General features: G+C 28.1%; 1 protein-coding gene across 2 annotated transcripts; it reads right to left on the reverse strand.

Moving 5' to 3' along the window:
• Nucleotides 1–20,039: 20,039 nt before the first annotated feature.
• On the reverse strand, nucleotides 20,040–60,328 carry LOC100213262 (uroporphyrinogen decarboxylase). Of its 2 annotated transcripts, XM_065818467.1 has the most exons (11): nucleotides 60,183–60,328; nucleotides 57,452–57,531; nucleotides 57,012–57,074; nucleotides 56,715–56,750; nucleotides 56,396–56,440; nucleotides 47,966–48,082; nucleotides 23,756–23,917; nucleotides 23,552–23,683; nucleotides 21,122–21,222; nucleotides 20,932–20,995; nucleotides 20,040–20,603 (listed from the first exon to the last, which is right to left on the reverse strand). In XM_065818467.1, the coding sequence occupies exons 1-11, from the start codon at nucleotides 60,304–60,306 to the stop codon at nucleotides 20,451–20,453; spliced, it is 1,077 nt and encodes a 358-aa protein (XP_065674539.1). In that variant the 5' UTR covers nucleotides 60,307–60,328; the 3' UTR covers nucleotides 20,040–20,450. The 2 variants fall into 2 exon arrangements, with proteins under 2 accessions (XP_065674539.1, XP_065674540.1); XM_065818468.1 differs by lacking the exons at nucleotides 23,552–23,683; nucleotides 23,756–23,917.
• Between the last annotated feature and the right edge of the window lie 10,031 nt (nucleotides 60,329–70,359).

Here is a 70,359-nt window from a genome sequence, read left to right on the forward strand (position 1 = left end):
CTCTTAACAGCTAACTAAAGCAGAGCAGCTAAAACTAATCTTGTAAACATTAAATTAGATTTTTTGAATTCACCAGAGCCTTGTGGTAATAATTATATGGATATACAGCAAGGTACTGATAAATGGCATGACTGTTGAAAATTTGTAATAACTTCAAGTCAACTACCTGCATTTCTAGGGCTGCATGGTAATTTAAAATATTCATTAAATTGGGATATTGCCGAAAATGGTACTAGCTCTCCAGATATGAGTCATACAAAAAATAATAAGCGTAGTATATGAAGAAATAGCAATAAAACACTTTGAAAAATTAGTAAATGTAAGATTGAGAAATGTGTATTCTTTAATCACCCTTTTGATAATAAATATGGATGCACCCCAGATGGTTTAGGTCCATGTGGGATTTTATTTGAAGTAAGAATTCGTGCACAATTTACAGATGGGCCTTTAACATCTATTAGTAATTATTCACATTACTATGTTCAATGCAAACTTCAAATGCTTAGCATAGCTGCAGAATATTGTGTATTATAGTCATATTGCCATAAATCCTAAATTTTTTTCTAATTAGTTGTAATCACACTTTAATGCAAGTTATCAAAGAGGTAATAGATTCTATCATAATGATAAGATACTTAAATGGGAACATGCAAAAAACAGAGTTGCAAAATTTCTCAAAAGCTATGATTGGCCAAATACCAGATTTTCTTACCTTAAAGCCATTACGGGCAATCAATAAAGCGTTCGCGAAGAAATCATCTGGAATTTGTTTTATTGATGAATTTGATTTTTGCATCTTATAATAAATATTTTAAGTCTTAATGACTCTTGTTATCTTATTATCCTAGTTAGGGAATTATATTTTGTTGGACATTTTTTTTATTTTAACTGCTTAAATTTTTAAAATTTAAGTGGATGTATATGATCCCAAAGTTTTTCAAATGATTTATGTTCCTTCCTCTCTTTCCAAATAAATTAATTATTAAAAAAATGCCTGTTTTAAATTGCATTGTCAACATTTTTTAAACAAATATAATACAAGTTATTTTAAACAAAAATTGTAATATCTTTTAAAATATTCAACAATAGGTTTTAAAATAAGAAGCTAAAAACTAAGCAATATTTTGAAAACTAAAAAAAACAAATTTTTAAACTTAGCTATTGGTCCAATAGAATAGTTTTTTAAACTTAGCTATTGGTCCTATGGCAGGCATTGTTAAGTTTACAATGTGTGCTATTATTAGCTATGAATATGATAACAAATCCATTCTATCTATCGGCCACAGAATGTTCATTATTTCCCAATCACGTATTCTTCCAATATACATTTCTAGGTGAATACTAGTGGAAGCTATGTCTAAGTAAAAAGCCACATCAGCTTGAGAAAATTGTTCAGAATCTTTTTGTTTAGGACGATTCAATTTTATCCCCTTTTGCTGCGCAAAACTCTTGTATAAAAAAACCTCAATCGCTCATAATCTCGTGATCTTTTTCTACAAACAAAATTTTTTTTTTTTTTACTCGAATCCGAGAGCCTGAATATATATCACTAAATAATATACCACAATAGTGAGACCATGTCCAGTTTTAATAAATCATTTGGCATCTTTTTTACTAAAAAACCAGATTCTGGCTTTAAATCAATTTCATTAATCATGGCTGACAAAAAAATAACCCACCCTATAAATATTTTTTGAGTAGTTTACTTGGATTTATTCAAAATATATGCCATAACTCCTTGATTGAGTCCATGTCGACATGTTGTAAGAATAGATAAGAGTTCGGTTGGTAAATCGATCAATCTTTTCGATTGGAGTTATTTTTGCAGTCAGGATATGGAATTAAGTGTATATGGTATAACAGAATTTAAAATTAAACTGAATTGTTCTACTAAAAGTCCACATAAGTATTTGAAAACAATTGGCTGGTTAACTAATTCAGAATATTTAAGGTTTTTTTTATTTGTTTTGTTGATTTCGTTATTGGTTGCATAATTTTGTGCTTGAAGCTGCTCAATTTTTTTTTTTTTTGCTTTTTTTAATTTTTGTTTAAGACTTGAAATCTCGTGCTGAGCTTAACTGTTTTTTATACTTACTTTTTGAAGGTTTTTTTTTGCTTTGATGAGCATGGCAGTATCAGTTAGTATCAGTTTTAACAGAATTAAATTCTTTGAAAGGAGATTCCTTTAAAATTTGATTTTCCATATCAAATTTTTGTTTAGCTACTTTTAAACAATTTTTTTAAAATGTCACTTAGATTTTTATACTTTTTAAATTTTTGCTTGGCTATGCTATATTTTTCTCTAGAAAAGTATAGCATAGCCTATGTAATATAATATGCTATATTTTTCTCTAGAAAAGTATAGCATAGCCAAGCAAACATTTAAAAAGTATAAAAATGGTTGCATCTCTAGAACTTATTGAAACAAAAAGTAAAAGCACACGTCCATTTCACTGTTTTAAAGCATTGACTTTAGTTAAAGCTATTAATTCAAACTTATTTAGGATGAACATTTGTAGACAAAGCTAACATTTTTTATTTATTTCCCAACAAACCGACCCAAACCTCTTGACGTGAATTTGGCTAATTGGAATTCCATAAACGTACCATTTTATACTCGCATGAATGGGCCTAAATGGTAAGTCCTATGGACGTCCAAGGACGTCCTATGCCCAATGGGTATTGAGAGAGTGGAAAGTTTTTGGTTTCGAACAAAAATTCTGATCAAACTTCGTTAGGATTCCATAAAAAACATGAGCAATTATTCTATGAGTTGAATAGCCTTAGATATAATCAGCCAGACCACAACACAGCAAGCAAACGAAACTGCGTTTTCAGCCGCAGTTGAGGAATTATTTGATATCACACATTTTGAAGCCATAAAGATTATTGAATAAATGAAGAAAACTAGTTTTCCTAGAATATCAGCAAAAGAAAAGACAACCTGGCTGCACGTTAGAAGTAGACACAAGGTATTTTTGCAGCAACAACAGATGAAGATGAAGAAAAATGAGAAAGTTAAATGAATGTATCAATCTAAACTTAAGAAAAATTCTTTGGTAGAAAAGGCTTTGTTGGACAGCAGCAGTGCTGAGTGAGGAGAAAACTGAAGATCATGATCTATTTCCAGCTACAAGTTGTACAGTTACTCCATTACCAAAGAAACGATGACGCCAAATTGTACTATCACGACAACTGGCAGTAATGCTCAATCAAAATAGACTGAGCAACCAGGCTGCCATGGAGGTTGTATTCAAGACTTTAAGAGTTCTAGGACATGACGTTAAATCACTTGCTCTGAATAGATTAACCATCCGTCGCTATTTTTTGTATTTGTCAAAAACACAGCTCTTACAGTGCACTGGGATGGCAAACAGATAATTGATCTGACTGGAACGAAGAAGGTCGGCAAGTTGCCAAATCTTGTCACAATAATGGGTTGTACGAAGCATTTTGATATTTTAAAAATTCCTGCAGGTACTAAAAAGTAAACAGGCTTTTAAATGTTATATAATATATAATTTACTGGGGTTCTTTACTTTGTAGGTACTGTTCAATCAGAGGAACAAGCGGTACGTAATGCCTTACGAAAATGGGAGCCGGAAGAATTAGTTGCTGGTATGTTTTTCAATACAACCAACTTTTGATGGTTCCCAATATTTTCATTCTTGTTTTTTTGTTAATTAATTTTATTCTAGTGTTCCTTTTAACTGAGTATTTTAATGTGACAGGGAATACAAACAGTCTACATAAAAAGTTTAAAAAATTACTTCATATTTATATAAAAAAAAACTTCAATCAAAATAAAAGTTTTACAAACTTTTTTTCATAAAATATTTCACTTGTTTTATTTACTGAAAAAAATATTTATTTCTAAACTTTTATATATATATGTTATTTTCTAAACTCAAGTAGAGTTAAAGTAGTTGAGTTAGTTTGATAGTCTCAACAACAAACCAGAAAGGTGGATTACAGTAACATAAAGCAGATTTTTTAAAACACCCATGTTATTTACTGAATACATTCTTCCAAATAATAACCACTCTAATAGAGTTGTAACAATCTTTAACAACACAAGTGTATACCATGATTAAAAAGAAATGCTTGAGTTTGGTTAAAACACAACTGCATCCGTACTATACACTACCGAAGTCTATTTTGATTTTAATCAAAAAAAGTGTACAATATAAAGACCGAAACTGACATAAAGAAAAGATGTATTGTAAAACGATGTTATAAATAGTATATATCTCTCTGAAATAATGTCACTAAAATTGCATATATTTATTGATTTATTATGGTAAAAAAAAAAGAACTTGACTGATAGAAAAGTATTTTGATCAAAAATTTAATAGTACTGGAAAAAATTGCAAGATTTCTTTCAAATGCAACCTGAAAAAGACTGCAAGACTTATTTCAACTTTGCAATTAAAAAAGAAAAAGCAAAAGACAAAAACAATTAAATTATTCCCTGCAGAACATCGGAGGACTTAACTAGCATGTGCTTCAAGCATTTTGCTGAACTCATAATTGATTGCTGGAGATCATTTTTTGAAAATGAGCGTGGCAGTTAGGTACCTGATTAGAGTGATAAAACAAGTAGGTTTCAACAACAACAACAATAAAAAAGTCACATGCTGACAGATTTTGCAGCTGGTTGATGCTATTGTTGAAAATCTAAAGCATACAAGAATGATGGAGCGTTGTTGTATATTATTCAAGTAAATGATGTGGTATTTGAAATTTTATGTGATCTAAAAATGACTAATAACATTTTCGGAATTTATTCTCATTTAAGCAATTATCATAGCTGCTTGCGCGATGTTGATTCCCACAATCTTTCTGAATGCAGAAACCTAAGAACTTTTGATATATTGATTTGGGCATGACAAATAATTTTGTAAATGTATTTCATTCACTGTTGGTTAAATCCACACAGTGCTCATATTGTATGTTTTTCCACCAGTCGAACTCCATCTTCTTCTTGGAATTTTTAACCATATTTCAAAGAAACTCATTAAAAAAGTTTATGCCTAATCATCAAATTTTTATGTCTTTAAGCGTAATGACCATGTGATAAATATTACTCCATCTATTTGAGGGATTTGTAAATTTTACATAGTCACCAAACTTTTATAAAGAGTTTTAGGTCTAACTTAAGGGCTGATTATATGAGGATTTTTGTCCCGCTTTAATGGGACAAATTTCCTCATATAATCAGCCCCTCGGTGTAATGGTTTAAGCACAGAACCACTTAGCAATTACATGCATTATTTATCCCGTCCCGCTTTACCGAGATAAATAAAAGAAATGGCTGTTAAATATGAAAATAAGTTTGTTAACTATTCCGGATCTTTATCTGTTCTAAGTCTTCTGTGCACAAATGAAACGTTAGAAAACGAAGTTAACGAAAAAAAAAAAGATATTAAAAAAAAAAGACAGTTTAGTAAAAATTAATTACCATCGTGTACTTGAAAAGGCAGAAAAAATAAGAAAAACGTATACCACTGCAGTATTAAAAGGTAGTCAAAGTGGCAGTGGCAGAATTGTTTTAGAGCACCTTAATTTGTAACACGAAGTTCGCAGTGGTTAAGCATTTATCGAAGCTTTAAGTTAAATAATAATTTGATTTTACCAAATGAAAGTTTGATTAATAACACTGAATAAAAAGAAATAGGTTGCGATAAAGAAAAGAACACTTTTGGTTTTACCATTTCTTCATTATCTTGTAAAAAAAAAAAATAGTGAAACTGATTTACCTAAAGTTAATGATGAAAAAAGAAAACATATTATGAAAAAGTTAAGCTCTAATCAACGTGATGTCTTGCTTTTGAAAGAAGCTAGGAAAGATATAGCACTACGTAAAGAAATTGTTAATGCCATAGAGGAATCTAATCAAACATTTTTTGATGCAATGAAAAGTATAGGTGAATCATTTAACTGAAAGCATGAAAACTTCAGTTCAATTTTTAAGACAAGGAGTAGTAGCTTGCCAGCTTACTTTCACTCACAGCGAGTTTAAAATGCTAGCATGCAATGGAATTGGTTGAATGATTCAAACTTTATTGAAAACAATCAGGAGATATAACAATCTAAAAGTTTTGACAGACAATAATAAATTTGTTTATGAAGGAAATTTTATATCAAAACGACTATATTAAACAATGGATTAACTAGAAAAAAGAAAATATTTTAATAAGAAAAGGTTATTTTTTTTTTGTAGTTACTTATGTATTTTATTTATATTTATTTATTGGATCTAGCGATATATTGTGTTATTATTTCCCTTATTTAAGCAATATATTGTGTTATTATCTCCCTTATTTATGAACCTTCGTCTGTGTTACAATAATAAACATAATAAACTTTGTCAGACTTAAGATTTTCTTTAAAGTTTGTTGTGACAAGTTCTTCATCTACTGTTATACCTTTTATCTCACAAAAGTTGTGCAGATCAAAACAAGCATATATGACTGTTAGTATATTTTCTAGTTTGAGGCCTATTTTATTTTTAGTGCTGTCCATCGGGCTTTAAGGCGACCAAAAGCACATTCTATTTGATTTCTTGCAGTTTTAATCACATCATTAAAAACTACTTGACTATTGTTTTGGCAGTGAAGAAATTCTTTAAACAGAAAGAGGATATGCTGGATTGCCTATTACACAACGTGAAACTTGGCAAAAACCTGGTAGCAGTTGTCTGTAAGTTATAGGTATATTGAAATCATTCTTAAGTTAAACATTCAATTTGAAAACATTTTTGCGTTGTGAAGAGACCCAGGCCATTTGCAATCTACATCCATAAAAATGCCTTTTGGCATCACACATTGCTTGAACAGATATAGAATAAAATCCTTTGAAATTAAAGTAGTCTTGTAATTCTAAAGGTCTTTGTATTTTGCGGAACCAAAAGCTTGAGGCATGGTAAATTTAGTTTTAATTTTAGAATTTTTTTTTTTATTTCGTTTTGATCTTTAAGAATATTAAGTATTGTTGGTCCAAGCTGATATGCAATGGCTTCACAAACTTCTAATACTACTTTAGATTCTGTGCACTGATGTGTATACCAAACAAGTTAGCAGTCATCCATAAAGACCCTATATTTTTTAAGTAATATAAACCGCATGGTAGTTTTTTTTCAACATGTTTTTTTTGGTAGTTCTTTTGGTTTGATTTTTTACAATAACATTCATAAGAGCATATTTAGTAAATACAAAATGCGTTTAACATCTAAAATCGTTTCAAGACATTTTAATACATTATTAACACATGTTCCGTAAAATTTGAGACGGGCTTTAAACATGAAGAAAAACTTAAATAAATACGATAAAAAATTTTTTTTGGTATGTTCTTAGTATTAAATATGCAGAATAGGAAAATAAAAACAAATTTATCACAATCCATATCTTCGAATTTGATCAAGTCTGGTATTGGTACCTTGTACCATCTTTTGTACAGCATTTAGGTCAAGTCTACTGGCACAATAACGAATCCGACGCTCAAGGTTTAATATATTATTTGTAGACCATCCATTCTTGTACACATCCCGCTTAAGCATTGCCCAAAAATCCTCTATAGTACGAGCTTCACGTAAGTTTGCTGGATTGTCTTTTTTTTTAAGAAATGGTATGTTTGGGTTTTTAACCATTTTGCTACCGGAATAGCATGGTGAGATGTTGCTAAATTGGGCAATTTTCTTTTATAACAAAGAATAGGCTTTTTAAAGCATTTTAAGATTCGTCTGATGGTGCTTTTGCTACAACCAAGTCTTCTAGAAGCCTTTGAAAGTGACACACCTCTTCGATTGTTAAGCATTTTCCTTAATTTGATGCGGTTGTTTTGTGTATTAAGAGTAGGTCTTCCACCACTTCCAGCTTTGCGACCCAATGATTTATTTTAATCGTAACTGTTCATATATCTATAAATTGTAGCTTTTGAGTAGCCCTCCATCTTGAAATGGTTCCAAACATTGTGTTTTCCATCTTCATGTTGTTTTTTTTTATAAATATTATACACACGACTTTTAGGGCTTGTTGATTTGGCATTTTAAATTGTTATCTGAACAAAAAATAATCAGAGAATTTATATGCTAATTGAAAGAGGAAAGATAGAGCTTTCATTTGATACTAAATACTAATTATTTTATCAAGCTTACTAATTAAATATCGCTAATTCAAGTTAGTCTCAAATTTCATGGAACAAGTGTTATATATGCGTATATATAATTGTTTGTTATTTTAAGTTAGGTTAATAGTGAACTTTACAAGGTAAATTAAATAATATACTAAGTAATTAAATAATTTATGGAAAGATTTAATTAACTTTCTTTTTTTTAATGTAACTCTAGCTTGACTTCAAAGTTATAAAATAGCCTTTCAATACTTTAAAGTTATGAAATTAAATCAACATTTGTTTTTAATAAAAGTTTTCTGAAAATTCAAAAATAACAAACAAATATTAAGAATAATATATAATAAGCTTCAAATATGGGTTGACAAAAACAACATTAACATAACATAAAAATAACTAGTGTATAATAACTAGTGTATAAAAAAGCCATTACGTCTAAACAAAGTGTTCCGGAGTTATCTACATCACCAATGTTAGTAAGATCCTCTCCAAACCAAATTGTAATATTTTTTCCTTCTTTAATATAAACGGGAAAGCTATAATCGGTAAAAATAACTTTGTCCTCGCTAGCTTTAAAGCCGCGGTATTTATAATGTTTACCTTGGTACTCGTAAGTAAGTGGTTCTATTGGAGACAGAAAAATTATTTCTTTTTTGTCATCGCAAACCCATACATTAAAAAGGACGTCATCAGTGAGTCGAAAGTGACTTCCTTGAAATGATGGATTACTTATTGCGTTTCCACTTGCATAAACAAAATTAATTGCCACAAACAAACCTTGTTTATTTATTGTAAATAATCCAGGTTTATCATCTTTCGGTTCTAAACAAACATTTTTTCCCAATAACGTCCATTCTATACCTAAAATACAAATTACACAGTTACTATACTTAACATTATTTAATAGACATTTCAAAAAAAGTTCAATATTTTACCTTTTTCGTTGTTTTTGTATTCAAAACGATAATTAATGACGTCTCCAAACGAAAATTGAAATGCTATTGAAGCCAGGATACAAACAACCAAGTACATTTTTTAGTTTTGCTTAAATAAATCAACATATTAAAATTAATTTTTTTCTCTAAAATTTATTTTTTTATACTTAAGCAACTGTAACGCTTAGACACGGTCGTGTCTTGTAGCTGAGCGGAACGGAACACTTTTTTTTATGTGTGTCACAACAACTATGAACCTTTATGCGTCTGATAATATGTTTTAGCATTGGTTTTATAAGATTTTATATTACGTTTGATCTGATCTCTAATTCTTCTAATAAAAATATCAAAAATTTGTTTTGACTTGCGAACTATTCCCTATTATATAGAAAATTAATATACGTGAGGCTGGTTATAAAATAGATGTCGATATATGGTTGTGTGATTCTTCACAACTTTTTTCTGCAAAATTGATTTTATCCGAATAATTTTGTAAAATTAGAATTCATTTACCAAAAGGTTTTAAGCTATAGATTTAGGGTCTTCTTTAAGTAGGGAAGACCGGGGCTAGGTGGCAACAGGGGTAAGTTGACGAACTGCATTTATCTTCTGAGCCTTTATTCAGAAAGTGAAAAAAATTACACAGAACGTTCCTAATTGACCATTTCATCATTCACTATAGTATTGTCAGGATTCGCGCATGCACGTGGGAGATATGAAGATTTATGCGCTTTTTGGACAAAAACGTAACTTTCGGAACATCGCTTCCTTTTTACTTTAAAAAGAAAATAGTAAGTCGTATGAAAAAAAAATTATTGTAAAAGTTCCAATTACAATTGGTTTACTATATCCAGTCAGACTTTTTTTCAAAGTTGCCGTTTTTTAGGATCTATAGTCTGTTTAATCAAAAAAAGGCTTTCGGGGTAAGTTGACAAAATTTTCACGGGGTAAGTTGGCTCGTAGCATTTACTATGGAAAAAAAAAATATTTTTATAAAATTAATTTTTTTTTTTTAATTTTTAACAATATTGAAAAAATTTATTCTTACAAAAAAATAAAAAAAATAAAATTTTTAGGTTTTGTTTTTCACAGATGAAAACCGGGCTACTGTTTTGGCTGTTATACGGACTAATATTCGGTATCATCTAAAAGTAATATTAAATTTTGCGATAAAATTGTTGCCAAAATTAATAGTAAAAAAATTTCTATTAATTTTGCACTTAATAGTACATTCATAATCATTTTTAAAGTTTGCACCAACTTACCCTGTGGTAAGGTAAGTTAGCGAAATTTTTTTTTTTAAATGAATGCAAATTTCATAAGTTACCCAAATTCATACTCTTTAAGACTACACTTTATTATTTTCTAAAAAATGTACAATTAGGGCTACAGAGCTCATAGAGTAAAAACCGAGCCAACTAGCCCCAGTGTCCCCTATTAGATTTATCTTATAACGTATGTAATGCGGTGTGGAAATTTGTTCAGGGATTGCGGCCCTGGTTTTTATTTTGAAGGGGTGTTCGGCAAACAAACTATTAATATTTTTATATTTTATATTATATTTCAAAGTTTGTTTTAACAATTTGGAAAAAGAGTGGGAAGGCTCGTTGCCCCGATCTATGTTGTTAAAATGTTATGATAGAGAGATTTATGTTATTATGGTCTTTATGAAATCAGTTTATTAAAAACGACCACTTTGAAAGGAAAAAGACATTTTTTTTCTTAAAAATAATATATTTTACAACTATTTTACATTCCTTGAAAACTAATAAGCGGTGAGAAGGGAATTATGAAAAAAGTTAAGAATTACAATTAGAAACTTAAAAATAGAAATTTTATAATTAGAAACTTATAATTAGAAGTTATAAAGAATTAAATTTGAATAAAATCTAAATTAAACTTGTTAACTCAAAGCCGAGATAAAAATTTCTTCCACTTACTTAGAACTATTGGAATATATAAATAATAAATATTTAAATTGATGATAATAAACCTACTAACTGTTATTGCTAGTGAATCAGGGACATAAATTGACTTTCAGGTTTTTTCAAAAATATGCAATGCGTGTGCATCATGGGAATCAGGAAAAGATAGCGATCCAGATCTAATGCATAATGTTTGAAGAAGAAGACTACGAAATATTGATTTAAAAGGTTATACAAGTAGTTACAAATATTTTATTACAAATCATTTTAAAAGTAAAAGTTCATTTGTTCATATTTGCTTTTCTGCGTTTATTTCAATCTTTGGCATAAAGAAGGAAAGGTTTAGGTGGACGTGTATTTCAGGCACCCCCTTTAGTAAGTGCGTAAAAAACGAGTCACGTTTTACGAATAACATTGATTTAAAACTACACTCTCACCCTGAATCCAAAACTTAAGTTTATTTTATTGAAAGCCATACCCTAACCAAACCCTAAGCCAAACCCTGAGCTTAACCCTAATACCAAGTTCACATAAGCGACGTTTGACGGAGCATTATTCCAGAGCAAATGTTCCACATAATGTTTCTTGTAGCGTTAACACGTTAAATCAGATTGACGGAACAAAAAATTAAAATCGTTAAGATGTAGCAATAGTCTATAAAACATAATAACGTTTTACTTAAATAAAAATTATTCAGTTTTGCATATAACTTTTTTTTTTTTTTAATAGTTCTATTCGAGAGGTAAAATTAAATGCCCGTAATGCTTAGAAAAAAGAGAGAGTTTTTTGGAGTTTTATTATCCCTTTCGTTATAGATCTTGGCTTTTATGAATAGGCCTATGTACCCCCAAAATCTACTGCATAATGTTGGCCATTAATTTTTTGTTAAAGTCAAATCAGTTAAAAAAAGAACTTTTGTGATTAGGTAAAAATATTTTATGGTTAATACTGTGGTTAGAAATATAATAATCCAAAAGTCCAAAATATGCAAACATTAAACTGATTACAAAAATTAAATTAAAAAAAAAACAGACAAAAAAAAAACCAGTTGAGTCGGGCTTTTTTTTAAACAACAGGACAACTTTTTTTCAACTCTGCACAGACTAGATATTGCACCTGAAGAAAATTGTATAAGTATTATTTACATTTGGTAAAAAAAAAACTGCATATTTAATTTATAAACAACTTTTATAACAAATAACTCTAAATATAAATTAATCAAACAAGACAAAAGTACACTATGCACATTAGGGGAATGACTTTTTTTCAACCCTATGCTCCTGTACTGTAGTTTGATGAACTTTTACCTAAAAAGCACGAAATGAACTATTATTTGCATTTCTTTTGAAAAACGTTCATCCCGCCATTGAAAAATCCAATTTGAGATAAGTACTACTGTAACCCAGTGGGAAAAAGACGTATTTTAAACGTATAAAATATGTATTAAAGCGTTTTAATACGTGTTTTAGTCGTTATAAACACGTCTTGTGTTACCAGGAATATATAATAGTACTTTTGTAAAATCGATTTTTCAATGGCGAGGTGAACTTTTTCAAAAGATATGCAAATAGTTAATTTTGTGCTTTTTAGGTAAAAGTTCATCAAACAACAGTACAGGAGCACTGGGTTGAAAAAAGTCATAACCCTAATGCACACTCTTTTAACATTTTTTATAGTTTAAATCTATTTAGCTTTCAACGCAATTTTAATATTATTTTGATTGCTGTTTGTACATCTTTTGACTACACTTCAAGTATCCGATAAGGACAAGCTAAAAAGGCAAAGTTAAATAAAGAAGTTTAAATGGCATAATTAGTTACCAACAACACCATCAACGATGTCTTTACAAACTTTGGGTTAACTAGTTTGAGTGAACATCATTTTTCTTGCCAGATAAACTGAGGGTGATAAGATAACTTTGTGTCCCACTAATGTTTCCCTCTCACTGAGTCCTCTTCTTTACTCTTCTTGGATTATCGTTTACTACTGACCTTTCATGGAAACCATATATACAATCGATTACTAAAATAGCATCTGTTAAAGTTGCTTCTCTTTATTGTGCTTGCCATTCTCTTTCTCCTGATTCCATTCTCTACTTTAAAAAGTCTCTTACTCGTCCCTGTATGGAACACTGTTGTCATATTTGGGCTGGTTCTTCTTATGATGCTCTTTTTCTTCTTGACAAGTTCCAAAAACACATTGTAAACGTAGGTGGACTCGCTCTATCTGCTAAGCTTGAGCCTCTTAACCATCGTCTTAAAGTTGCATCTCTTTTTATTTTCTATAAATACTATCATGGTGCCTGCTCAAAGGAGCTACCATCTCTAGTTTCATCAACTAAACTCATTCTCGCTTGACTCGTCATTCAGCAAAGTCTCATTCTTTTACTATATCTGTTCCTGCATGCTCTAAAAAAATTTTATTCGTCTAGTTTTTTTCCCTGCACTTCAAACCTTTGAAACTCTCTCCCATCTTTATGCTTTCCTGACTCATACAACCTTCAATTTTGTAAGTCTTCTGTCAACCGTTTCCTTGCTCTATAAGTCTAACCTTTTTTCTAGCAACTCCTATCTTGATAATGGTTCCTTACAGCCTTGATTGGAGTAAGTCAGTATAAAAGAAAAAAAATGTTAACAAAAGATTATTTAAAAATCTATTTGTACAGAGCGATTTGCTACATTTGCAATTGGATATTTGTATACATGGATATTTTTTGACCAGGAACTAGTTGTTTCTAAATTACTTTCTAAAGTGAATGACAGTATACTTAAACATTTTTTGTGTGTTTATTTTTATTTATATTAAACATATAAGTAAAAAAAGACAAAATTTTACAACATGAAAATATTTTTCTCTACTAGATCAGTCTGGGTAGTTGGTTCCAAATCGGAATGATTAAATTAGTAGGCAATTCAGTATGACTTGATTTGGAAACATGATCATCATTAAAGGAGTTGTTACTAATTACGTTTTAAGTTGATCAAAAGAACTGATATTGTGAGAAGTTACTAAATTAGACCTATCTGAATTAGTGGATGCGTTTCTACTTATACTTTTATACTTAAGGTAAAATTTACCCCAGTTTTAGTATATTTACGTTGCGATGTTTTTTTATAAAAATCCACAATATAAAACAATCTTGATATAGACACCGTATATAATTTAATCTTTTTTCAGCAAAAGTTCAATAGACTTTAATTTTTGTTGTTCATATTCATAATATATGTGCTTTTATAATTTTAAAATAAGCATATATATTTTTATTTGAGTATAAGAACAAATTTTATCAATAAAAATTGAACAGAATTTGATAAATTCTATACAACTTTTATACGAATAATATAATTTTATAGAAATTCTAAAAATCGTTTTATTCTGTGTGATAATAATTAAGTTATTATGTAAAATGCTTCATAAAAAGTTGCAATTTAGTAGGAATATTAAATCTTTTTAAAAACCTTTATAATTTAGGTATGTGCGTATGTGTGTTTTACTGTAGCGATTTCTTCAATTGGATTCCGCGCCACGTTTTTCAAACATTTTTTGGTGTTCGTCTAGTAAGGACTTGTTGTAATCTTATTTTAAAGAATTTGTTATCAGTACAGATGTTTTTTAAATAATCGAATGGTTAAATATTATTGCAGTTTGTTTTTTTTAATTTAATTTTCTGAGTTTTCTTTGAAGTTTCTTCTTTTAAAAGCTTTGTTAGTTTCTGACATCGCATTTTATCAAAGTTATGGCAATTTTTTTTTAACTTATTTTTCTCAATTTTTATTTGTTTTTTTTAAATACCTAATAAATTTTATTTCAAGAAATTGGTATTGTAGACACCCCATTTTTACTCACAAAGTAGGTATGTAATCATCGGCTTTTTTTTTGTTATCATTTAAAATGTTACGTCAATTCACGTGCCCCTAACTTTTAAACGCAATTAGTATTATTTAAAACTATTACTACTAAAATGTGGTTGACCAAACAAAATATTCATAATATATGTGCTTTTATAATTTTAAAATAAGCATATATATTTTTATTTGAGTATAAGAACAAATTTTATCAATAAAAATTGAACAGAATTTGATAAATTCTGTACAACTTTTATACGAATAATATAATTTTATAGAAATTCTAAAAAACGTTTTATTCTGTGTGATAATAATTAAAATAACAATAATAATAGTTTAGTGGCAAATCCTATTTGAGTTTGATGTTTTATAAATGATAGGCGGGTGCAACTTAAACTATGTTGTTAGCAACAGCCTAGTTTAAGTTGCATCCACATTTCATTTATAATAAATCAAACGCAAAATTAAGCTCTTAAATTTCAGATGCTAGGTCTACATATTTAGTTAACAAGCTTTTTTGGAAACATAAGTCAATATAAGTTAAAAGAAAAAAAAAACATAGTACTGTATTAAATATAAGCTTTTCTTATCATAATAATATATATAAAAACCATAAAAATATATAATGATGAATATCATTTACTTGTAATAATAAGAATAATAATAATAACAATATTAATAGCAGTTAGAGTAAAAATAATATTAAACTAAAACAATACTAACATTGTTATTAGAATGTTTTTTTTTTTTGTCCAATATATAACATCCATTAGTACTTTTATGATATATAAATTTGAGAGAATAATAGGTAAGCTCTAATTTTATAGATTTAAATAAAACTTGAAAGTCATTTTTCTCAAATATTTGTTTTTGTAGCTTGTCATTGTTTCACAATAAGCCCTTCAAATGTATTTTAAATTTCTATTACCTCATAACTTATTGAAAAGTTATTATGTAAAATGCTTCATAAAAAGTTGCAATTTAGTAGGAATATTAAATCTTTTTAAAAACCTTTATAATTTAGGTATGTGCGTATGTGTGTTTTACTGTAGCGATTTCTTCAATTGGATTCCGCGCCACGTTTTTCAAACATTTTTTGGTGTTCGTCTAGTAAGGACTTGTTGTAATCTTATTTTAAAGAATTTGTTATCAGTACAGATGTTTTTTAAATAATCGAATGGTTAAATATTATTGCAGTTTGTTTTTTTTAATTTAATTTTCTGAGTTTTCTTTGAAGTTTCTTCTTTTAAAAGCTTTGTTAGTTTCTGACATCGCATTTTATCAAAGTTATGGCAATTTTTTTTTAACTTATTTTTCTCAATTTTTATTTGTTTTTTTTAAATACCTAATAAATTTTATTTCAAGAAATTGGTATTGTAGACACCCCATTTTTACTCACAAAGTAGGTATGTAATCATCGGCTTTTTTTTTGTTATCATTTAAAATGTTACGTCAATTCACGTGCCCCTAACTTTTAAACGCAATTAGTATTATTTAAAACTATTACTACTAAAATGTGGTTGACCAAACAAAATATTTTGAAATTAGTCAAACTATCCTTAAGGACTCTTTGTTGTCAACTTTTGTTATTACCCAATGCTCCCCTACCTAAATGCACATAACATTTTGTAGCATGATCCAATATCTATGAAGTTTTTACTTTTGTAATATTAAGTTTATGCACTCTTTAATCATATATAATAATGTAATGTTAAAATAATTGAAAATTTTTAAACACATACCTACATAATTTCAAATAGATCATAGAAGATGTTTGAATCAATATTTAGATAAAAAGGCTCGTTTGAGTTACTTTTATAATAAACACGCATTTTGCAGTAAACCATTTTATAAAAAATCAAGCAAAATTAAAAAAACACATTTTATTATATAGTAGCATATATGTACACACTTTTTCAGGATATACAATAAAATTAGTAAAAAATAGGCGTTTTGTTTTTTATACAAAAACAAATAAATGTTCCGGAGCATTTGTTTGCTCCGGATTGGCAGGACGGTACAAAAGTTCCTTAAATGTTCCGTGAATTTTGTTCATTTTGCGTTCACACGAGAATATTTGCTCATGTTCCATGTTCCACGAAATGTTCCGACAAATCGACTCTCGTGTGAATAGCCTATACACGTCCGCCAAAATTTGAGACAATAAAATGGTGTCTTTTAACCACAGGCTATATTTAATTAATGAATACATTGATCAATAAAATCGATACTTCAAATGCAAGTTTTCAATAAAATTAATCATATAGTCTTTAACCACAATATATAATATATAGTCTTTTAACCACAGGCTATATTTAATTATTAAATACATTAATTAAACCTATATTTCAAATGCAAGTTTTTAATAAAATTAATCATATAAAAATAACAGTTTTTTTTCATTATATAGATCACTCACCTCACGATCAATGAGGTAAACATTATTATAATAACTTTATTCCTGAACTAAAAAATAAAGTATGTGATCACATTTCTTCATTTTCAAGTTGAGAGCCCACCTTTTCTTATAAAAAAAACTAGGCCACTCTGTCTACATGAAGAGTTAAATATTACTTAGATATTTAGTTGAACCTGTTTAAAACCAAGTATGGAAATGATAAATTGAAGTAAGAATCTTATTGAAACATATTTAGCATTTATTTTAACATATCTTTTGGATACCCAAGGACTGATACTTGTTCTAAATGTGATGAGTTTAAAATTAAGTTCGAAACTATAAAAATTGAACTATCATTTACTTCAGAATGAAAAAACTTAAAGAATAAATAAATGATATAGAATTACAAAAAGTACAACACCACAAAGATGTAGAAACATTTTATGCTAGAAAATGAAATGCATGGCTTAGAGCGCAAAGGGAGCAAAAACTTCAGTCAATTGTTTTTGATTTCTAAATAAACCTTAATCTACCAAATCAATCCACCAATGACTTTTACTACAAAAGAAAACTAACATTTTTTTTATTTAATGTTCATGAGCTTTCAAGTGATGAAGATTTTTTGTATTGTTATGATAAAACTATTGATAGAAAAAGAGCTGATAAGGTAACTTCAATGTTGTATTATTTTTTTAATGAAACATTAGACAAAGATACTTGATCTGTAGAGTTATTTTATGATTCATGTGGTGGCCAAAAAAAAAATTTGCATTAATTCGTTTTATGGATTTTCTTAATCATGAAAAAAAAGTTTTGACTTCAATAAAATCACATTTTCAGAACGTGGACATTCTTAAATGAAATATGATGAAGATATAGGGTTAATTAATTACAAAACACTTGCATGTTCCATCATATTAGATTAAAACATTCAAAAATGCTCCTAAGATACCATTTCTATTTCATGTTGAAGAATTAATGCAAAATATGATAAAAAGTATAGTTGGTTTTATAATACCATTTTATTAGAACAAATGTCCGATTTTGACTCGTCTACTTCATGAAATTTGTTTTAGAAGAGACTCGAGTGGGATTATATTTCATCGTGGTTCATGGAATGGAATAATGTTAAAAACAACTTTAAAAAATAACAGAAAGATTGTTATAAAAAGTGACATCCTGACTCTATACAATTCAAAACTTTGCATCTCTATGGTGAAGTACAAAGCCTACAAGTATTAGAATTTTTTACATCCAATACTCAGTTTTACGATTCTTTACCTAACAATCAAGAGCCTGCTGACACATTTTATAAAAGTATTGATTCTGAAGATGAAGAATAAATATCCTTTCTTGTTTTTCAAGTCTTAGTGTTTCTTAAAAAAATTTTAAAATTTAATACTTAACTCTCTATATTTTACGTAAAAAACTTTATATAATTAATATTCTAAGCATTAAACATATTAAAAAAATCCTCTATTTTTCCTCAAAATATTGAATTTTTGCGAATAAACTTCTCTAAATTTGATGCAGAATCTTCTTTAAAATCCTAAAATATCCTCTTTTTTTATGAAAATAAAATGTGGTCACCATGTATCAGAGAAGACTCTTTGCCATGGCCGCTCCGTGAAAGGAGAGAAACAGAATGGTTTCCTCCCAGGCTCCAAATATGTTAGGAGCTCCACATAAGATTGAAGTATCATTTTTTTTTAGCAAAGTTGATGTTCCGGGAAAGTTTTTTAAAGAAATGATATTTTCCTAAGAAAAGACCTCAATAATTAAATTTAGCCCCAAGACCCAGCCAGCCTCGGAACAGCCCGGCCACTTGCAATAAATATCTGTTTATGAATACAGTTTTGTAACATCTGCATAGACAAAGTTTGCAAAAGTTGCGCCCTTGTCATTAACAACTAAAAAGCTTTTTTAATTTGTACTAGCCCCAAAACTCTTATAAAGTTGATATTATATAATAAGGGCAAAATTGTTTGATAAGATAAGCTTCTGTCCAATTTTATTTATAAGCTAAAAAAAAAATTCATAATTTAGTTTTTGAATTAATATTAAAACGAAAACAGTCGTTATACCAGGGAAAAACGGCAATTTACATTGAATCAACGTTTATTTACATTGGATCAACGTTGGGTTTAGATTGTAAAAAAAAAATCAAGTTTTGCGATGGTTTTACCTACGTTGGCCTAATGTATCTGTGCAAGTTGTTTTTAGTTATGTCGGTGTTAAACCTTTTAACTATAATATTGTTAAAAACATGACAATAGATCGATGTTGGATATGCATTGGAAAAAAAGAGCCGAAGTTTGCGATGGTTTTACATACGTTGGCCAAATTTGTTTGTGCCAGCTTCTAACTAATAACAAAAAAAAAAAATTTCTATTTCAAAGAAAAAATGTTATTACTATTTGTTAAACAAATAATAATTTGATAAACATATAGTGCTATTCGTTAAACTTGTATATAATCATAAAACGAATAGTACTATTCTTGATAAGTACTAATCGTTAAACAATTAAACAAATAGCGCTATTCGTTAAACTATTTGTTTAACGAATAGTAATATTCGTTAAGCGAATAGTACTATTCATTATACGAATAGAACTACCCGTTAACGTTTGTTATTTGATAAATATTTGTTAAACTTCGGCATCAAAATTAAACGAATAACTATTCGATATTCGTTTAATGAAAATATTATTCGTCGGTGCCTATTTGTAAACTGAAGATTTAAAAAGGGCTTATTAAAAACATGAAGGGCATAAAACTTTTTTTGGTCATGAAAAAAGTATAAATCTTTCAATACAAAAAATATATTCTGAAAAAAGTTCTAAAAAATAAAGAAAAAAGAAAAGCGAGACTATGAAAATGTAAAGACCTGTTTAAAAGTTTGAAACGTTGTGATGGAATCGAATGATTAAGGAACTTAATACTAGCAACAAAAAAAATTAGTTCATTACTTACGTTTTTATAAATTGAAGAAATTTCTTTTTAAAGTAAGAAACTGTTTAAGATAAAATTTTGATTTTCGATTTTTGAATTTCAAATATATATAGCTAATTTTACGAATTTTTGCAGAAAATACATAACTTATAAATATTTTTATAATATAAATATTTCCAACAAAAATTAAATAATAAAAAAGCTCTAGCATTTAATTTAACAAAATAAAAAGAATAGAAACATGTTCTTTTCATAAATAACAAATTTATAAACTTTGTGAATGACGATGAACGGCATTAACAAATGCTTCCATATGATCTGGATCAACATCAGGATAAATTCCGTGACCCAAATTAGCGATGTACTTTGATGTTCCGAACATTTGAATCATCTTTTTAACACGGGTGTCAATATCTTCCTACATAATTTAAAAGATGACTGTTATTTATAGAAAAGCGAAAAATAATAATTTAAAAACATAACGAAGTGTTACCAATGTAAGAGGAATAGAAATGAATTTTATATAAAATTCATTTCTATTCCTTTAATTTATGTAAACTTCAAATGAACTTTTTATTTTAAATTTAAAATTAAACTTTATATAAATAAAAGTCAAGAAAGAGTTGTATGAAGATTTATTAACATATCATGTTATTGACAGAACATGTCGTTTTGTCAACAACATATGTTGTTGACAACACAATGCAATATTTATAAAATAAATCAATAAAATAGCAAAAACATACTTTAGAAGAATATAATGCACAAGGATCAAGATTTCCCATTAAAGTTTTATGAGGACATAACCGCCTAAACAAACAAAAATCACATTAAAAATATCAGGGTTTTAAAGTAAACTTAAATATAAAAGAACTATTTATTCCTAAAAAGAACAAATGCTTAAAATGAAAGTATTAGAATAAAATAAAAAAATACCGCGCATCCTCAATATTCATAGTCCAGTCCAGAGCAATGACATCATAATCTGATTCACCCAAATCTTTTAATGCATAATGTGATCCCTTGGCAAATACTATCTGAAAAAAAAAATCATTTTCCGAGTTGAATGTCATAAGAAAAACTGAAAAAATAAAAAAAATGAAAAAACAAACTAAATTAAGTATAAAACACATTTGATTCAACTGACCAAATTTTATAAAAATAGAGCTGTGCATTATGAGTGCAAGATGTGTAATCTTAAACTTTTAAATACCAAATTTTTGATATAAAATTTTAAACCTAGATTTTTTTTTTGTTGCACTTTTTAAATGTCTTTGAAATTGTCAAAACAATCTTTGAACTTGTTTTTTTTAAACTTGAATATTTCGTTAAACTTGAATATTGATAAAATACATATAGTAGTATACACAATGTGTATAATTGGTCAGGAATTTAATTGCATTGTATTTAAGTTCGATTTTTAAAATAAGGAAGCCCATCTTTATTTTTGTTGTGATGACTTCACAACAAAAACAGAATGAAAGAAATTACTTAAAACACTGCAAATTAATTCGCCTTCAGTATTGATTAAATTGATTATGAATAATTTTATTAAAACTAGAGTGTTTTCTTTTAGTCTAACAATTTTTTATTAGTTTTTTATATAAGTGTATACTATTATATGTATTTTATCTATATTTAAGTTTAATGAATGTTATATATGTTATATATGTGTACTACACATAATCATAATCAATTTAATTAATACTGAAGGCGAATTAATCTGGAGTGCTATAAGTAATTTCTTTTATACTTTGTTGTGGAACCTTCAAATGGGCTTCCTTATTTTAAAAATTGAACTTAAATACAATGCAATGAAATTCCTGATCACTTTTTCAATCATGAACATATCAAAAACTAAAAGACTATAAATAATTGATCCAAATAAGTCCACTTGATTCGACTGCCCCCACCCAGGAGTCCTCTCAAAAAGTTCTTCAAGTATGGCTTTATCTTTGAGTATAATCTATAATCGTTCATCAATTCTTAAAAAATAATCTAAACTTTTGGCTTTAATCTACAGAGCAGTCTCCTTAACATAAATTCCTGGAAAAGTAATGTAAGCAATTATCCGGAAGGTTGCATCATGCATCACTGTGAAGCTAGTCACCAAAATTTCATCTTGAATACACATCATGGATTTGTGTTTAAAAAATCATGCATGACTAACTAGTTAGAAACTATTGATATCGTCACAGAGACTTTACACCAAGGATATCCTATTGACATCATTTTTGCAGACTTTTTAAAAGCCTTTGATACAGTGCCTCACAGAAGACTACTACACAAACTTTATGCATATGATGTTTGTGGTCAGATTCTTGCATGGATTAAAGCATGGCTAAATAAAATGCAACAATAGGTCAAATTAGGACCAAACACATCAGATTGGAAAGATGCAGTTAGTAGTGTCCCACAGGGATCAGTCCTTCTTTTTGTGTTGTATATTAATGACTTACCAGATTATTTGACACATAATATAAAATTATATGCTAATGATAGTAAAATCATTGAGGTAATCAGCAAAACCAATGGGGTAATCAGATGTGAATTTTTAACAAGCTGATATCAATAATGTCTGATGTTTTAATGTCAAATGGTCTAATAGTCAAGCTGTGTAAATGGTAATGCTATCTAATGGTCAAGAAATGGTAATGCTGTCTAATGGTCAAGAAATTGGCGGATGAAATTATACAACATATATCGGACCACATTTAGAATTTGCAATTCAATCATGGTCACCATATCAAGTATGAGACATACAAATTTTAGAAAACATTCAACAAAAAACTACAATAGTAATTTTTTCAATAAACTGCCATACAAAGAAAGACTCAAAGCACTAGGACTTACCATGCTGACTAAGAGAAGGATCAGAAATGATATGGTACAACATTTTAAAATATGTCAGATTGATGTTATTAACTGGTATTATCCACCAAAGTTGCTTCCCTCCTATCTTTGTGATGGAGCTGCTGGTGTGGTACTTGTAGTCATGCTATGCGAATAAAGTGTTAACTGGTAAAGCATTGCAAACAGAGGCGAAATTTCTTCACTGATCCTATAGTTAAACACTGGAACTTTTGCTAGAGCAAATCGTTGATGCTCCAGAATTAAGAAATTTTATAGAGGAATATGATTGCTGTTCTTGGATTTTAAAAATAACATTTATTTTTAATCACTGTGCTAATGTACATGAAACACTTTGGGTTCTACACAGGAATGCAGATACCGCTTGCTCACAATTTTTTTTTGTAAAATAACTTGTTCAGAAAATATCTAATAAAAAAATATCTTAATGTCTTTATTTAATGATTTAAACTTAAAGTATTATACAATCATAAAATATTATTACTAAGTATATACCATTGGAACAGATTGGTTCGGCCCCAAACGCTTCTTAACAGAAGTTGCAATATCTTTTAAATATGGTAGACAAAAAATGTTAAACATGTCAGCAGAAAGTTCACCAGCATGGGAGTCAAACACTTGCAATAGCTAAAAAATGAACCACATAATGTAACAACCTTTTTTTGATGAAATAAGACATGTAATGGGTAAAAAACTTACCTGTGCTCCTGATTTGACTTGCTCAACCAGAAAATCAATGCATACTCTAGTTAAAATGCTGAGCAAATTTTTACAAGATTCTGGATCAACATACAGACATTTCTTAACTTTAGAATATGTTTTGGAACCTCCTCCTTCAATCATGTAAGCCATTAGGGTCCACTATTTCATAAAATACAAAAAATCTATATAACTTTATAACAAAATATTTCTTTTAATGTGAAAATAATATTAATCTATCACTTTGTCTATTAACAAAATATTTTTTTTAAGTGTGAAAATAATATTTATCTAAAACTTCATCAATCTAATTCACCTATCAATATTTCTTTAACTCTAAAGGGGCAAATTACAATCGAGAATGGTTTTTGTTTAATTTTGATGTTAATGTCATATGATACAATAACATTAAAATTTTGTAATAGATAACGTAAAAAAAGTAAATCAGATAAGTCCACTAGTCACACAATTTTAAAGACATTTAAAAAGTGCAAAAAAAAAAATCTAGTAGTGACTGATATATTGCCAAATTCTTTAACGTTTAAATCTCCACAAATGATAATTTAACATTTTTATATTTTTGAAGTTTATGATTATACTTTAATTATGAAAACACACAAATTGGTGAGGTTTGAACTCTTTGCCACTTGCATACGAAGAAAGAGCTCTACCACTGCACCACTAGTGCAGTGAGACCACTACACCACTACCACATATATTAATTACTATCATTATTATCAGGATGTTTTATAAGTATAATTAATATTAGCTTTAAAAATATACCTAAAATTTTAACATCTATGTTTTAGTTTGTAAATAGCTTTTTTAATGTCTTTTTTTTATTTTATTGTTATTTTAAAAAAATGACGGTATCGGTTTTTTTGTTAGGACCCAGATCCATAAGGTATAAGAGATGAAGAATAAATGACAGTCATACTGTGCTGAGCACAATATGTCTGTTGCTTTTTTCTTCAACTCTTGTCGCTGTTGTTCTGTGGAAGCATTGAGTACTTTAAGATCAAAGCATTTCAATTCCTTTCCCAATGTAAATATTAGAAACTTAAAACCATCAAATTTAACTTTTGTTTTCTCCAGATCTTTATCTTTGTCTTGCAATACACAAATGTCACTGGCAGCAGATCTCACATTTTTGCAGTTTTCTAATATAAAGTTTTTTTCTTACTGAGTTATTTATATTTGTTTATATTAGAGGGTTGCTTAAACAAACATTTTCTTAGGATAATTGCAGAGACTGTACGATAGAAGCAATAGGAGCTAAAACTTCTAATAAAATTAGAAATGGAATAATAAATTACAAATTACATAATAAAATACAAATTACAAATTACATAAAAAAATACAAATTACAAATACAATAGGAGCTAAAACTTCTAATAAAATTACAAATGAAAGTCTCTTTTAACTTGAGGCATGCATAAGTAAGCCAAAAGCTTCTACTTTTTCTTCTCATTATAGCAAGTACATCCTTATAGCAAGTAAAAAATTGTTATAATTGCAAAAAAAAAAATAAAGCGGGCTTTTTGGTGACACAATGTGGTCAATATTGCCATATATATATATGTGTTTTTCTGCAGCAAATTCATCACTACTGTTCAATATTTTGAAAATTTCCAAAAATCAAGAAGAAACCCATTTGCTTTCTTTACACATTCTAAGTCGCATACAAGATTTTTGAGCTTAACAGCCAAACCTATTTAGTTGCAGAACTAAATGTTACTGAATTAACATTGGCAGTATCCATGCATGCACAATGAACGTTGTGCAATGGAACATTTATTGATTTGAAAAAATCTTCAACAACTTTAAACAAGTTTTTAGCTGATAAGCTTGTCTCCATAACTTATTGGTAGCAGTCAAATGTTCTTTTACTTTTACCACCATGTTCAAAAGAAGCAAAATAGCAAAATGTTTAATAGATGTTACATCATGATATTGTTCTTATTCTGAACATTTTTCTTTCCATCACTAAACATCTGTGTTTCTTTTACTAAACTCTTGTAAGTTTTGTATGTTTGCTTGATTTTCTTTTGTATTTTTATGCAAAACTGAAAACCAGAATGACCAGTTGAACTTTAAATAGATAATTTTAAATATAATAAAAATCTGCAAACAGTCCAGGCTTTTCAATAAAAGTATTTGTATCATTATGAACGGCAAACAATGTGTACATTTTACAGAACCAAACATTTAAGGGTGACGAAAAAGTAAAAATCTAGAAATTGTTTCTCATACTTTTCAGTCAACTTCAAGCATAAATCAAGTTTTGATTTCTTGGTTAAAGAATCATATTTTGTAACATCAGGTTTTGTTTGTAAGGAAAAAAAATGATTTGGGAGCCTTCAATTTATACTTTTAAAGGTATGCTCACTGAAACAAATTTCTTTTGTTTATAAATTATTTTAAGGTTCTTTGATTCGACGAAGAACCTTAAAAAGTTCTATTTTTCATACAAGCGCTCAAGTTTTTTTTGTTCATTCAAACATTTAATTTTACTTTTATGTTTTGAATGTGAATTAAAATGTTTACATTTTAAAAATAAAAAGGTTAGCCTGAAATAAAAATTGTCTTTTTTATTACAAAGTAGGCAAGCAGTGAAGTAAAGAAGTCTAAATAAAATATTTGTTGTTTTTACAAAAAAGAAATATTTGTGTTATAAAACTTATATAATTTATATTTCACAGGTTTTCAGGTAAGTTTTCAAAAAAGTTAGTCAGGATGTGATCCCGGGATTGAAAAATGTTTTCAAATGAAAATGAAAACCAAATAACTGTTTAAAAAAATTTTTATAAGCCTAACAAGCTAGACTCTAAACACCTTAAACACTTTTAATTTTTTAACACCCTAATATTTGATTTAACAATCTTTTTATCAATAAATTAAAACAAATCTATTTAAAAAGTCCAAAAAATAATTTATCTTATTAAGTTGATATTTACTAAACAAGAAAAAAAAAAAAAAAAAAAAAAAAAAAGACACCAAAGAATATCCACATTGATCAAATTTTCTAAAATATTCGAAGTAGTTAACATAATCCGCTCAACGATAGTTTCTTTGCCGATAGTTTCAATAATGTTAATGAAGCACAAGTAATGGTAAGACTCAAATTTTCAGCCACAAGAGGCAAAACTTTTTATGAAATAACATTTGCAGGTGTTACACCAAACAAATTTATTATCTTTTAAGATTGAACTTAATTTCTTCCTAACTTTTTTAGATAATAGGGGAGACCAGGAGAATAGGGGAGACCAGGGAGACTTCAAGTTTTTACTTTAATTGGGCTTATTTAATATCACATATTTTAAAATTAATAAATTTTTTTGTCACAATACAATGATTAAGGTACCTTTTAACATTTTACCTTACTTTATATTTCTTGATTTTCAATGTTTAAAAACTATTTTAAAAATTCTATTCAAACATCTGCTCTGCATGCACGACTTCGAACAATTCTGTTTTCTTTACTGTAATTTAGTTTGTCTACAGGTAAATGGGACTTATGGTTGTCCATGATCAATAAGACATCGTTTGCACAGAACAACGAACATTCTGAGAAAAATATTCTGACACCTTAATAAAAATCTCACCTGTCATCCAGCCAGAAGGGTTAACCAAACTAAGTCCTGCAGAGTCTGGAATACCTTGCATAATTTTCTTTTTATCAAAGCAGTGGCAAAGAATAGTCCAAACAGCTGGTAAGGCATGACCAGCCGCACTTATGATTCCTGTATATATTAACAATTCTCCTCTTTCTTGTGATGCTACTTGATCGACTTGGTGCTGCGCTTTCAGATTTATGACTTTAGAAACAAGCTGCACTGTGGTTATCCCAGTTTCATCTGTATTGTAAATTTGGGATGGTGTGAAATTTTATAGTGTAATTAGATCATGAAGTTTTTTTTGAAAATCTGCTACTGTTACTCTATTAAAAATATTCATTCAAGCAAGACTCGTAGCTTCAGGTGATTGTATTAATAGGCTAGGATGACACTTCATGAATGACGAGACTTCCATTCCTTCCATTTTCATAGATACTTTATACAATTTCTCTTGACTTATTTAAAGGCTAAACATTTTGTAGCTATCGATGTTAGACTATGGAACTTTGCTGAGTATTTAATTAAATATTCATTTATATATAGAAAAGCTTATATGAACAGAAAAATTTTTTTTTTGAAATTAGTTGCTACATCAACATTTATTATATCAATATTCTGATGTTTAGCCTTTTTGATATGGTCGAAGAGTCTCAATTTGCTAACACCACAGCTGCACTCATTCTGATGCTTAAGTTATTTGTTTGGACATCTTTTACAGCTTCCCTCACCTTTTCAGGTGAGAATATACTCTGTGGCTTTTCTCTTATAATTATAATAATTAAACTTAAAACTTGGTAAAAATGTTCCTCCTTTTTGTTTACTACTTTTAGTTTAGCGCTATGGCTTTTATATACATTCACTCGAGAAACCCTTTGTGCGGAATTAATTAACAATGGAATTATGGTGTTGCATATTAAAAAGCACTTAAAGCAAGAATATTAAAAAGCACTTAAAGCAAGAACGTATCGTCTAGGTTTTTTGACAATTTTCATGTTAGAGCATATAACACTCAGTTCAATCATAATATAATTGAACTGAGCGTATATGCTTTAACATGAAAATTGATGAACATGAAAATAATTCGTCACCTCAAAGCAAGAACGCACCATCAAGGTTTTTTGCTTAGTGGAGAAAATTTTTTTCCACTAAGCAAAAAACCTAGACAATATGAATGTGCAAATAGAAACTTACAAAACTTTAATAATTGTAATCTAAAATATAGATTACAAATACTTACATACCCAAAAACTGCACAGAGTTTATAACTAGGATCTGAATGATTCAATTGGAATTGAAAATTTTACATCAAAGGACCAAAAAATTGTTTTTTCATTCTAAAATCTATTTTTTATCAGGAAACTGTGACCTAACTATTTTAAAGCAAAGAGCATTTATCTACCAACATAAAGACCGTAGACAATAATTTCCTAATGTTAACAGGGTGAGATAGTGTCCATTCTCTCCCCATGTTTGAAGTCACCCTGGTCTCCCTTACTTGTTGTTGTAAGAAGGCATTACAAGGAATTAATTGTAAATGTGGAAAATTAAGTTAATAAGCAAGTCTCCGGGGAAATCCCAATGTATTTCTTGTGTGTTTTCAATGTTTTTTTCCAAATAATATGGCTAAATTTAATAGTATTTCTCCAGAGAGATTTTGGAAGTTGCGCAATTGCAAAATTAATCCAAAAAAAGCAATTTTTAATTAAAGTTCTACTCAAATAATAACTTAAGATTCATTATAAACTTTCATTACTTGTTTATTAGTAATTAACAATTATTAAATTTGCAATAATTTTTATAACTATGATAAAACTTTAATATATCATTTGACAAAGTTTAGTCTGAGAATAGAATTTTTTGTTACCTTTAAATTGGGATTTTCAATACTATTTTAGTATTATATATCACATTTGAGAATACTGGTATAATGAGACCCTAAAAGGCAGGCTAACACCCTGATAAATATATATATATATATATATATATATATATATATATATATATATATATATATATATATATATATATATATATATATATATATATATATATATATATATATATATATATATATATATTAGTATAGTATTAGTATTAAGAATTGCTGTAACTGGTGTGAGCCAGTGAGTGTGGTATTAACATACTATGACAGCCAATTTGCTTGATTGCTGGTCATCCAGCAATCAAGACCTGCTTTAAAACTGTTAACTGATTGTGCTTTAACCATCTCGCTTAGCCACAAATTACACAAATTAGCCACAGCTTATTCCACAAATTAGCCGATCTATTACATAAAAAGTTTTCACGACAGGCTTGCTTAGTGATTTCTTTGACATATTTAAAGTGTGACCTCTCGTTTGAGTTTGTTGAATACTAATTTTTTTGATTGTTTCCAAATTGTTAAAACCGTTAAAGAATTTAAAAAGTTGAATCATATCTCCTCGTTGCCTCCTTTTTGTCAAAGTAGTCAAGTCGAGAGCTTTTAGATGATACTCATAGTTGATTTTTTTAAGTGATGGTATTAATCGAGTTGCACGATGTTGGACTCTTTCTAATAACTCAATTTCTCCCATTCGAATAGGTGACCAAACTTGTAATGCAAACTCTAACAGTGGCCGTACAAAAGAAACATAAAATATTCTCAGCAGTCTAATATCTAAGCAAACAAAGCATTTTCTAATCCAACCTAACATTTGGTTGGCTTTGCCTACACATTTTATAACATGATTTTTCCATTTAAAATTGCTTGTGCGCATCTTTATGTGTGACATTACTTCTCAATTTTTTAGCTGATGCTAATATTGTGTTGCGAAGAATATCCTCAGCTAATTCAACAAGAATTGGACCTGGTTTATTAGTTTTAGATCTCAGCCATCTAACAAGTATATATATATATATATATATATATATTTAATATATGAACATCAATAAATACGAATTCTCTTAATACTAATTTTATCTTTTTTTTTGTTGTTGTTGTTATTCACCTCTTCAAGGCCGAGAAGGTCACTACAGATGAAGAGGCTACTTAATAGTGGTTATAACCCTCTCTCAACTCTATAACTCCGAAACACAAACCTTAATGAACAAGGCCGCTGCGCGGAGAAACAAGTTGAGCGCGGTACTGCCAAGGACGTGGTGAGGATTGAACTTGGAACCTCTCGCTTATCACTACGGTAGCGGTGTAGTGGTAAAGCGAGCATTTTACCACTACACCGCTACCGCATTGAAATATTCTAATACATTGAAATATCTAAGAAATATTCGCTAGATTATTGATACTAGCATCTTCAGCTTTAATTACAAATGTTATTTATAATTAAAGCTGAAGATGCTAGTAATAATATTAAATTTATTTAACTCTCATAAAAGATGTTGTCATTTAATTACAAAAAGCGATTGTTTATTTTTAGTAAAGTTCTAATAAATAAATGAATAGCTAGTGTGAAAACCTAAAGAAAACCCTCGTCAAAGAAATTTTTTACAGTACAATAAACAACACTTATTATGTATATACAGTAGCAAGGCATGTGATGAATAAAATTGCCTAGCGCGATATTTCCCGCTCATAACACTAAAATATGTTATCAATGAGCTTGATTATGCGCACTCCGCATCAAGTCTTCAAGAGCAATATTCAGAGTTGGAAATTGGTTGCCATGAGGCCATCCATAAATTGCATACACAAGTATGGGGAGGTCACTCAAAAATGTACCAGTGCAAGGAAAAAAGTGGGCAATTTGAAGATGGAAAATCAGACAAAAAAGCTTTGGTTTTTTAATTAATGCAATTGTCTATCTACCGCAAAAAATATGTTACTGCAGCTTTGATATTAAATAAAAACAATGAAATATCATTATTTATTAAAAGATGACTACATAAATTTGTTTCCTTTTTGGAGTGGAATTAACATGCTTGATTGCAGACATTTTAAACAACAAAAACGTTTTTAATTTGATTCAAAATGAATAATAGAAGGAAAAAAAAGAAAAGAAATTAGGAATATTTTTTTTATTTACAATGCTTTCTTATTTAAACTGAATGCGCCATTTAAATATTATAAAGTGAATAATATTTTATATACATGATTATATACTTAATAAATATATAATAGACTTATACTGATATAATACATATTATTGTAAGTATATATATACTTATACAAATATAATATATAAATAACTTATATACTGAAGAATATTTTGAGAAATGGGTTTGTGAAACTAGTGACATAACAATTTTTCTTTTATTGTTTGTGAGCACACTTCCAAAAGTTGCAATTCAAAGTAATATAAACAAATATATTTGCTATACGTATTATTTATTGAAATTTTTTTTTAATTCTAAGTTGCGTTTAACTTTAACTTTTTTAATAAATAGACTTTAATATAAGCTTAACTGATTCGAAGAAACCAGGATTGGTCGGGAAGCAGGAGCAATTGCTCTTGAATACTGACCACAGAAATAATATTTAGTTGCAAAAAACTGGTCAGCTTTATTAGTCTTTTTGAGAACATTTAAGTTTATGTATGTCGGTAAAACAAAAATTTTTGTTTTACGGACATACATGGAAACATACATAAACTTGAATGTTCTCAAAATATCTCGGTGCGAAAGAGTAAAAAGAATATTTGCAAACACTAAAAACCCGCCAAATTTACAAACAAAACAAATATCGAACAAACTATTACTTCAATACTATGGCTCATTCTCTGAGCCACATCTGCAAAGCTGTAAATCATTTAAACTATTATTATTTGTTTACAAAAATAAATGTTTTATAATATATATTTTTTTAATTGTCAAAATTCAATTTTCAAATTGTCAAATTTCAAAAGTTTATTATGAATTATTGATTTTATTAGTATATTCTTTTTTTTTTTTTTTAAAGTATGCATCATTTATGTAAATGTAACTTTGTGTATCTGTTTTTTATTCTAATGTAATCTTTTAAAGCAATTTTTACGATTTATTTTGTAAACAAAAAGCCTTTCAACAATAATTGCGTTTTCAATGAAGTTATTCATAATAATCAAAGTTAATAAAACTAATTATGAAATAAACATACAAGAAGTTTCTAGTTACTAAACACAAGCATGCATACAAAGTAACTTGAGGGTGAACAAGCACTGCGCCTGAGGTCACGACAGAACACAAATATATATATATATATATATATATATTTATATATATATTTATACATTTATATATATATGTATATAAATATATATATATTATATATATATTTATATGTATATATATTTATATATATATATATATTTATATATATATATATATATATTTATATATATATATATATTTATATATATATATATATATTTATATATATATATATTTATATATATATATATATAACTTATGTCTGTGTGTTCTACAAATAGAGTGCTCAATGTTCTTAATGATGTTTCAAAAATATTTGTTCTAAACGTAATTTATCTTGCTACAAGTTTTTTCGAGTTGAAAGATATTTTATTTTTCTAGTTTATTTTATTTTTTTTGTAATTGTCTCTCATTGGTCCTATTAATTTTTTTTTGCGATTTTTCTTTGTTTTTTAGAATGTTCTCAAAATGACTAAAAAATCAGGTCACTTTTTTGAAACTAAATATTATTTCCATGGTCAGTAATCAAGAGCGATCACTCTTGCTTCCCAATCAAGCCTGAGATACCAGTGAAAATATTTAGTTTTATATTAACTTATATTTGACAAAATAAATCATATTCCAACGTTTTGATCTTTTTGAATTTTAAATATAATAGTCATTAACTAATAGAATGTGATTGAACTTGCACGAAATCGAAGCTTTAAGTGATGTTTTAGTTTGATAAACTTTTTACGCTGAATATTTATTTATGAGGTATTTATAAATATTACCCTGGATATTTATAAATATTACGCTAGATATTTATAAATATTACGCTAGATATTTATTTTTTTACCATTTAAGTTCGGAATTTTGAATGAAGTATTGCAAGTTTTGATACTTATTACATGGATTTTTATGTAATTCAAAACAAAAGTTCTAGTTAAGAGAGGTTTTTTGTCAAATGGATCCTAAAAAAATAAATGAGTTAGGCAATGGTTCGACTTAGCCAGGGTACAATTAAGCGGATAATATGATAAAGTTCAACTGGAATGTAAAAAAAAAAAACATGCTGGATTTAGCTTTCAAATAGAAGAAATAAATCATTTTTAATTTGAACTTATACCTCATAAATTAAAATTGAAGTAGTTCACACATAAATTATGCGTGACGTACTTTATTAAAAATATAACTTCTTTATTTAACAATATGCAAACTCAACTGTTTAAACATATTTTGACTTAAGCACAAAAATTTTACTTTGAATATTTTTTTGAAAAATCAACTTATAATTTTCTCCCTCGCAAGTTCTTCAGACAAGCACGATTTTTTACTCTCGCAACGAAACTAGCGAGCACTATTTGTCATGCCCGGAAGGTTGTTACGGGCATGTTTCAAGTGTGCGGAGCGATCGCTCCTGCTTCATCACAAGGCCTGCAGTAGCGTCCAAAAGTTTACTAATATTTCAGCACATCCTTCACTAAAGCCAAAATATTATATACCAATCAAAAGGTTTTCAAGTTTACAATTATGTTTTGAATAAAAAACGATTATCTGATTAACATTTTAGTATTGGTATACAAATAAACGATTTTTGATTAGTTCAAAAATTTGCAGACAAAACTTTTTTTTAATATTGTACAAATTGTTTAACAATATTTTATCACAAATTTATATAAAAGCAAAACCATATTAGCATTTTTTAGATGCTCTGATGCAAATTCCTTTTGGGCGTTATGGTTTTTTAAGGAAACTTAATGCTTTTTAGCTGGGTGTCTTTTAAATAAATTAGCGTCAGGGTTAGGGTTAAGGAAAAGTCTTATTTGCACTTTTATATTGACAGCTGTCAAACAGGGATTTTCTTTGCTTAGTATCACAAGTAGAGTATCAAATACCGGTCAAAAAATCAATACCAGTATTTCGGTATTATAAAAATATAATACAGGAATACCGGTAGTAAAACCAGTAAGCAAAGTAAATAAATTTAAGAACCACGAAAACTTAAAAAGAATGCAAATTTATTGATCTATTTGGTAGAACCTTTATCTTTTATTCCATCAAAGTAACCTCTTAAAAAACAAGAAGCATCCAGAGTTTTGTCATCCATTCTGCATGGCAACTTATTTAAAGCAGAAAGCAGCAGAAAATGCACTTTCGAATTCAACTCAAGTTGGCAGAATTGTTAAAAGAAGATCATAAACCTGTTGAAGATATTTTCCTCGCACACCTTCATCTTCGAAGTGACTCATTTCTTTTTTTAAACACTTGATTATATCACCAGCGCGTTGTGGTTGTTTACCGACAACTTTATAGTTTATTTGTTTACAAATAGCTTTCTACATGTCTTTTTTCATTGATTTCTCAGAATTTTTTCCTTTGTCAATCTCAACTTTGCTAACCTCAAAGAGAAGAATTTCCTGGACTCATTCTTTAACAGCAGTGCTTTGATTCCCAAGTCCGTCCTGATTTACAATGCCCAAAAGTGAAATGAGATTACTTGCTTTTGATGCACGTGGAAAAATAAAACTTAATAGTTTGAGTTTCTAATACCATCTTTTAGACCTTTATGAAGATAAGGAATTAAATCGGACAATGCATTCTTCTTGCAATAATACTTTGTTTTGAAGCACTCATAAATTCTATGCTCAATGATGACTTAATTTCAAATAGCTTGTCAAACATAAATGTCAATGCTGCATCCGCAGAAATTAAGTTAGCATCCTTGCAACAAAGTGACTCAATGGCTAATTTTACTGGCAAAAGTGCTGAGATAGTAGCTGAAACTGTTTCAAAATCAGTTTCTGTAAAGTTTATATTAAGTTTTAAATCTATTTCTGATTTTTTAATGCATGACTTTAATTTGTAAAAACATTCAAGCATTGCCAATAGGCTATTACATCTAGTTTTGGAATCTGCAATTAAGAAGTATTCTTTACAAAATTCGAGCTTTACATGATTCTGTAGTACCTCATTTTTTAATGGTGAACGTTTGAATATTTGCACAATTTTTCTTACTTTTTGTATAAGGGGACCAATTTGACTATATGTTATTTCTGTTCTTATTCTTGTATATCGTAATCCATCACTAATCCTTCCTTGTATGTATTTGAAATATTTTCAAAGACACCATTGTTTTTGTGCTCTTCGGCATCTGAACATGAGTCGAAGTCTATTGATTCATTCAACCAAAAGGTTCTTTCTTCTGTTATTTCTTTTTTACGCAGAACATCTACAACTGCAAGTTGAATTGCATGGGCCAAACACAACTATTTAATTTTGTATTTAATAAGCAATTTATTTTATAAATAAACAGATTGATTGCACGAAAAATCGAAAGCTCTTGTAAAAAGCTGTTTAGAGGAGCAACCTGCATGGTTCTCCGTGTTTGTTTTATGAGAGCTTTTCTCCACTCCTGCACTCATTTACTCCCACCCAGGCCTATATATATATGTTATGTTTATATATATGTTATGTTTATGTATATATAAATATATATATATATATATATATATATATATATATATATATATATATATATATATATATATTATATATATATATATATATGTTATATATATATATATATATGTTTATATATATATATATATATATATATATATATATATATATATATATATATATATATATATATATATTAGGGTGATGCAAAATTTGTAGGTTCAAAACTTTAGTTGTCCTCAAGCTTGCCCTTGTTCTATATGACAATAGTAGTTATTGGGCAAAATTTGAATCAAATCGGATGATATTTAGGGGTTGCCATGTTATGTCACATTTTGGTATAAGGTTACAAAAAGTAAAAAAAATATTTTTTATTTTTACATTTTTTATATTATATTACTGAATTATTTATTATCAATTTCTTATTGATAATAAATACTAAATACTATTACTAGGCAATAATAAATCAATCATCTTCATCATTCAACAGTCATCTTCATCAGGGTAGACTTTGATGCAACTGGAAATTCCTTCCGGTGAAGATCAACCAATCTAAGAAGAAACTGCTTTTGGTTTTCATCTTTCGTAACGCTTGAGTTAAAGGATGTTATAAGTGCTATGCCTCGTTCCGCGCAATCGTTGACGACTTTCATTTGACGAACCTTGTGCTTCATTTCAAGATATGTTGAATCCATATCCCACTCTGAAGATTCTTTCATTAAAAATGATTCAGCTTTTTCTTTTCCATTTTTCAAAATTAGATCGAAAAGTTCTGCGGTGCGTTGTGTGACGAAGGAAGGCAATGGGCTGTGACAATCGAATGTGGCAGCATCAAGTCTTTTGAGAGATTTCTGCCTTGGCTGTTGTTTCAGGTTGTTTGCCATGTCTCTCTTGGTGTTGTTGTCGACACGGGAATCGAAGAAAGCCAATCCTATTAGATGTTCAGAAAAATACCAGAGGTGGCGATGCAAAACTTTTGCTGCATTAATTGCAATTGTACGATTTGGATATTCTTGAATCCGTTGAAGAAGCTTGGCATCATTGAATGGTGCTCGTTCAGCTAACGGAGCTTCATTCCAAAACTGTCCGTATACAAATGCCAAAAAAAGACTTATATCTGTTATTCCTTTCTTTTCCTTTGCAGTAATAACAAATTGATCCTGAAACAAATATATCTTTATACAATATATAGCTTTTGCCATCCAACGTGCATTGTGTGTTGCACCTGGAGCCCGAAACTACACTTTGAACTCCGATGTTGTAGTTGATCCTCCAAGGAAAATAAGGCACAAATTCAAAAGTTCTAAGTAATCATCCCTGGGTTGTTGACCTTTAATTGCTTCACTATAATATACTACCATTTCTTCACGGAGTTTGAGAAAAAAATCGCAGTTGTAAAATTCTTTATTCCCTATAGTGAACACCTCCTTGTTGATTGCTGGCCATTGTTTCTGGAAACGGTTAAAAATTCCAACTTCAGGTCCTCCACTGGTTCCAAATGCAGTCGTGAAAATGGTGGAAAGCATGACTTCAAACATATGGTGCCTGCATGCTATCCATATAAGATTACGGTCAAGATTCTGCTCCATTATTGTGCAGGCACCATTGTTCAACCCAGTGTTAGATGAAGTAGTGTCAAAAACCAGTCCCCGAACAAATTCTTTCAATTTCCAGTCTTTAAGAGCCTTCATGCAAGCATCAGCCTGTTGCTCACCTGTACCTCGATCAATCTTTGGAACGCCCAGCAATTTTTCCACCCCACCACCAGTCACAAGGATGGCAATTCTATCCACTTTTTTTTGACCACCAGTGATATCAGGTAAGAGCTTTCCATCCCAATGCAGAAGAAGTGGATCATCAGGAGAGAAATCAACCTTGTCAGCTGTAGTCACCGCTTCACGAACAGATCGCCTTTTTCTGCGGATTGTGCTGTACGACAATGATAAATCTTTTACCGAGTGACCAAGAGCCTGAGACACTGTTCCAACCACGAAGAGTGCACGGCGATCAGAAATATTAACACGATCAAGAGATGATACAACATTATTTGTTAGAACTTTCATCTTCTTTTTCGTTGAATCACTTGTGCTCAGTGTGCTGGAAGCGGAAGGAGTCTGATATTCATCATCATCCGAGGAACTAGAGCTACTTTCACTCACAATGTCAACTGCTGATGAAGAAGAAATGAGTTTTGTTTTTTCCATCAGTTCCGCTTGACTTCTTTGACGCCTCAATTCCATTTTAGTTTCTCGGACTCGTTTCCGTGCCTCCCTAGCTGTTAAATTCCGATCAATTCCTGCCATACTACAACTTAATGAATCTTCTTGCTGCTGACGTAAAAATGCTTTATCTTCGCCGTTTTTCATAACTTCTGATGCATTCTTGGTTGAAATATCAAAAAGTTCTTCAAGGTCAGCGTGAAAAATTCCTTCTTTCATTTGACAGCTGTCCAATTTTGATCCTCTGTGTTTTTTCAGCAGCAGATATTCGTCATAAAGTTTTTTTAACTTTCTTTCCGCATTGTCAATTCTTTGAGTTGGAATTTTTCCTCTCTCCCATATAACAAGAACTGCTTCAATTGTTGCCCGAATACTTTTTTTCACTTCTTGTTTCTCTTCTATATGATGGAAGAGCAACCTCCGAAGAACATCCCCTCTTGAAGGAAGTCTGGCAGTCGACAGAGTTTGTGTAGGTTTACCAACAAGCCACACCTCAGCAGAAGATCTAGTGGTTGCCATATTATCAATTTCTAAATTATAAATAAATAAACAATGAAAAAACAAATTTGCGAAATTTGAGAAAATCACAAAATTTTACCAATGGTTAATTCATCTTATAAAACATGGCAACCCCTAAAATTGCTTCTTTTAGTCTAATTTTTGGTACACGTGATCCTAGGTGATAAAGGAACACAGGCAACCTTGAGGAGAATGTTTTTTGTGACATTTTTTTTTTCTATTACAATCTGAATCACCCTAATATATATATGTTATGTTATATATATATGTTATGTTATATATATATGTTATGTTATATATATATATATATATATATATATATATATATATATATATATATATATATATATATATATATATATATATATATATATATGTTATGTTATATATATATGTTATGTTATATATATATATGTATATATATATATATATATATGTTATGTTATATATATATGTTATGTTATATATATATATGTATATATATATATATATATATGTTATGTTATATATATATGTTATGTTTAAGTAGTCAATGCCTAATCCAAATAAGCTAAACGCGCGTGTAAGTTGAAAATAAATAATATACTTATTTTTTAAAATATTATTTTTCTTTCCATATAAAAAATAGATTTCATTAAAATTAACCAAAATTAATTGACTTATTGCATAAATAATCATTGAATATTGTATTGACATCAAGCAAGAGTATGTATGCAAAATTTGAAGAAAATCTATCATCAGGAAGTGACTCAAAAATTGATTGCAAGATTTGATGCTCACAGATAAACAGACAGAGACGAGGAGTTAAAAGCATTGGAAGATAAAAGCATTGGGAACAACAATACAACTACAGTCTTTTTTATTCGATATAACTACAGACTAATTTATTCAAGCATGTTTTATTCCTGAGAGCTGTCGTACATGATATCATAGATATTTTTATTTGTTTAAAAAATCAACTATGTAAACAAACAAAAATAACAATGACTTAATGTACTAAAACTCTTAGGAATTAAAAGCGTTTAAATAAATTATCAAGCCTGTAGATTGTGGTGTATATTATGAAGACTTTTTTTTGGCCTACAACAAAATGGAGAGCTTTAATTAAAATAAAAAAGTTTTTCGTGGTACACATTTAATTTTTTGTTTTAATCAAAAAAATTTAGGCCAAACATTTTTTTTTACATTCCCTTTAATATGAACACAATATGTCTCGGAGTTGGAAAATTGGCTGTGTTTAAAAATAGCTGGGGGCAGGGTTGTAAAATAAGGGTGTATGACACACCCCTTTCCCTAAACAATGAATTTCATTAGAACCAGTCAGCGAAATGTACCTTATTTTGCAAATGTGAGAGAGCGATAATTTTCTTTTAAACTGTTAAAAAAAATAAACACACACATTTAACAACTTTTCTTGCTGGCTCTGGTTGGGGTGTTTTGGCAGGTACATATATAATCAACACATAAACTTTAACGGTTTTTTCTTAAAAACTTATTTTTCTTTTAAATGAAGTGTTTATTATTAAAAATATCTAATATTCCTTAAATTAACTTTTTTATAGTCTTTTTCAATTGTCAAAGTCTTAAAAAATAAATTTTGATTTCAATATTTGTAACATACAAGTTTGTAATATTAGTCTGAAGAAAGTATAAAATATATATATCTAACTTTTTTGCATTTTTCTTGCTTTTGGTTCTGTTTTGGTTTTTGGCCAAAAAAAAATCTTTTCACCTGCTCATAAAAATATTTAGAAGCTTCATATATGAGTTTTACAGCCCCTTTTACCTTTTCTGGGAATTGTTTGGCAGATCAGTAAGAGAGATTTATTATAACCACTTTGATTAGCTTGTAGTAACTCATTTGAAGAAACAAAAACTCAAAGGCTCAACCTTTATCAAAGAAACCTCAATCAAGTTGGTCCAAACATCAGCTTTGAAAAGCAAGGGCTTAATTGCCTAAGCTTTGATTTTAAGCTTGAAATTTAAATCAATTTTCGTGGATACTTTGGATTTGGATACAGGATTTGATTAAAAGCGCAATCAATTACAAAAATTACAACTTCATCATCTAGTAGCATAACATAAAGGAAGTTTTCTTCACAACATCAGTAAAAGTCAACCTAAACATTTATCAATACATTCTTTTGAACTCTGTTATTCTGTTTGTTGATAAACCGTATTATTTTATAAAGAAACCTTTTTTGAAGAATACTTTTTAGGTTCATTGCTTTTTCCATTTATTTCAGATATAAAATGGAGAATTGGTTGCTCAGACTGGTGAAGCAAACAACCTATCCTAATTTTACAAACAAACCATCATCCACACCAGCGCCAGAACATGTATTGCCTGTAACTATTGCTTATATAACGCTTATAGAACAACTGCTGAAAAGAACATGTTATGACCAGAAAAAGGATTATTTTTACAAGTAAATATTAGATGATGCTTTGGTGGTTTGACACAAGGCATGTTTGACACAGTTTGACACCTTATTACTCTTGTATTTCATTGTCTTGTATTTTCAAAAATTTATTAGTTTATTCCATAAACTAATGACTTTTTGTCTTTTTTTCCATCTACGCCAATTAATTTTAATTGTAAAACTTCTCGACGGTGCATAGCATCAATTGAATTAGTCAATTTGTTTTTTTTAATTTCAATTCATCTCCCCAAAGCCATAAGGCCACTACAATTGAGGAGGCTTCTTTAGTTGTGGTTACAACCCTCTCTTAACTCTATAACTCAAAAACACGAATCTTGTCGAACAAGGTCGCAGCGCAGAGGAACAAGTTGAGCATGGTACTACCAGGGACGTGGTGGGGATTGAATTTGGAACTTCTCACTCATGGGGCGAGTGCTCTACCACCTTACTACTGCATTAATTAACGCAGTTGTAGTAGCATCACTAACTTCATATCAAATTGCAGCCTTAGCTATATTAGTTAAGTCTAGTAGAATTTTTCATTAACCCGTTTTTTCATTCCTCGTTAAACTTTCCTCGTCAAACTTGTCTCTTCCATCTAAAGTTAAGGATTCAACACTAAAATTTTCATCTGAAACAACTTATGATGTTATTTGAAGATTTCTGTCTAATTTGCTTTACAGTAGCCTTTTTTTTCTCTCTAATAAACAATTTTACAACCCTTGTTGCCACTGCTTGCTCCACACTGCCTAAATTCGAACTTCTTTTTGGTCCTACCTTGGATCGTTTGTCCTTCAAATATTCTCTTCCATACAGGGACCTAAAACAAGTAAGGTATTATAAAATTGAAAGTGTTTTAATTTAAAGTGACAAGTCAACAAAATATAAACTCTCAGTCAAATGATTAGAGGTAAGTAATTGATGCTCTTTTCTTTTACTTAACTTACCGTTTTTGTGAAGCGTATTTGTAAATGCATAATAATACTGGTAAAAAAAATTATATGTATTACTTTTTACTTTTCTCACAGAGGTAAACTATGTTTTATTGTGCATTCGCTTTTCTCAACATCCAGTTTGCCTAAATGTTTATTGTTTTACTATCAAATCAAAATCATTTTTAAAATATTTGTTGCAAAAGCTTCTGCAAACCTTAGAAGGTAATGGTGGTGGGTAGGGGGGTCGGGGAGGTTTGGATAGGGTACTGGATTTCTAACTAGACATTTAAAATTCTTCACTTTACATTTTAAAAAATTGTTTTAAAATTATTTTATATTTTATTTTATATTATATACCTTTACAATCATTAATAATTGGAACATCACACTGACAAGCAGACAGATCAAACAACATTTCCAGTTTCTATTCTAACCAACTTATACTAGGTATATGGACACTGCTTAAAATGTTTTTAAATTTACTTAAAATGTTTTGAAATTTTATTTTTCAATGTGTTATCTTTTATCAAAGGTTAAAAAAGGTTATATTTAATGAGCTGTTTGTAAGTTAGTGAATTGCTCACATGTAAATTATAGGGTTTTCTACAAAATCTTGTATACTAAATATTGTTTCTACTAAAGCCTTTGTAGGCCTTCTAAGCTTTTTTGAGCTTATGTTGAAATCACAATATTAGTTTATTATTCCATTAAAAAATAAAGTGAAAACCTTTCATTTAGTTTATCAAAGTAAAATATATTTTGGAAATATAAACATGTTATAAATTTTTTTTTTAAACATCTTCACTTACAATAAAGCTGCAAGCAACCACTAATTAAAGTTGGAAGTTACTGGAAAAAGAAAGATGAAGATTGTAGAGCAAGATAACAATTGATGGACGACTTGAAAGATTGCAAATTATATGAATCAGGAAAGCAAGATGAAGGAAGCGAATTCCAAAGAACTGATGTTAGGAACTGTCACAGAAAAAGGATGAGACTTAATTAAATAACAAGTAACACAAGAATGAATTTTAGTAGATGGCACAAAAGACGCTAACTCTTGAGAGCAGTGCCCATTATAGTATTTGTAGAAAAGAGAAAAAGAAGCAACATTACGACGATGTGATAATGGTTGGAGGTTGGCTGCAAGAGCAGGTCCAACTATGTTTACAATGCGTTTTTGCACCTTGTCTAAAAGAGAAAGGGCATCATTAGAAGATCCGCCCCAGATATGGCAACAGTATTCCACACAAGGCTGGATTTGAGATTAATAGAGTTAGAGAATAGAATCTGAAGTAAGAGAGTGTCGAGCTCAATAAAGAGATGCAACCTTAGCAGATGCTAATTTTGTAACAGATTTAATATATAATTTCCATGAAAGATTGGAAGTAAGAGTTTACCCTAGAAGATGAAAAGTAAATGACTCATCGAGTACATCACCGTTCATAAATATAGGAAGATCTAAACTATTGCCATAACAATTGACTGAAAAAGATTGAGTTTTATCTGTATTAAAGTTCACCAGCCACTGTGAGCCCCATGCTGTAGCAGAAGTGAGATCCTTTTCAAGTTCAGATGCCCCATCCAAGCGATCAAGGAGTGTTGGCTTCTTATCAATAATAATTTTAGAATTCCACATAGAAACATTATATAAACAACTCATGTGTTATAACAAATTAAACAAAGTTATTGGACTAATTATTAATTAGTTACCAGTCCAAATTAAAGCATGATTTATGCAAATTATAACTTTATTCATCCAATTAAAAGCATGATACAACTATTAATGTTATTTAATACATAACAGCAGCGCTATAAATAAATAAAATAAAAAAAAACATAATATAGCATACATAATAAGCAAAACAAATTTTTTTTAAGTGTTTACATATTATGTATCCACTTAATAACAATTAGTTTATGTAATGGTTTGATAAATATTTTTTTTGTCAATCATAAAACACTGTTGCTTACTGTAAATTTTTTAAATACCATAATTTTAAACAATCTGAAAGAGTTTTATTTCCGGACCATAAGTAACTCCTCTGTGAAAATTGTTTTTCTTTTGTATTTTCCAAAAAGTTTGAAGATTTTTTTTAATTTTTTTTTGCGGCAATTAATTAATATATATACAAAACATAAACTGCACACTGAGTCAAGTGATATTCCATACATGACAGTGGCTTAATATATATATATATATATATATGAATATATATATATATATATATATACATATATATATATATGTATATATACATATATAGATATATATATATACATATACATACATATATATATATATATATATATATATATACATGTGTGTGTGTGTATATATATATATATATATATATATATATATATATATATATATATATATATATATATGTATATATATATATATATATATATATTTATATATATATATGTATACATGTATATATGTATATATTAGGGCTTGCATGCGATTAAAAATTTTAATCGCATGAATAAATTTTTTGATCATAATTAATTGCGCGATTAATCGAACACTATAATTTAAATAAATAAAAGAAACAAACAGGAAAATTTTTTTAAAACATTTAATCTATTAACATAGAAATGATAAAACATAAAAAAGTTCTAATTATAGTTTATACTGTTTCTAATACAACCAATAAAAATAAAATACTTGAAAAACTTGAAATAAAAAATTATTAAAAGACAGTCTTTTAAACATAATAACATGTTCACTGAATCTGGCAGCAGAGATGATCTGTGCTTATCTGCAATGAATCCAGCGGTTGAAAACAGTCTTTCGCATGGAACTGTAGTCGCTGGAACTGACAAATATTTCTTCGCAATTGTTGCTAATCGAGGATACGAACCTTGATGAAGCTTCCACCACTGAAGAGGATCTGAATCCATTTTGGCGCAGGGTTCTTTTCGATATCGACTCACTTCATCTTCACTTGGGGAATCAACTTCATCTTCACTTGGGGAATCAACTTCATCCAGATCTGTAAGATTGAATGCTATTTTAAGATTTTTTGCTGATGCCTGTTGCAAAATAATTATTCAAATATTACCATAAATAAAGCATATAGACATTATTTAACTATTTTAATCAATATTATAGTACTCATAGAATTTATCTATAAAAAAAAGTTATTTTGATAAATGCAATTTTGAATCCATTATTATGCCATTAGATTTATTAAATAAAAAAACAACATCAAATTTATTACTACAAAATGCTCACCTCTTTTGGTTCTTGTTCTATTGATACTGGTCTGAGGTCTGAAACAGATTCAAGAAGCTTTGATAATCTCTGCCAGACATTTGATCTTTCATTTGAAGCTATAAACTATAAATTTTTAAATCTTGAATCTAATACTGACGAAATTTGCAACCAACTATCATTCGAAAAATCATTGAATCTGCGCTCCATTTCATTTACAAAGTTTTCTTTAAATAGCGCGATGTAACGAGGATTATCATCTTGAATAACCATTTCACGTGATAAGTGGAATATATTGGGTAAAACCACCGAACTAGATACATATTTATTACCACCTAACAATTCTGAAGCCACTTTGCATGGTTGCAAAACATCAGCAAATTTTTCCATTTTTTCCCACTCTCTTTCTGTCAAAGTCTGTAAGTGATGGTTTTGCTCATCAAGTGTTACTGTGATGGCTTTTTTATGTTTCAACATGTCTCAGCATATCATACATGCTATTCCACCTTGTAACAACATGCTGAACTAGATTTTCTCGTGGCAGGTCGAGGTCAATCTGATTTTCATGTAATTCGATATTATTTGCTGGACTATGTTTAAAATGTCCAACAATTCTGTGACATTTAGCTAGTGTTATGTCAAATGCAGTCTCCTCAATGGCAGATTTTATAATTAGCTGAATGGTATGTGCGAAACATGGAAGATGTTTGAAGGGAAAACTTGATACAGCCTTTACAATATTTCTACCGTTATCAGTACGAATAGAAAATATTTTTTCAAATAATACCCATTCATCCGCAATATTTCTGATGTGGGTTGAAACATTGTCACTGGTGTGTCGGTCCAATGTTTGATGAACACCGAAGGCAAATGAGTTCAACATACAGTTGTTATCTATTAAATAACATGTTAAACCAAGGTAACTGACATTACCCATTGAAGACCAATGATCACAGGTAATTGCTACACTAGTAGCCATGTTTACGAGGTCTATTTTTTTTTCTTCTCATCTTCATAGAGTGTTTGCATTTTTATTTTAATTGTGTTTTGACAGGGAAGATTGTAACTGTAGTCGAACGTTGCTGTTCGAATGACATTCATCAAACCAGGATCTGTAACAATGTTGAGTGGTTGACAGCTACTGGCAAACCAGCAAACAATGGCTTCCGTAATTTCCTTTGATTTATCTGCAGAAATTTGTTTATTTACACCATTTTGTGATTTAATACTGTCCTCAATTGTAAGTTGTTTTGACGAATTCGCGATCTTGCTTTGAATTTTTACTAGCAGTTACGAAGAACATGTGTTTACTGTTTAATTGATACTGAAGCATTGTAAGACTTCAGTGATATGCAAATTCTTTGGAACAATATTTACAGATAATCAATTTTTTTGATTCGTCTTTAAAAATAGGCTCCGTTGAGGTTAGATTTATTGCTATTTGAACCCATAATTTAAATTATTAACAAAAAAAGTTCATCAGGAAAAGATATTAAAATTTTGGAAATTTAATAAATTTATTGACAAAACAACGTGATCAAAACAATTTTGAAAACAAAAGGTATAAGGTAAGAGAGACATAATTGAGACAAATAAAACAAAATGACGTCATTACATGAGTAAACATTGATTAGAAATAAAAAAGTGGTATAAAAATTTCTTTATTGGTCAAAAATTATTTTTTGATGCTAACCAAAATTAGCATCGCCAAAAAAATTTATGATTTAATCTAATCGCCAAAAAAATTTATGAGTAAGAAAATTTGATCTGCGTTAATTTTTTTAACTTGCGTTAAATTATTAGAGCTTCAACGTGTTTATAACGCGTTAACTTTGCAAGCCCTAATATATATACATGAATACATATATATATATATATATATATATATATATATATATATATATATATATATATATATATATATATATATATATATATATATATATATATATATATATATATATATATATAGAGAGAGAGAGAGAGAGAGGAGAGAGAGAGAGAGAGAGAGAGAGAGAGAGAGAGAGAGAGAGAACTCTTATATGTTGTCAGAAAGTTTTTTCCATATTTTGTTGACAAAAAGTAAAATGCAAGACCGGAATTATTTTTTTTTATTAATTGAGAGACTGCCTGCCCCAACCAAACCCTCAGTCGATGTAGCAACACTCCCTTGCGAGTCAGGCTAAAAGATAGTAGATGTAGCAGCACTCCGTTGCGAGTCAGGCTATTTTTCAGTCGATATAGCAGCACTCTGTTGCGAGTCAGGCTATTTATCAGTCGATGTAGCAGCACTTTGTTGCGAGTCAGACTATAAGATAGTCGATGTAGCATGTAGTTTTAAAAAAGGATTAATTTGTAATTAAATTAATGGTTTTAACCTTCGTCCAACACGCAAATGTTGGACGAAAGTCAAAAGTAATTAAAAGTGACGTATATGTTGGCGTAAGAATCATTTTTTTCCTTCCGTGCTTCCCAAATGCAACAATCTATAGAACTATATATATATATATATATATATATATATATATATATATATATATATATATATAAAATGTGATTTTTGTACATGAACATTTCCATAAAAATAAGATTTTTTTAAATTATACATATTTTATTAATTTCTATTAATTTAGTAGTAATTATTTTTTATTAAATTACATAATACTACATTACGTTATAGTAAATCTTATTTAATTGATTATTGTCGCTTACCGGTGCTCCTGCAAATCCAATGAGAGGACACTTTCCATCAAGAGTCTTTCTGGTCAATGTTATGGCATCCAAAACATATTTTAGCTCTATCTTTACATCAACATCAACATTTAGAAGCTAAGTTAAAAAATATTTTTAAACAATATCAAACTTTTTATTTAAAAATTTTTTGAATATTTTTTTTTTTATGTATTTTTGACTTTGATCTTATAATCTTATGCATGTTTTAAGATTGTATCTCTTAAAAAGTTAATTGAGTAAAATTACTAAGCGTCTACAAACAACTTTGCTTTATATACAGGATACTTCATTCTTTTTTTTAATGTGTCCTATATAAAAAATTAACACTACATTCAAAAAATTTTTAAACAAAAAATATTTCCGGGTTAGCTCAAAAGCCTTAAACATTTAACGGGTCCCTAACTTTTACCATGTTGGATTTTAAACGGAGTTAAATTTAATAAAAAATTTTTAAAAAATCATCTATTTTCTATTAACCCGCATATATGTTTGTATATATACAATAAAAAATTTAAAAAAAAAAAAAACCGCTACAAAATTACAAAATACTGTGTAGTGGGACCTTCACATCACTAAAATACATACTTGATGCCAACCAAAGAAAAACAAAAGATAAGCTAATCACTGGTGTCAAAAAAAGATAAGTGCCTGCATTTTGAAATCAGCTCATTTCGTTTATTTAACAAGTTTACACTTTTATATGTTAAAATGAGGAATTTTTAAAAAATAGTTAAATATAAATAAGGATTTTTTTAAAGATAGCTAAATAAAAAAAAGTTATAAAAAACAAAACAAAACAATAAACTTACGACTACAAAAGTAATAACACTCTAGTAATTAATAAGGTAATAACACTACCCTGTAGTACCAATTGAAGTGCAAAGTTTGTTTAAACTTGTCATATTAACAGGCATGTGCTTTTAAAAATTATCAGGAGGACATTTTAGAGCAGGTGGTAAAACCTTTAAATTACTCGTTGTTCAATGGGGAACAATGGTCATTCCAACAAGACAGTGCCCCTTCGCACAAAGCGAAGACAACACAGAGGTGGTTGACAGCCAATGTGCCCGATTTTATCTCTACGGATGCCTGGCCGTCAGCATCACCAGATCTTAATCCATTGGATTATGCAATCTGGTCTAAACTGGAGGCGAAGGTGTGCTGCAAACCTCACACTTCAGTTGATGCCCTCAAGCGATCACTTCTCAGAGAATGGGATGCTTTATCCATGGATACCGTGCGTAAATCAATCGAGGAATGGCGTCCAAGACTGGAGGCGTGCATACGGGCAAAATTAAAATTGTTTGTCAATTAGTACCACTAGTAACATTTTATTTCTAAAATGCTACTAATGGTCCGTAAAAACGTGCCTAAATTTTAAAATTAATCAATAAAAATTTTCAATTAGTAGGTTTTAAAAATTAAACACCTTTTTACGGACCATTAGTAACATATTTTGAAATGATAAACTTTATAAAAAGTTTATCATTTTGTATTTTACAATTTTGTTCCAGCACATATTAGTTTTAGTTCCTAAAGTTTTGAATATTATTTGAATATCCACTCTACTTTTTCTGGAAGCTTTTTATACGTCAAAAGCTTTTTATACCTCAAAAGTTAAAATTTAATATTACTTATGTTGTTTGAAAAAAGAATAAATATTAAAAGTTATAAGCGCATTATAAAAGTAATAACAATTTTAACAATTATAATGTTATTACCTTTATAATGCGGTAGAGCATTATTACTAGAGTGTTATTATTACTAGAGTGTTATTATTACAGTGATATTAATTTTATAATGCAGCTAGAATATTATTACTTTTGTAGTTGTAATTTATTATTTTGTTTTTTTTTTAATAATTTTTTCGCTAACAAATTTAAGTTAATTTGCCCCTTGAAAACCAAAAACACAGTTGGGCATAAACTAAAATTTTGAAGACCAGATATTTATCAAGATATATATATATATATATATATATATATATATATATATATATATATATATATATATATATATATATATATATATATATATATATATATATGAAAACTATTATTCTAATGTTATTTTATAATAAATCGTTTTCCCTAAAAATTATAAACTCATAGTATTTCTTATTATTTAAAGTGTCAAGAAAATATTAACTTATGATTTTGTCACAAAAGTTGTTCAATTCAACTTTTAAAAAAGTTTTTTTTTTTTTAATTTTAATTATTATATTTAGAAATAATAAAATATTTTTTCATTATTAATTTAACTGTTTTGTTTACAACTTAAATAAACAGCGCTAAACTATCGACTTAACTTTTGTTCATTTTACATATTTTTAGGCAAATGTCAGTGAACTCAGCATTTTACTCAATTTCAGAACTCAATTTTACACTAAACATTCGGATATTTGTCAATTTGTTAAACCCTGTTTTAAAGTTTTGCCAACCAAAAATTTGGAATTAAAATAGGATGTTTGTTTTGCCATTTTATTTTCATTATTTTATTAAGAACTAAAAAAAAAACCTTGTTTTTATTTATATTTTTTTCGAAGTATTTATGTTAGAACTTGATTAAAATTTTCGTTTTTTTGCAATTATTTTAATTAGAATTGAAATTAAATTTTCGCTTTGCGGTTTTGTGTTTTAATTTAAAAATTTCATTTAAAATTTAATTAATACATTTGTTTTGCCTTTTGTTTTGTTAGAATAATTTTATTCAGATTTAAAATAATGCTCATTTTTTTCATTTTTACTTAAATTATTTAATTAGAATTGTAATAGAAGGTTCGTTTAGCCATTTTTAAAAATAATTTTGTTCAGAACTTGAATAAAATATTCTTTATAACATTTTTATCATTATTATTTTATTTAGAACTTAAAAAATCATTTTTAATTTATTTGAAATAGCAAATAAAATTAAGTTTTAAAATTCTAAGGTCGGCAAAAAATTGCCGATCTCAAATACTGTCAGGTCAGCATTGCCGAATGCCAACCCTAATTTCGAGGACTGTATAAGTATACAGTATACAGCTGTATATGTATATATAGTTTTTTTGCCACCTTTAAGTTGTTAGCAGTCAGCATAAGGTCAGCAAAAAATTTTTACAAAGTTCTGACCATAAAACATAGAAATGAGGTTGGCAATTATTTGCAAACCTTAAACACTTTAAGGTCGGCAGCTCGGTAGACATTGCTGAATGATGACTCTAATTCTGAGGGCTATGTATATAAATATATATATATATATATATATATATATATATATATATATATATATATATATATATATATATATATATATATATATATATATATATATATATATATATATATATATATACACAGATTTCTCGCCCACACTCCCCCAAAATGTATTAACAACATATATAAGTTCACAAAGTTGTTTATAAAAGAAAAGCATTATCATTGTAACTAAAATGAAAAATGCAATATCATCTTTATATAAAAAAAAGTAATTGCATAATAAAAGGAAATGCTTTTTAAAAGGCAAGATTGTTGCTTGTTAAAAAGAGTGTCGATTGAAATGCCAATGTTTTTGATAAGATTAGACTATCTGATAAATTTTAAGTTACTAAACTATAAACTACATTGATAAAATATATAATTATTACACTCTAAATTATTGCATAACAATTTTTATTTTATGTTATAATTATATAATTTATACATTAATTACTTTAATATATTATTAACTTTTATTGTGGAATTTTTAATTGTAATAAGTCTTAGAATGCCTGCATTCTTTTACAGTAATAAAAATAATTTTTATAAGTTATAACTCTCGTGCTTATTTAATCTGCTGAGGCCTATATACATCAAGGTGTTATCCAGCCCGATGGTACTGCATATTCCCCAGAACTCTTAATGGATTTAAAATTACCAAACTTCAATAATTTTTTTTTACTTAAAAGGACATTTTATTAAAAAGGATATTGATTAATAGGACAATATTAATAGAAATTTCCAATATTTTGTAAAACAATCATAAATATTGCCAATATTGCAAAAACGCTGAAAAAAATATATCCCTGACGTATTTAGGACCACCCAGATTAAAAATTGGGGACTTTTTTTTGCTGTTGTTATCGACGATTATTATTAGCAAATATTGTTTTTTTCGCAAAAAAAACCCATATATATTTGTTATTATTTCCACAGAACTTTGCTGGGATGGGGGTGTACAGCTGTCCAAATTTTTTTCCAAGAACAGCCCATGTATATATATATATATATATATATATATATATATATATATATATATATATATATATATATATATATATATATATATATAAATATATATATATATATATATATATATATATAAATATATATATATATATATATATATATATATATATATATACACAACCCTTGGAAATAGGGTGGGCTTTCGGCTATGTCAACTTAACTGCCAACCTTATATATACTATAATATATATATATATATATATATATATATATATATATATATATATATATAATATATATATATACATTATAATATATATATATATATATATACATTATAATATATATATATATATATACATTATAATATATATATAATATACAGGCTTGGTCAGGAAGCGGAAGCGATCGCGCTTGATTACTGACCACGGAAATAATACTTAGTTGCGAAAAACTGGCCAGGTTTTGTAGTTGTTTTGAGAACATTTAAGTTTATGTATGTCCAAAAAACAAAAAATTTTTGTTTTACGGACATACATGGAAGCATACATAAACTTGAATGTTCTCAAAACATCTTGGTGCGGAAGTATAAAAAGAATATTCGCAAACACTAAAAACCCGCCAAATCTATGAACAAACTAATTCTATTGATTCAAAAAATACACTGACTGAGCGAAATAAAGTTCTAGATTTTTCTGTTGAATTGTTTTAAAAATTGTATTATTAGAAATTTGTTGATATTACTAGCATAAATTGTTTTAAAAATATATATCATACGAAATAATACTTTAATACCATGGTTCATTCTCGGAGCCACATCTGCAAAGCAGTTAATATTTTAAACTAATATCATCTGTTTACAAAAATAAATGTTTTAAATATATATTTTTTAAATTGTCGAAATTTTGAAAGCTTATTATGTATTATTGATTTTTATTAGTACATTTTTATTTTTTAGTTAAAAGTATGTATTTTTATGTAAATGTAATTATGTGTAACTGTTTTTTATTCTAATGTAATCTTTTAAAGCAATTTTTACAATTTATTTGTTAAACAAAAAGACTTTCAACAATAATTGTGTTTTCAATGAAATTGTTAATAATCATCAAAGTTAATAAAACTAATTATGAAATAAACTTAAAAGAAGTTTCTGGTTACTTAAATCAAACATGCATTCAAAGTAACTCGCGCTATATATAAATATATATATATATATATATATATATATATATATATATATATATATATATATATATATATATATATATAAATATGTGTGTTTTTAGAAAGTTATTAAATATAAAGAAAAGTTTTTAAGTTCTTAGATATTGGTTTACTAGCTCTAAATACTTTCACTTCAGTTGTGATTCTTACAAACTCATTATCCTTTAACTAAAAGTTACTTTTTTTGTTTTAAATACTAATTAAAATTAAAAAGCCCACTCGCTAAACATTATTAGCGATATTGTAAAGCAGTTTCGCTTCCTCTTCATAAAGTATTTGTTGTTGATTTCTATCTTTTTAGTTGATTTCTATCTAGTTAATTTCTACAGTAACGCAATGATTTAATTATTTGATTATTCATCTTACTAAAAAGAATTGTTTCAAATATGTTAAAATTTTAATGCAAAACATAAAATTGCTATTAAAAAAAATTAGCTTTTTCCTTTATAAAATAATTTAGCTTAATTAAAACTAAAGCTTGCGTTAGTTTTAATAAAATCTTGTTAGACTTTTCGGGTCCGGGGCTATTTTTATATTGGAGGCCTTTTTATGTGCCACACCGTAAAAATAACTAAAGAAAAAGTCTTCTTGACTATTTTGGGGCCCCTAACATTGCAGGGCCCAGGACTATAGCCCCCTTTAACCCCAATCCTCCTTAGTCAGCACTGGAAATAAGACACAAGTATATAAATAAAAATTATATAAAACTCTTTAATAAATAAAAGAATATTTGTTTCCTTATTAAGCAATCGTAAGATGTTATTTTATATAAAAAAATGTCGCTTAATTTTATAAAAAAATTATAAAAGAGCGATGTTTCAAAAATATATATTCAGGCTTGGTCGGGAAGCTCCTGCTTCCCGACCAAGCCTGAATATATATATTATAATATAGATACATATAATATATATATACATATATATATATATATATATATATATATATATATATATATATATATATATATATATATATATATATATATATATATATATATATATATATATATATATATATATATGTATATATATTAAACTTTAATCTAGCATAAAATGCATCATCTTAGGATGATGCATTTTATGCTAGATTATATATCAAGAAAATTCGAATGGTAAGTATCAAAAATTATATTATATTTAATTATATTATTTATTTATATTAATTTAAACTATATATTTATATTAATAAGCTTTCCAGCAATGACCAGCATTGAAAATATAAAACCAAAAGAAGCTACACATCTCATTCGATCGGACTTCGGGCACGAGTAATTGCGTTATGGCAAGATGGCCAAAGCCAAAGATCAATAGCTAAAACGCTATGTATATCGCCTGCAACCGTTCAATCCATCGAGGAAAAGTTTTAAAAAGTTGGAAACCTCGAAAATCAACCTGGAAGAGGACGCAAACGAAAGACTACGGCGCGTCAAGATCAATCTTTGATCAAAAGATTCGAAATTAATCCAAGATCTTCAACAACAGCAGCAGCAAAAGACTTGGAGGAGTTTTGGATTGTCTCTCACACCGCAAACAATTAGAAATCGCTTGCATGAAGCGAATTTACATGGACGAACACCACACAACAAGCCGTATATAAGCCTAATCAATAGAAAGAAGCGGCTCGAATGGGCAAAAAAGTACGCGGATAAGCCACAAGAGTTCTGGGACTCAGTCATTTGGTCTGACGAGTCAAAATTCAATTTATTTGGCTCTGATGGAGCTGCAAAGATATGGAGGAAGCCAGGAGAAGAGCTTTAATTGAAGTGTTTGAATGCCACAGTTAAACAAGGTGGCGGTAACATTATGGTCTGGGGATGTATGGCAGCGAGCGGAGTCGGGAAATTGGCGTTTATTGATCAGAGAATGGATCAATATTTATATAAATCAATTCTGCAAGATAATTTAAGTTCATCTGCAGAAATTGTCGGGTGAAAGATAATTTTATTTTTCAACATGATAATGATCCTAAGCATACGGCTCGTTTGGTCGTCTAATATTAAAAAGTTTTAGGGTTCAAAATGCTCGAACGGGTTGCTCAATCACCAGACCTATCACTAATCCTACTACTAATCACTAATTCTACTACTAATCACTAAACCTAATCACACTAATCACTAAACCTAATCCAGCATCTTTGGGCTCACGTCAAGAAAAAACTAAAAGATCGGCGAATTTCGAAGAAAGCCGATCTGAAAAACTTAATTTTGAGTTTTTGGTCGGAAATCGGGTCAGATATTACCAGAAACTTGGTAAATTCAATGCGTAGACGTTGTTTAGCCGTCATTCAATCAAATGGTGGACCTACGTGTTATTAATTTTATATTAATTTTCTTTATTTTTAATTTAGTTTAAATTTTTAAATTATGCATGTTTAATTTTTTGCCTTGGTTTTTTGATTTTTTATTTCTTTTGTAATTTTTTGTTATTTTGTAATTTTTTAGTTCCTTTTTCGATAAATTCATATATAAATTTTAATTATTTAATATAAAAATCATTAATTTTAACTTAATTTAGTTTAAATTCAGTTTTAAAAAGTTCTTACTATGGTGCATGATTAATTTTTTTGCTCACTGTATATCACTACAATAATATTGACAATGTTAATTGTTAATAAAACCATATTGTTGCTTTGACCACTATATTATTATAACAATGTTAGTACAATCTACATATGAATCTAACCAATTAGTCAAGATGGCTGATGTGTTAAGTAGAGCATGTGTAAACAAAATAAAAAATTATATTTATGTATACTTATAATTTTTTTTTTTTTTAAATACTTATAATTTTTTTTATTTATTTTTAATTTAAATATTCTGTTTTTATTTTTATTCAAATATTTATAAATGATTAACAAAAAAAACTATTTTATTTACTTCAAAAGCTAATAAAATAAAACAATAAAACAAAAAAAAAAACAATTTTTAATTCTAGTATTACAAAATTTATTAGTATATAAAACTAAACTAAATTTTTGAAACCTTTATATCAGTTGCATCAAGCAAGGGTTTTGGAAAAACTGGACCCTATAAATTGTATTTAAAAAAACGATAAAAATAAGAAAAGACAAAAAAAAAAAAAAAAAAAAAAAATACAAAAAAATCTATTTAAATATCAAATAAAAAAAGTCAATTAATAAATATATATATATATATATATATATATATATATATATATATATATATATATATATATATACATATATATATACATATATATATATATATATATATATATATATATATATATATATATATATATATATATATATATATATATATATATATATATATATATTACTTTTCCTTTCTGCATTTCCACTTGCATTCCTAAAGCCTGCATATAAGAAAAATTGATAAAAATTAAAATGCATTTTTCTCCTTTAAAAACATTTTTACTTTCTCAAAAGTAGTAAATAGTAAAAAAATAAGGTTAAAAATTATTGTAATTTAAAAAAATTATTAAATCACTCACATTTAAACAATAAATAACAAAAAAATTATATCATTACCCATTTACAGAAGATATTAAATCTTAATTAAATCTAATTAGAACACAACAGGCTGAAAAGCAAAAAAAACTTATGAAAGTGCTTACTTGTGGTATGACAAGGATATCGCTAAAAATTATAGCAGCATCAAGATCATATTTTTTGATAGGCTGAAAATATTGAATTATTATAAAAATAACATGTGTGAATTTAAAAAAAGTTAACGTTTAAAGAAATAACATTTCTGTAGTACTAATTTTGATTTTTCACTTATTTTCAGAACTTGAGTTTAGCTGATTATGTTATAACTTATAGTATTATGTTTGTAAAAAAGAAATAAGAAAAAGAAAATTATAAGAAAAGCAAAAAAGCATATACGAGGAAATTAACTAATTTTTAATAAAGAGAGTATACAAAACTACTGTCTAAGATCAAATACAATTTAAAAAAGACTGGATGAAATTTACAAAAAATTTCTTTTAAGCATTTGTGCTTGACCTATAATCTGTATTTAAATTTATAAAAAAAATATTTAATTTCCACTTACCATCATAGTAACTTCACATGCCAGAGATGGTGTTCTACAAACATCAAAAAACTCATTTTCAACTCTAAGATCACGAAACTCTAAATTAGAAAAACTGAATTCAAAAAGGATCATATGAAGAAAAACTTAAATCAAAAACTTTATTTAAGGTAATTGACTGTTTCCCGTAAAATTTACCATATGCCTGCCAAACTGCTATGTCATTTCTAATATCTTAGGTAAATCTTTGAAAAATTTATATTTCCAACAATTTTTCACATAAATAACTTTTGAAATCAAAATATTTTTCTTCTGTTAGTTGAATAAAAAATTTCAAAAATTTTATATTTCCTTAAAATTACAAAGATTAACTTTGCTTCTAAAACATATATCTCAAACCTTAAACCTTATAATGAAAATAACCTTACAAATACACTAATAACAATATATGTAACTTTTTGTATACATAATTGCAGTTTGAAATTATAGTCATACAATAAATAATTTAAAATGGTTTAAAGAATTGGATTAGCTTTTCTTTCTTATTTCAATGAATTTTATTTTTGAGTGAATATTGTATAATATCAGGAAAGAATTTCCCAATAAAATACAATTTTAACTAGTTTATTTATAAAACAAGATGATATTACTATATCGAGACATTTTGGATGATATAATTATTGAAAAAACTTTTTGTGAGAAATAAGAAAAAGAAAGTTAATGTTAAGGATACATTACTGAGCTCATTGGAAAATCTCTTTAATGAGGTCTTTATCGATGAGAATTGGAGTTCTTACTAATAATGTTTTTATAGCTAGAGTCAGGTAAAAATTAAAGATCCTTTAATCTAAAATCCACCGCTCAAATCATTAACTTAACATAAATATTTTATTTCAAATAGTTAAATTACTTTTTGTGAATGTATTGTCAATTGCTTTATAATTTTTCTGCTAGAAAAGTTTAAAGCTTAAGTTCTTTGTGTGCCTTTAAAATACACGGGAGAGTGGGGAGAAATGGTTCACCATTTTTACTTTTTTACTAAAAGTTACATAAAAACATAAATAACAACAACTCAGGGATGTTTGTCATATTTCTCAATAGAGTAACCATTTATTTCAAAATATAGTCTATAAAAAAAATTAAAATTTTCATACATAAGAAAAAATAAAAAACACCACCCCAATATAGGGAGAAATGGACCACCTGTGGGGAGAAATAGACCGACTTTGAAAAATGTGTTGACATTGAATTTATTGAACGCTGTTGCCCATGCCAGTGATGTGGCTTCTGGCTGTCTGATTGAAAGTTATGGATGGCATCTCATAAATCTAAAAAGTCAATCGCTTCTGACCATTGAATTGTTTATCCATGACGCAGGGCATTTTATGTTATTCACTGTAGCCATTTCAAGCAAGAGCATGAACACTTTTTGTTGTTAGGCCATAAAACATATTTGAGCACCTGGCCAGGTATGTTGCTAAACAATTTTCTTGCTCTGCAGTAAATATCAGGCTGTGCTGATAGTTGGGACACAGGCTAGTTTGTTTACTTTTTGCTTTTTTAATGTTGTTAATCAGTGTTGATTGGGCAACGTTAAATTCTTTTGCCGCTTTTCAAACTGTCAAGCCCTTCTCAACAGCAGTTACAGCATCTATCATAACTGACTCTGTCTTTGCCTTTGTCAGTTCTCCTTATGTAAACTCGAGGCATTATAACCTGGAAAAAGAAAAAAAAAAAATTTGTCATTAACTACGTTTTGACTTTTAAAAGTCTAGATTAGATCTAGAGCTAGATCTACTTAAAATAGAACCAGCATTAATAATTAACAGATTTATTACAGTAAAGATAAGACATGCATCTATATAGATTCAAAATACTGATTATAAGCATATCATCACTATAGAAGTCTACCGCCAATCATAAATCAAATAAATGGGGAGAAACAGACCTCTTGTGGACCATTTCTCCCCACTGGTACCTGAATTGGTTAAAACACTATAAAATTTTTATTTATTGAATTTGTAAGGCAAAAGTTATAAATTATTATAAAGAAATGTTGGTTTTCCAATAATACAAATTTACCTTGAATTCTGATGTAGATCCAATGAAATATAGACATGCAAACTGGTTAAGAAAATACTTGTTTTGTGACTGAAAAATTTTCTATGCAAATAAAAAATGTGCATAAGAATTAAGGAAAAGGAAATGGTTAATTAAAAACATCTTGTGTTACTGAAATTTTTTTATTCTGGTCCAAAACAATATGGTCCACTAGTTTTAAAAATAACAGAGGTGTTCATTTCTCCCCACTGTCCATTGCTCCCCACTCTCCCCTATTACATTGTTTTTCTAAGATTCAATTTGGTCTTAATACCTGACTTTTTTGATTCAATATTCCGAACACTTTGACCTAAAACAGATCCTAGATTTGAATCTAGATTTTAAATTATTTCTTAGTGTTCTATATAATCTAGATTTCAATTCAGTCCTTGTATGTAGCAACTAATTATTAATTGATGTCTATATGAACTTTTTATTTATTAAAAAAAATATAAGCAAGCTAGTTTTAATGAAATATTAATTTTGATTTTATTAACTTTCTTTATTAGATTTATAAATTTTTTATATAATTCAATAAACTATAATATACAAAGTAAAACAATGAACAATAACTAAACAATATATACATATATAAAAAAAATGCAAATTGCAAATTGATACTTTTCAAAAACTTTTAACTGAAGACTTTTACCTGGTAGATATCTACCAGCTTGTCTCATTACCCAAACAGGCACACGTGAAACATTTTCTCCCCTAGTAGCTTTTAATATCAAGTCATTTTTCAAGTCAGGAAATAAATTTTCTTCTTCGCTCATATTTTATTAATAAAATAACTAAAATAAATAGAACAAAAATATATATGTGTGTGTGCATGTCTGTGCATGCGTGCGTTCGTGTGTGTGTAACTCTTTATGCAGTCACTAAAAATTTAAATTATACATATAACTCCTAGAAAACATTTATGGGAAAACTTATACCAAATAACCTTCAAATGTACAACAATTTTTCAATAATAAAAATAATGCTTAAAAAAAATTTAACTTGATGTTATGATTAAGTTAATTGATTCAATGGCAGAACATTTTTAGGAGTGACATTGTCATTTGATGCAAAAGACAATGCAGCACAATATAAAGCATCAATAAATAGAATTAAATACAATTTTGCTTAAATAAACATTTAAAATAACTAGATTATTTTAATTAAAAAAATAATATTAAAACTTAGGCATCCACATACTCTTTAACTTAAAGTTTCCAGTTATATAAACAAAAACTTTCATAATTTAATTTTTCATATCTAAATCATGCCATACTAATATAGTTTTACCTCTCACTAATAGCACAGAAAATAAATACTGTAAAAATTAATTATTTTCACTAAACTTTAAGTGCAATTAATTTAATCAAGAACTTAATTTAATTAATAGCAGTTTTGTATTTATTAACACACACACATACACACACACACACACACACACACACACACACACACACACACACACACACACACACACACACATGCACACACACACATATGTACACATTGATAAACTTTTATTTTTTGTATTAGATTATAGTGAACTTTGTTAACAACTTAAAATATTTTAATCATGTTATAAAAACCCAGTAATTTTATTTGAGATGTTGGTTTTGGTATAAACTTTATACCAAAACCAACATCTCAAATAAAATCACTGTGAAAACATAGAATCAAAATAATAGTGCTAGTTATTCTGTCTTTTTACTTTACAAAGAAAAAAGACAAAATAAATAGCACTAATATTTTGATTTTATGTTTCCATAAGTGCTTAAAACAGAGTAAATTAATTTTACTTCAAATTGAAGTAACATTAATTTACTTTGTTTAATTGAATCCCAATTTATCTAATTCTTGATATTTAACAATGCTTTATATTTAAACCCAAGCAAAATAAAAAAAAAGTATTTTTTTAACTTAAAAGTTTCAACTTCAAAATTAATCTACAACTTTAAAGTTAATTTTAAAACTTTAACGTTAAAATGTTCGATAACGTTATTTAACAGTTAAAGTTTAAATTTTAAAATTAACTTTGAAGTTAAAAATTAATTCTGAAGTTAAAACTTTTAAGTCAGAAAAATACTTTTTTTTTATTTTGTATGTAAGTGTTATAACACTTACTTATAACACTACTGTTCTTAAACTGTTAGATAACACTTTATATAGACTAAGCTTAGGCCTAAATTTTTTTTACCTAAAATCATCATAAAGTCAATTTAAGAAAATAAAAAAAATGTGCTTACTGTGTACAAATTATTGTGTATAATTTGTAATATAACTTTTATTTGATTATAATACTAATATTACTATAAATACTAAGCTTTAGAATATTTTGTTTTAAATTTATTATTAAATTTAACTATTTATTATTAAATAAAGTTAAAGAAATGATCTTTTTTGGGACATTAATGTGGGTTATAGTATAGATTCTAGGTATAGATTCAGCTTTAAGGATTAATTAAACATGTGAGAATAACTTAAAGAAATACGCAGAAAAATCTTAAATTACTCTTATTCGATATCTATTCATATAAGTTAACGTTCTTAAAGACGAATCAAAACTTTACATGTTTAGCGGACGATTTAAAATACCATAAATGACTTTTCTATAAAATGTTATAATGTTTGAGTTAACCGGTAAAAGTAAATGCGTAAAATTACAAATAAATATCAAAAAGTAGAAAAATTGGATAGTTTGTTTCATTACTGGTCTCTTATATAACTGATTGGGTTTCAGAAAGTAGTGTGATTATACTTAGGCCTTATTTTCAAATAGTGACCACTTGTCAACGTCACTTATCAGTGGTGACACACTTGAACACGGCGTCCAACTACGGATCTATCTAACCCAGGTAGCAAGCTTACATTGGCCCAATTTGACTTTTAACATTGGCAAATTTATTCCGTTGGACAACATTTAGCCAAAGTTTTTTTTTTTGGCGTAATATTTAAATTCTCCAAATCGGTTATTCGCAAATATCGTAGTATGTTATGCTAATTTTTGGCCAGTGTAGTATTCGACCCAATATTTTGCAATTAAAATCTTTTCTTACACCAATGCTGCAGCTCTGTTGAGCAAATATTCGGCCTATTAATTGGATTATTTTTTGGTATATTTTTAAAATTTGTGCATAACATTTTTTTAAAATGGTATCGTTTTACAAAATAAAGAAAGGTTTTGGTATTATCTTTTTACTATTTTAAGTTATAAAAACAAATATAATAGGCTATATTTTTAAGTTTCTATGAACCTTAGAAGATCCCCTCATAAGAAGTCAACTTTAAGAGGTTCCTGGGCAGACCTGTATTTCAGGCACCCCCCTTAGTAAGTCCGTTAAAAAGTCTCATACCAAACGAATATTGTTGAAAACCATACCCTAACCAAACCCTAACGCTGACCCTTAGGCTTAGGATAAGGGTTCGGTTAGGGTATGGCTTTCAATAAAATAAACTTTATATAGATTAAGTTCAGGGTAAGAGTATAGTTTCAATAAATGTTATGCATAAACGCAAATGGTTTTTTACAAACTTACTAAAAGGGGTTGCCTGAAATATTCATCCACCGGTTCTTGTGACTTGATATATATATTTTTTTAATGAAATATTAGTTAACATTTAAATAATGTGCTTATAACATTTTACTACAATTTAAATTCTCAATGTAATAATAGTTATAGTAATCAAGTTATTTTTGTTTAAGACGACTCAGTATGTTTAAACTTTGTACTTATATTGAACATTGGACTAAGTATACAGTAGCTATGAATAAGTAAGCTTGAATGACCCATTTAAATTTGCAGACTTGAAGAAAAGTTACAAACAACCTTTTAGTTTCTTAGATGGTAGAAGTTAGATTTTTTAGTATAATAAATAACTTTTACTGTGTAAGATTTAAAATATCGTCTTTATTAAATAAATCAAACATTTGAAATGTCATACAGGTAAGCCGAAATCCGCGTTTACAGAACAGATTTTTGTCCTAAAATCCTGTTCCAAGTTTTTAGAACTTTGCATTTCATTAGTTGGATAGGATGGTTTTTGTTAAATAATTTTTTAGAATTTTATATTAACATAGAGTATTTTAAAAAGTAGAATAATCATATTTTTTTTTTTATTATTAAGAAACGTAAATATAGAATTAATTGACATCTGAAACTATGTTGCAATTCGTGAGCTTAGGAAATGTTGAAGATAAGCTTTTTTTTTTTTTTTTTTCTATCCTCTTCTTTAATTTAAGTTTATACATTTTCTATGAGAGTACCAAATTTCAAGACTTTATTTTGATCAGTATATATTTTACCAGCACTATTGGTACCTAAATTTTGTTTTTCAGACCGGTTTTGGAGATATAGCGGAGAGTAGAGAAGGATATTTGTATGTTTTTGTATTTTAATATTTGTTTAAAAAGCATAAGTAAATTTCATATTACTAAATGCAATACTAATAGTATTACATTTTCAAAGATTTTGTTTAATGTTATATAAATAATTTTGACTCGTACTTATTAGATAAAAGGTTTAAATATATACTTTAATAAATATCGTTAGATTTTTACATAGATTGTTTTATTTATTAAAAATTATCTTTTAATATTATTGCTTGATATGGAAAGTGTTTTAAGAATTTAGACCACAATTGTTATGATTAGCAAAAATGTATCACAAGTTACCTTAATTAAGGGTAATTAACCTTAATTACCTTAATACCTTAATTAATGGTAATTCTGCATCAAATCACCCAAAGTTTACGATATTTTAAACCATGGGTCCTCAAACTTTTTAAAAACTTCTTTGGCTGTTGCATGTTAAAAAGAAAATTTAACACATGAAATTTCAGCTAAAAGTGTTAAGCTGTTGGCAATTTTAATATTGATTGGTTTCCCAATATGACCTGGTTTTCATAACATTCTGAAAATACGTTTTCCTCAAAAAATAAAAAATAAGAATGGCAAAAATATAAAAGTAAATAAATTTTTTTTTGATGCTGAATTCAATAAATGCACTTAAAATGTTGAAATATTAAAGGAACATGCTTGAAAGAAAATAAAACAACTAGATTCGACAAACCAAGCTTCGGGACCAATATCTCAAAACACCCCCGTCAGATTTTTTTTTTTTTTTGCTGTTAATTTTTTCGGCTGCTTATAATCTTACTAGGCACAAAAGATCTAACCGGAAAAACAACTGAAACATATAGTACTTTAATTTCAAAGGTATTTAAATTTTCAATAAGTTATTTAAAAAAACTTGCAAATAGAATTCTATAAAGTATTAAATTTGGTTTATCGACTCCTTAGAAGAAAAAAATAAAACAATTTTGTTATATTTAAGGAAGTCTTAATTATATAATAACTTGAGAATTATTTGATCTTAATAAATGAAAAAAACATCCTGTTTTGTGTTTATATAAAAACTGACTAAGCGTGATATTGATGTAAATTTGTTTTTAAAATTTTGACAACAATAGTTTGTAAAAGTTATAAAAACTAATGTATACTAGTTTTTATAAATAATTATTCTATAACTATTAATAAACATACTTCTATAACTGAATTTATGTAAATTCAGTTATTCTTCTATAACTGAATTTATATAAGTTCAGTTATAGAAGAATATTTATTCATAAAACTTTATTTAAATTTAAACAAACTAACAATTTAATATATATATATATATATATATATATATATATATATATATATATATATATATATATATATATATATATATATATATATATATATATATATATATATATATATATTATTCATTTAGGGATAAAATAAAACAAACACCAGGCTCCTCTATGCTGAAAATAAAAACACAGAAGCAACAGACAAAGCAGCAATTTTGTCTCTAAGTCTTTGTTATGCTGCCTTTGAAAGCATTGCTTGATGGAGCGCTCACTGCTGCTTGGGAAAGCGCATTTCATTGTACAACAATTCTAGTTGATAAAAAGTCATGTTACTCTTCACAATTTTGTACAAGCTGGCGTTCTAGATTTTGGTTATGCCCTCTCAAAATATACGATATTATTTTGAATGTTTTTGCGGGACGAAAAAACTAACAAGTTTAAGTTGACGCGTGATTTTAAATTGTGCGATAAGGTTTGCTCTTTTACGGCGTAAAAGCTTTTAGAGTCGATTTTCATAGGAAAGTTGTTTAATAAATGGTATTGCTTTTGTTGCTTGATGTTGGACTTGCCCGAGGATGGCAATGTCGGACTTTATATGCGGTGACCATAGCAAACTCAAGGTGGGGAAGAATGTAAATAAGATACAGTGTGAGTCATAAATAAAAACTGAAACTGCAAAATTTTTTTTTGAGTTGCCCTAGCTTTCTATTTGCTGTTGATGCGGCTGACTCTACTTGTGGTCTGACATTAATGTCATTGGAGACCATCACACGGTCTCGTTCAAGTACAGATTATTGGAGACCATTACAAGGTCTCGTTCAAGTACAGTCTTTTCGAGTGGATAACGCCGTCAAAGTTGGTTATTGAGTGCTTGCGCGTCAACGTGTTACATGCGCGACCAACATGCATTCCTTTGCATTTCTCAATGTTAAAATGCATGAGCAGATTATGTGACCATTCCACAGCTTTGCAATGCCACCTTGAAGAGTAATGCTTTCCGACTCGTTATTAATTATTCCAATAAATTTACTGTCGTCAGCATTCAGTTTCATATGATGAGTGATGTGATGTCCGACAGGTCATTAATGAAGATTATAAACAGTAATGGGCCTAAGACCGAGCCTTGAGATACGCCACAAGTGACCGCTTGCGATTCAGATATGATGCCGTTAATAACCACGAGCGCGTCTAGAATACCGTAGGCTCTTAATTTATAAAGAAGGCGTATATGCGGGACTTTGTCAAACACCTTCGCAAAGTCTGTTTATATGACGTCTACTGCGTGGCTACGATGAATTGCTTCCGTTATGATGTCCCAAATTCTAGCTAGTTTGATACGTTCTTGCGATGAACAAAGTCATACAGCTTTGTATTAATTATACTAAGTATAGATTGTATGTAAATATATCTATAAATAAAAGTAACAATATCTATCAGTGTTAACCATTATACAACATAAGGATTCTAAAAAGGTTTGAACTATTTTTGTATTAATATGTTTTTACTTAACATTAAGCAGGAAAGAATAATTCTCTTTTTTGTTAGGAAATACATTCATACTATCTTAAGATAGTATGAATGTATTTACTATTTATCTTAAGATGTGTTCTATTGGTTTAATGACACCAGATGCATGCAAAAGCCAACAAGATGCTTAAGAAATAAAGAAAAAATAATTATATCATTACGCTGCAACATTAAACTATCAAACTTCACAATATTATGTGAAAGACATACTACAAAATAATTGAAAATGTATCCTATTTGGTAAAAAGCTTGTTGTGATCCATTCAATAAACATACAAAGAAAATCACTGGTAAGTAGATTAAAATTTAAATATTTTATTTTATATTCTTTTTTTAATTTGCATTTTCAAACACATAATCTTAATGCAATTCAATTACTTTTAGAGAATCTAAGCAAAGTTACGATAAAAAAGTCACAAGTCATAATGAGAAGTAGTTTGAATATTGTTCCTGAGAAGAAACTTTGCAAACCTTGTAAACAAAAGATTGCCAGAAAAGAAAATCTTAAAGTAGAGAAGCAAAGTCAGGGTGAACAAGATGAGGATTTTTTAATATCATCATTCAAATGGAAATGACAGGAGATCGATGAAGAACTCAAAATTTTAATATATCTCCTCTAAAATCTCATTCAAAGTTCAACCTAGAAGAAGTTGATGAACATATTAAAAAAACTATCTGTTCCACAAGCTTGTTCTAGTTGCGTTAGAAACTATGAGCTTGAAAATGCTGAAATAGAAGAAGTACAAGTAAAATGGCAAAAATAACGTGAACTATAACAAACATTGTTAAAATAACTTACATCTTCGATACCTTTACAAATCTTGTATATTTAAGTAACTTTTTAAATTACCATTAACTTTGAACGATTAACAAATATTTTTTGGAACTTCTTGAAAAAGTAATATACTTTTGAAATTAAATTTCTCTATGTTTCTTTCGCTTTTCCAATTTTTTGTGTTTAGTATAGTAAGATAATAGTAAGATTTTAAGCAGCTGAAAATATTAATGGCAAAAAAAAAAATTTGACGGGGGTGTTTTGATATATTGGGCCCCAAAGTTGATTTGTAGAAACTAGTTGTTTTACTAACTTCTAAGCATGTTCCTTTACTATTTCAGCAATTTAATATATATATATATATATATATATATATATATATATATATATATATATATATATATATATATATATATATATATATATATATATATATATATATATTATAAAAGGTTAGATTAAAAAAAAAAAACTTTTCTACGATACTTAAAGTTTCATGCCATTTGCGGCACTCATCAGCCATATATTTAAATCAAGAAAAAACCGTTTAAAAATACTATTAATGAAATTATGCCAAGTGTAAAATCTAAAATAAATTCGTACAACAAATATATTTTATGCAACGATACACACCCTAATCAACAAAAATGTAACTGATATATTAAAAATCTCTGCCCATTGTTCAATATACGTTTAACAAGCAACATTGTATATCAAGCAACTGTAACCACTACTAATCGTGATTCATCTCCTAATGAAAAAATCCTACATAAGTATAAGTGAGACTTTTAAATTAAGATACGCTAATCACGTTAAATCATTTAACATCTCTAAATACAAAAATGATACTGAACTCTCAAAGCATGTATGGAAGTCAAAAGAAGCTAATTTAGTTCCTATAGTTAAGTGGAAAATTCTCAGGCGATTTAAAGCATATAATCCAACATCCAAATCTTGTAAATTATGTCTCACCAAAAAATATGAAATTCTAAATTACAGTGGGTTGCGTAAATATAGAGTCACTACTTTTTTTGTGTGAAATTTTTGCATGCATTATTTTGCATGCAATTGCATTTTTTTGCATGCAATTGCAAAATTTTGCAATGAATATTTTGCATGCAATTTTTTCACAATTATCTTTGAAACCATCTAATTAATAAGATTAAAAGCGTATTAAATATCTTAATTAATTGATTCTCAATCGAATGGTATATAATTGGAACTCTTTAGGTTAACCAGTCTTGAGTAATTATTAATTTAATTAGAACATACCTGTATTTCTAATGTAGTCAACTAAAATTTAACAATTTAAGTTAAAATATCTCAACGAAATGTTACCCGAGCGATCTAAAATTTGATGGTTGATTTCTTTCGAACTATATAAACGTTCTTGCAAAAATAAAATAAAATAATCATTTTTATATCTTGAGTTTTTCGCAATGGTAATTATTTGGTAAAGTAAAAAGACAAAAATGGGCAGAAAAGTTGTTTCAGACAAGGTACGATGACAAATTGTCGGTCTGCTAAAAGATTTTACAAAAAGCCAACGAGAAATAGCTCAAATGTGCAATGTTTCGCTTAAATGTGTACAAACAACGTTGAAAAACCTAGCTGCTACATAATGATGTCAAAGATTTACCAAGGCTTGGTAGGCCTTTAAAGCTAACTTCAAGAGACCAAAGTTATCTCTATTGAAAGGTTAAACAAGACACTAAAATTTTTACCGTGAACTTGCTGAAGGGTTCACAAATATGCCTGGTAACATTAGTGTTAGTAGATGGACTGTACAAAGATGTCTAAATAAAAAAAGCTTTGATTACTATGTCGCTGCTCCAAAACCACTTTTGCGTCTCTCAGATTGCCTAAAAAGATTAAAGTGGTGTAGAGAAAGACTTTACTGGTCTGTAGAAGACTGGGCCAAAGTCATTTTCAGCGACGAATCCAATTTTGAGGTGATAAATTGCTAGTCAAGATTAATCATCATGAGGCTGGCTGGTGAAAAGTTGAAAGAGCGTTTTTGTGTACCAAGGATACAAGGCGGAGAAAGATCAGTTCGAATATGGGGATGCTTCTCCCATAAAGGAATAGAGTCATACAACATTTATAACGGCAGAATTAACCAGTACAACTACAAAGAGGCCCTTGAAAGTTAACTTTTGCCAACAGCCAGATCTTTTAACGGAAAACGACAACAATGGATTTTATTTTTGATAACTTTATTTCACCTGTGACTCTTTTTCTTTTGTTGAGGAATTAAAACAAGTTGATATAAACAACAAATATATAGTTTCCTATGATGTTGAAAGCTTATTTACTAATATTCCACTTTATGAAACTATAAATATAGCTACTGATTTATACTTTAAAGATGAAACGTGTTTAAAAATTTTTTCTAAAGCTCAGTTCAAAAAATTACTTCTAATCTCAACATCCGTTTCTCGTTTCTTATTTAACGATTCTTATGATCAATCAGATGGCGTTGCCATGGGTTCTCCTTTAGCGCCAATTTGAGCTAGTATTTTTATTGGGTTTCACGAACAAAAATTGGTTAGTAATTGCTCTTCCTTCATACTGATTTTCTATAAACGTTAGATGGATGATATTATTACTAATTTTAATTTAGACTTTAACGATCAGGAATTTTTTACACATCTTAATAAGCAACATAAAAACTTAAAATTTACAATGGAAAAAGAAAAAGATAATTAAATTACATTTTTAGATGTTCTTATCAATAAGTCTGCTTCGCTTTCCACATCAGTTTATCACAAAAAAACACATACTGGTCTTTTACAAAAAAATTTCAGTTTTGTTCCCTATAGTTATAAAATTAGTCTTTTACGTTGTTTAATTGATAGAACCTATAAAATAAACAACACATGGCTAGGATTTG

The sequence above is a fragment of the Hydra vulgaris genome, chromosome 14, assembly GCF_038396675.1.
Source record: "Hydra vulgaris chromosome 14, alternate assembly HydraT2T_AEP".
Taxonomy (NCBI): domain Eukaryota; kingdom Metazoa; phylum Cnidaria; class Hydrozoa; order Anthoathecata; family Hydridae; genus Hydra; species Hydra vulgaris.

What these genes read in the sequence shown, in the direction of transcription:
- LOC100213262 (XM_065818467.1), bottom strand. Translation starts at nt 60,306, where the DNA reads ATGAGCGAAGAAGAAAATTTATTTCCTGACTTGAAAAATGACTTGATA. An exon ending in TTGGATTTGCAGGAGCACCG is followed by an intron (nt 23,918 to 47,965) that starts GTAAGCGACAAT and finishes TTTATGAAATAG; the next exon opens with TGGACCCTAATGGCTTACAT. An exon ending in CGAACCAATCTGTTCCAATG is followed by an intron (nt 21,223 to 23,551) that starts GTATATACTTAG and finishes TTTTTTTTTCAG; the next exon opens with ATAGTATTTGCCAAGGGATC.